We start from the raw sequence: 72,089 nt of genomic DNA on the forward strand, positions 1-72,089 counted from the left end.
TCAGAGTACAAAGAGGCTTGAAGCACATGCATATATTAGAAAAGTGTGAACAACCATCACGTGTATGGATACGAGGTACGTATATGGATACGGGATGTACGACCATGAGGAGGATAGAGGTGTTACCCTGACATTTGTATCAAATAAGTAGTGGCAGTACAAATTATTACGAACAGTGGTGGCATGACCTGCATGCATCTAGCCATGTACCTAGACTGACACCACAATCCTTAGCACCACTACGACCTATGCCACTACCCTATCAGTGTAACCATGTACTATTTTGTCTCTAGGGACCATAATGTATCAGGGGCCATTAGAGCTCCACTATAAATAGATCTTCATTCCTTCAATAAAAGGGTTGAAAAATTCATTGTATACATAGGCTATTAAGCAATATATGTGATTTTCTCTTCATTGTTTCTCTGCACTTTTTCTTTGAATTCTTTATAAGTTCATTTATTCTCTTACCAAGCATTGAGATTTCCGACCTAACTTCGTTGACGAGTTCTCACCGTTAGCAGGTGTTAACTGTCTTTTTAGCCAACGACATGAGAACGTCAATTACGACAAGCCTTCAAGAGAAATAAAAACGACACAGACGGTTTAAACAAGAAAAGTAAATAACACAAGAGATTTTATAGTGGTTCAGCCCCGATTGTCGGTAATAGCCTAATCCACTTAGAGTTGTGATTTATAAACCTGTACTCAAGATCAGATGGAGTGAGCCAACTGAGTTTCTTCAGTACAAATTGCAAAAATACAAGAATTCTCTCTCTAGAATACTCATACCCAACTTTCTCTCTCTAGAATACACAGTCCCAATTTTCTCTCTCTAGAAAGAAGAAGCAGAAGAAGCCCCTCTCTCATCCCATAAGCTCTCTATTTATAGGCCTGGGATCCTCAACTGATATCCCCTTATGATAGGGATATTTTATTATATTTATTACATTTAAACATTCAAAATTCGAAATGTAACAAACCCCCCATTTGTGGGAAGAATGAGAGATTCCCGCGAATGTTGTTGAAGCTGTCTCTGGGAATCTTGACTTAGTCTCCTCTAGCTAGTTGATCCACCTCCTACTGACCACCCATGCAAGTGTTGGTCGGACGTGCATGGTGGTAGGACATGTTTTCGTGGGTTGAACATGCATGGTGGTAGGACATGCACTTCTCTCCTCTAACATGGCACTCTCCTCTAGCATGCCATGTTCCTCCTTGAACCAATCTCCTTGGCTTCTCCTCGGACCAAGGTGGTCCGAGGCAACCTCCTTGGCACCTCACCTTGGACAACATTGAGGCAACCTCCTTGGCACCTCACTTTGGACAACATTGAGGCAACCTCCTCCATGACATCTCACCTTGGACAACATTGAGGCAACCTCCTCCATGACATCTCACCTTGGACAAGTTCAAGGCATTCTCCTTTAGCATCTCCCAAACATGTCCGATCGAACATTGTATAGGCTCTCCTTATCAAAATCTAAGTCTCCATCCTCTTGCATGAGACTCCTCCTCCTCAGCTACTTACCTTGGACACGTTCGAGCCAACACTTAGAAAACCTTGGGAGGCTTGCCTCCTACACACCCTTGGGGTCTCTTAGGACCACATCCTCCTTGGGGTCTCCTAAGACCACTTTCTCCTTGGGGTCTCCTAAGACCACTTTCTCCTTGGGGTCTCCTAAGACCACTCCCTTGGGGTCTCCTAGGACCACATCCTCCTTGGGGTCTCCTAGGACCACTCCCCTTAGCTCTCCTAGAATGCATTCTCCTTAGCCTCCTAGGATGCATTCTCCAATTTTTGGGAATAACAGCAGGTATTTTGAAATTCTTCATATCTAATTGTATGAATTCCAAGAACCATGTTTTAATGTGTTTGCTGCCACTTTTTTGTGAGTGTAAGATTATTGTCTATTTTGAGAGTACTTTTACGAAAGTTAATGAACAATTCAATCGTTGTTATTATGCATGTTTTGTTTATGAAATTTCTGATCACTTTACGAATTATAGTAATTTACAAATAAGTTATAATGGGATTAGGGCTAATACAATTAATGTTGAGATAATTGTGTTCTTAAGTGATTTTAGTTGGGTTATTATAATTGATAATGAGATTTTGTAGCCAAATTAAATTTAATGATATCAATGAGGATTGCATTGTAACCCTAAATGAGATTAATGTTTTTCAAGACGAATGTATGGTAAACCTAAAAAAATTGACATGATTAATGCAATTAATGATAAGACAATTGCAACTTTAATTAAATTTTTAACTAGGTAAATGCAATTTGTGATGAGACCATTGCATCCTTAAATGAAATTGATGATGAGATCACTGCAAAAGTATGTGAAGATACTAATGTCAATGCATTTGATAATGAGATCTGTTGACTGGCTTTTTTGTCAACTACAAAACTAAAAGGAAAGCTTAATGAGGAAGAAATAAAACACCTGATTTTATGTGGTTTGGGTTATTAATTAACCCTATATTCCATGAATCACTTATATGTAGGATGAAGAAGAACTTGCAAAGCTCAAGTTCTCTTGGTTTTCGGGCAGTGTATGTGCTCACTCTAAAAAATGAGAATCAAATCATTTACAAAATGTGCCCTATCCCTATTTATAGGCAGATATGACGATAAAAGTCATTAATTGGAGATGATTACAACTATTCCTCTCTTAATGAAGGTTTTTATTACATAAATAAACACATTCTACATTTACTAAGCTCGTGGGCCCCAGTGCATCTCGTGTGGGCTCAGTATGAGGAGTTTCACCCCATTGCCTAATTGAGGAAAATGCCCTTAAGAGTTTTAGGGTGGTAGCTGCATGTTTTCACATGTCATGTGGCATCGTTAGACATCCTCTTTGCCACTTTTACGAGATCGATAATACGATCTCTGTGGCAGTTGGGTGTCAGAAAACTGTCAGTGGTCCAGAACGTCTCTCTGCCTGATACCTGGAAACTATTCTCCTACTTCAAAGAAGGGTTCTCACACGCTTGGAGAAATTGATCACAACATGAAGGGTTGTTGGAAAATTATTCTTTGACTAAGGTGCTCAAGAGGTAATGCCCTTGGAGGATGAACTCCTCCCATGGTGGTAAATGATGATGATAATTGGATTCAACTCGCGTGGAGCCATAAACAGCTCTCGTGGAGCAATAATCACTTAATTTATGTCACATGTTTGTACTTGATGTTCTGAGCAGTTTACGTGGTTTGGATTTTTTGTTTTGGGACGATAAGCATGTTAAGATCACATGTTTATGTTGGGTTGTATGGCCTTATAAAACCATGTCAGACATGTAAAGCGATTATATATTTTCTATAAAAGTAGTAAAAATCATTTAGTTTGACAACCTTGTTTCTTGCTTGTTTTATTACATGATTATTGGAATAATACAAATATTTATAAAATTTCAAACATATGGATAGTTACAAGTATAGTGAATAAGTCACAGTGGATTATAGTTGTAATTATATGTTCAAAAGAACGAGTCCTAAGATTAGATCAGTGCATTGGATTTTCACTGATTAGGCAATCTACGATATGATCTACATACAGATTTAGGGTGTGATGTCTTGTCCAAGGAATTGACCAAGTAGATAAGATCGGATGTGTTTGGTTACATCGGACTAGGACCGATATTGATTATTGATAGATAAATAACTATCGTTGTTATCGAATCTAATCAATGTCACACAATGTTGACTATAGGTCGAGTCGATCTTAATTATGAGTGATAATATTCTACTAATTATATTATTTAAGTCTTTTGACTTGTTTGTCACCAACTTACCCTACGATCTAGTCCATACTTACATCTTGGAGATTTAGTAGTGTAATTGAGTGGAGTATTATTCACAGATGTGAAATCTATAACTTCTGTATGAGAAGTGAAAAAATGATATCCTAATTTATTTGTTCAAAAGGCTAAATGATTGAGATTTCATTTTTGTGATTATGTTCATGGAAATATCGTTTATGAGGAACTTAGTGGGAGTTAAGGATAAAATACTGGTGAGAGGTAAAATAGTAATTTGCACCTAGCTCGTTAGTAAGTCATCGATAGAGGATTGACTGACTGTAATGGTTATAACAATAGATAACATATTTGTGGTTTGGAAAATGCGTTCTATGAATTCAAGAGTTCAATTCCGAGTCTATAGTGGAGTCACGAGGAATTAATAAGGTAGTGAAATTATTCGTAAATAAATTCATGGTAACTTATTGGAGCTTGATTTCATGAATCCATGGTCCCCACATCACCTTTGAGTAAATCATCTAGAATGTCTCAATTAATTAATTTAGTTATCAGTTAGGATTTTTAAAGTTGACTATGTCAATTTTGGAAAATTTTACAGAGATATGAGATTTAGAGAATAAAAGATAATCTTTGGGCAAATTTATTAATATTAATAAACTTGTGTCAATATAAATAAATAATATTAAATCAAGTTTGAAATTATAATTAGTTAACTTAAATAAGGATTTCATTAATGAATTAAGAGATAATAAAATACAAAGGTTTTGAATTTAGGCCCAATTGGGATTTAAATTCAAAACAAAGAGATTGGGCCCTAGTCCATTTGTGGGAGCCTAAGGCTTTTATTTTTTGTTTATTATTTTTAATTAATTTAAAATTAAATTTAGATAAAGCCCATTAAGTTGCCTATATAAGGAATATGATATCTAGGGTTTTCATAAGTTAGTCTCAGTTGATTCATTGGGTAAATGAAAACCTAGAAAGTCTAATCATGTCCTGGTCACTCACTCTCTTCTTCTTCTCTTCTAGATCTCTATCTCATGTGTTGAGAACCATCCCACACTAGTTCTAGGTTGATCAAAGGCATGGTGAGGAGGACTATGTTGCTGATGTAGTTCAATCTCTTGATAATACTCTGCTACAGAAAGGAATCAAGGGTTAGATATATTGAAGGAAGGAGTTATTCCAATTCCATTGCGTGATGTAAGTTTCTTTACTTTACTCTATTTTGTATCAATTTCAAAGGAGCATGTTCTAGGAATTTACATGTTTGTTTGATAATATGTAATTACATGAAAATAAATGAAGATCCTCTAATAAGCAATTTCCTTATTTGCATTGTTTCTAGCCCATTTTGGTGTCAAAACCAACTGTAAGTTGTTTTTTTATGGCTTTACCAGAAATGTGATTTATGGGAATTTTCTAGGTTCCGACCATGATCTGGCCGTGTTGTTGAGTTTCTAGTGGTGTTTCCTACGACATCTTGATGCGCCAGGAGCACTCATTTTGTATAAAATTTTCCTTTCTTTTTTCTATCCTCGATTGGTTATCTTAGGGTATTCCTTTCTTTTTTCTAGCTATTTTCTTTTGGTCTATATATAAATAGTTTGGTTTTGTTTTAGATGTTCGATGAGCTCAGAGAACTTCATCAACACACCTTATACGACTCTCATTAGAAGATTTAGAATATTTTCCGAGAAGAAGGATGAGATCCCGAGGATGACCGCGTAATGGAGCGTCTACTTGTGGTGGAGGCAGCTCCAGTGACGGTGTAATGCCCCAAAATCCCTAATGAGGTTTAATGGTAGGATTAGAAAGCCAGAAGGGCCATAATTGATTTATTATGCCATTAAATGATTATATGCATGATTATGTGAATTATATTATTATATGATGATAAATGCATGCATGTGGGTCCACTTTTCATTATAAGGGTATTTGGGTAATTTGGCCCGTTGGGGCATATTTTTATATTTTCATACATGTTGGTGAATTATGTGTAAGGCCACATTATTATCTGGATATGTTCGAGCTATTTAGCATGAGACGATCTTTGAATGCAAGTTAGCTATTTGGTCATAACGGGGTTAATTTCGGGGCTCGGGGTTAGTCTCGAGATAATTTGATGATTAGTACATTACTGGGAATTAAAGGGTAATGGGATATGATTTATTAGCATTTGAGAATATTGGGAATAACAAGAATTGGAGGACGTTAAGTATAATTAACGAGATAGGTGGGAAATGATGATTTTGCCCTTGCTAGCTTTAAAAGAGTTTTACTTAAGCTTAGGGGAATTTTGGTCATTTGACCTTAGGTTATATATGAGCTAGAAAGTTATAGAAGGTCATAAGCTGAAGCAAAAACAGAGACTCTTTCTTTTCTCCGACGATCATTTTTTCTTATTTTTCCTTTGGAATTTTGAAGCTCCAATTGAGGATTCAAGCTAGGGAATCAAACCTTGAGGGTCTAGGATTGTGTTCTACCATTGAAAAGGGTTTAATCTTGAGCTTGAGGTAAGAATACAACCATGGAATTTCTGGTTTTACTCTGTTTTTCAATTGATTTTCAGCTGGAATTTTGGATTGGATAGTTGAGAATTCAATGAAGTTTTTGGCAAAGTTTGGTTGGGTTTTGATGCCTAGGACTTGTAGAATAGCATTTTAGGTTCATTTGTGAGTTTGGTTGAGGTTTAGAATCAGTTCTTGAAGTTTAGAAATTAGAGAAAACAAAGGGGAAAAACCAGGGCTAAATCACCTTGGTTCTAGTGCTACAGCGCCCAAGGATGGAAGCTACAGCGCTGTCCAGGGCATGTCAACCCTATTTGTAGCGCTATGGAGCCTGGGGGTAGTGCTGTAGCACTACCCTATTTTTCCAGGATACTATTTTGGGTACATTTCAGGGTTGTTGGCTCGGGGTTTCAATTCGTAAGGCCCGGGAAAGAATCTGCTAACCGTTTTAGTACGATTCGAGGTCCCAGAAGCGAGGTTTAGGTCAAGAACCTTTTATTATTGATTTTATTGATGGACTTACATATTTGGTTATGACTAGGTGATCACTAAGGGATGAAAGGATCGATCGTTCTCAGGGGTCATTTTTCACTTGTTTCACGCTTGAACCAGAGGTAAGAATACTGCACCCAGTATGTGACATGCATGGTTATTGATGAGGCATGTTGAGTGCTCTATATGTGGACATTGATTGCATTGTAAATTCTTAACAATCTTGCTTATCTGTGAATGGTACTGACTTATTATTCAGAATTGGCAATGGTGTCAGTATTGATTATGAAGTTGTGACTTATTAGTCAAGTTTGGCAGTAGTATTGAGCACTGATCGTATGGTATTGGCTTATGAGTCAAGAATGGTATTAGCGTATTTAACGCAAGCTGAAAAGATTAGATCTAATCGACATAAGCATTATCGTCATAAGCATGAAATGCTTGACCGACCTTAAGTTCGATGAAAACAAAAGTGTTTTTCTAGCCTAAAGGCTAGTTACTTAGAGCCGAGGCCAAAAGGCCCAGGTGACTGCAACTTCACATGGCTGAGGGTGCGGAGCCCAAGTTCGTGACTCACTCATTAGTCACTTATCTGATTCAAGTTTGTGACTCCATTTCCACTTATCTGGTTTAAGTTCGTGACTGACTCATCAGTCACTTATTTGATTAGGGCTACATGCCCCAACATGATTATTAGAATCTCGATACCATCTGATTAGGGCTACATGCCCCAGCATGATTATTAGAATCTTGATATTATCTGATTAAGGCTACAAGCCCAGTATGATTGTCATAATCATCAATTGATATTGTATACATGCAGTAATGAGTTTTCTTGCTGAGCCTTGGCTCACGGGTGCTATGTGGTGCAGGTAAAGGAAAAGAGAAGCTCACCCAGCCTTGAGTGGAGAGCTTAGGTGGCGATGTGTACATATGCGGCCGCTTGACCACCACGGCCAAGGTGTTTCTCAGAGGAACTAGGGGTTAACCCTATTTTTGCCGCTTAGATCGGCGGGTTGTAATTTCTACACTATAATGACCATTTTGGATTGTAAATAACGTTATAAATGCTTTTATGGGCCCATGTATATTTTTATGATTTAAATAAAATATATTCTTTCCTTTTGATCGAGATTTTTCACCTTCGCCTATTAATGACACCTAGATGCAGGTTTATAACCACATGACTCACTTAGCGAGTGAAGCACGGTTTAAAGTTCACAGCAACAGTCTTGGAGTAACCAGGGCGTTATAGATGGGGGTGGCGCAAACTCGGGTGCATATTTTGACTAAGGCCGAGGTCAACAATGGCCCAATCCCCAACGAAGCAGCCCAATATAAGGCTTCAGGATTCGAGGCGGAGCACATCCAGACTCAGTTGAAAAACTTGGATGCGTTAGCTAGCATAAAGTCCCACTATGGGATTCACAATGAAGGATACCTCATCTGTCTTTGTCAGGAAATGGAGTGGTCCCAATGTAGCATCCACGGGTTCAAGGCCTAGAGCAAGTCACTCCTCCAGGCGAGCGCAACACCCCCACTCCACCAATACTTGGAGTTAGCTACTCCAAAATCAACTAGGGTTAGTTGCCCCAAGATGGGATTATAAGCGGGGGAGCAATCCACCACAATCAAAGTACAATACTTGAAGGCACGTCTAGGCACTTCTCCAAGTGTCACAAGTAGCTTGATTAGTCACATTGGGATTAAGCCTTCACCCGAGAAGTCATATAGGGTCGAAGTGCATGGCGATAGATTGCTTGTCATTCGCCCGATCTTCTTGAAGATTGGCTTGAACATGATGTTCAATGAACTTCCGTTTCCCATCAAGTTCTGTGCCACCATCTTATTGGAGACTTGTGTAACATCCCAAATTTGTTAATGAGGCTTAGTGCCTTGATCAGTGTGTCAGGAGGGCTTAATTGGATTTATATATGAAATTAATTGAATATATGTGTGATTATGTGGCATACATGACTTATGTGGTGATATGAATATTTATGCATGTTTATGTGTATTGAATACGCATGTGGGCCCGTTTTTGTTAATAAGGGCATATTTGTAATTTTGACTCGTTGAAAGTATAACTATAATTATATGTGTTATGTGATTGAGACCACATTATTATGGGGATATATTTTCGATATTTGTCACGAGGCGGTCCTAGTGAGCGAGTTGGCGGAATAGTCACAACGAGGTCAAATACCCGGCTCGGCACGAGCCTATGGATATTTTAGTGATTTGGAGCGTAGTCAGGATTTATCGGGTGGCAGGTAGTTATTTGATGACTATTTGGGTATGTCGGGGTTGATTGGGAATCTATAGTGTTATTTGAGGATTAGCGGGAAACGAGGCTAATGACCATTTTTCCCTTGTGGGCATTGAAGGGAAAGCACTTGGGTTAGGGGCATTATGGTCTTTTCCTAGCCTTTGGTTGAAATTAGATAAGGCTAGATGCCTTAAGAAACAAGGAAAAAACACTGAATACTCAGTTCCTCTTTCTCTTTCTTGTTTGCTTTCTCTCACTCTCATAGTTGGGGCTTTGGAAAATTGACGGGGAAAAGCAGTGATTCTTGAGTTTAGAAGGAAGCTTGGTGAGAAGTTTTCTCTTGGTGAATCTAGAAGTTGTTAAACTAGGAGAATCAATTGGGGAGTTCAATTATGCAGAGGTAAGTTAAATTCTTGAAGCTTTCTGACTTTTCTTTTGAGGTTATGGAAATAGTCTGAATCTTTGACTTTTGAGGATTCTATGGGGATTTCTCGGTTTATTGTGGTGTTGTATTGTTGTTTTGGATGAATTTATGGGAGTTTATAACTCAATCATGGGTTTAGTTTTTATATAGGATGAATTTTGAAGATTTGGGCTCGAGGGAAAAATGTTAGAAATTCTGACGCGGGGTCACGTCGCGGCGCTGTTCTTGGAGTGTCGCGACCCGCATAAACTCAGGGCTAAGGGTGGTTCTCTAAATCACCTTAGCATTGTGGTGCATGTCCATGGTATTGACTTGGGTGGCTCTCTGACTTGTAGAGGTTCGTGGCGCATTTGAGGGGCGTCGCGGCTCATATAGATAATTTTGGCCAAATAGGGTTTTTAAGCTCGGGAACTTGAACCTAAAGGCTCAAGAAGGATTCTACTACCCAGCTTAGTAGAATTCGAGATCCCAAATGCTAGAAAATTTCCTTGAAGCTCTTAAATAGTCTAAGTGATTGATGGTTGTCTGTTATTGCATTGTGACTAGGTTATACCGCTAGGGCTCGAGAATATGGATTGTGCTCGAGATCAACATACATTATCTGCTCGGGACTCAAGGTAAAAAAACTGCACCTGGATTGTAATTGAGGCTTGGACCCCTGTAAATGGATATGACTGCGGTTATAAATCTGATTATTTGATTAGGCATGCTTGTATATGCTCCATCTGATTGTGTGTTATGCAACCTATATGTTTGATTATATCTAATCTAAAAGTCTGGCCTAAGGGAGTCAGGGATGACATCAAGCGTGCAGAACACGACTCGGCCTAAGAGAGTCAAGGTCAGCAATAAGATCTGAGAGCTCGGCCTAAGTGAGTCGGGCCTGAATATCACCTACATATTCTAAAGTGTTGATTGCACTCATTTAACTCATTGATTGCTAAATTGGATTGTGTGTTAGTTTGAGCAGACTTCTACTGCTAAGATTATTGTTTATATTATATTGTTTATTGAATCTGTTGATTTAAGTTTTCTGGTTGAGCCTTGGCTCACGGGTGCTATGTGGTGCAGGTAAGGGAAAGGGGAATCTGGACCAGCCGTGAGTTAGAGAGCTATAGGTGCGACATGTACATTTGAAGCTACTCGACTGCCACGACTGAGGGATCAACAGGGACTAGAGCCAAAACTTAGTTTTTCCGCTTAGGCCGCCTTATGTTGTGATTGATTTTGAAGTTGTAAATGCCTTGTAAACTCTTATTTTGAGGTCCCATGTACATACTCAAACTTTGTAATGAAAACAACCATTCCTATGATCAAAAATTTTAAACCCTAATCCGTTAATTATCCTTAGTTACTTGTTTATATCCAAATGACCTTATTAGCAAGTCCAGCACTATTTAAAATACACAGTGTAATGGTCTTGGCTATCCAGGGCGTTACAAATTGGGTCTCAATCACCAATTAATAGTGATGGGGAAAGTGCACTCTCCTAGCATCCTCCTCGGAGAAGGTGATTATCTAGTCTGTCATCTGAGGAATTTGTGCAGGTTGCTAGACTAGGGCACAAACCTCATCATCATGATTGACGGTATGCACATATTTGTTCTGCGAGCTCCTCGATGTACCCCATAGATGAGGTCCTCTTGAGGTGGTGCCTACTCATCCATTCACTAGGGGAGGTCCATGGGCCACCTGTTGTGGGGCAGTTGGTGCTTGAGCTTGATTATAGGGAGGTGCCTCCAACTGATTCGGGGGTGGAACCCCTTGTGGAACATGTGCGGGGTGTGCTCCACCCATGGTGTAGGGGCGAAGATGCCCCAGCTTTATGAGATTCTAAATTATAAAATATTAAGAGTAAGTGGGATATTGCCATGTGAATTAATTGTCGTGGCATGTTTACTAAAGTGTAATTGGAATCAGAATACATCAATGTAGAAATGAATGGTAATAAAATATGGACAAATCAGAATGTGTTATATTGTTTACTAAACTTGTTCGGAAAGAGAAACAAAATCATTTTATGTTGTTTACGTTGTCAGAAAACGTAATCAGAATACTTAAATTGACTAAATTATTCTTTTTTATTAAAATATTATATAGTAGTTATTTTGTGAAATATATTTTCAAATAATCAAATTATCTCTTGATTTTTTATTTATAAAAAATAAAATTAAAAAAATAGAAACCATTATCCTCAATGACATTCCTTAGCTAATTGTGGAAGAAGTATAATGTCATTGTTTTCCTTCTTATCCAACCAATTTATTTCATTCTAAGTAAACATATGAACGAAAATCATTACTCCATAAATAATTACAATTCACCGTAAGCAAATATGTCATCAGAGTTAATGTTATATTATTTTACAAATAATATAATATTTTTATTAAATGAATTATGTGACAAATATTATTTTGTCAAATATAATATATATTGTGGAGTTAAAATTTGAGAAATGATTATCATAATTGTAATGTCCCAAAATCCCTAATGTGGTTAATGATTGGATTAGGGGGCCAGGAGGAACACAATTGATTTATTATGTCATTATGTGATTATATGATGATAATTGCATATATGTGGGTTCACTTATCATTAGAAGGGCATTTTTGTAATTTGGTCTGTTAAGGCATATATGTATATTTATGTGCATGTTTATGATTTATGGATGAGACCACATTATAATGTGGATTTGTTTGAACTATTCGGCATGAGACGATCTTAGAATGCAAATTAGCGGTTTGGTCATAACGGGATTAAGTACCGGGCTCAAGGTGAGTCTTGGGAGTAATTTGATGCTTATTACATTACCAGGAATAAACAGGTAATGGGATATGATTTAATTATTATTTGAGAATATTTGGAATAATTGGAATTGGAGGACGTTAATTATAATTAGCAGGATAAGTGGAAAATGACTGTTTTTCCCTTGGTGGCTTAAAAAGGGATTAAATTGTAACGACCCAAATTAATTAAAAAGGCTTAGGGCCTTGATTAGGGGGCCAGGATAGCGAATTAAAGAATTATGTGATATTTATGTGTATCATTATGTGAATATGTGAGTTATATCATAATATAACTAGATATGCATGTGGGCCAATTTCTGATTAATTGAGTGATTTTCATATTTTGGCCATTTTGGGTATATTTGGCATATATGTGATATATGTGTGGTGCTTCATTATTATTTGGTTATGCTAGGGTTACTCAGCACGAGACATTCCTAGGAGGTAAGCTAGTGGGAAAGTCACAACTGAATTTATACTTGACTCGGAGTGAGTCAAGGGGTATTTAGCACATTACCAGGATAATGTGAATAAATATTTGATGATAAATTGGGAGTTAGTAAGATCAGGGGGAAATTCTGGGAGTTTTGACTATTTTACCCCTGGGGGCATTTTCAGGACCCCGAGCATTAGGATTTACTTGATCTTACTTAAGCTTGAAGTAACCTGTTAAGAAATAAAAAGAACATTCAGAACGTTCTCACTCCCTCAAAGTTCCATTTTCGACACCCGATCACATTTTCGAAGGAAACTTGAGTTTTAAGACTCGGATTCAAGCGAGGATCGAGGCATAGCGATTCTAGGGAAGATTATAAGTTTTTTAGCCAAAGGATTTACCTGGGAAATAACTTAATCAGAGGTAATCCAAGTTTTAAGTTCTAAGTTTTTAAAGTTTTTAAGCTTGAATTGGATTTTATGATTTGATGAGATTTTGATTTGATTGAGGCTTAGGTTTTTTTGGTTTTGGATCATGAGGATGTTTGGGAACTTTGATTTTGGGATTTGGATATGTTTGGGTAGGTTTTTGGAAGGTTTTAAAATGGAGAAAACGCAGGTTTTTGGGCTGGTTCGTGGTTGGGTCGCGACCCTGTTCTAAGGTGCCACGGCCCAGGCTTGAAGAAGGAGCAGGCTGGCTATTGAGTAGGTAGGGCCGCGACATAAGATAGGTGCGCCTCGGCACTTAGTACAGTCAGAGAAGAGGCTGGCTTATGTCTAGAGGCGGGTCGCGGCATAGGGTTTGGGGGGCCGCGGTGCTGGAGGGAATTTTTGCCTATATTTGGTTTTAATCGTGGGAGCTTAACTCTTAGGGCCTGGGATCGATCCTACTACCCAGTCGAGTGGGATTCAACGTCCCGGAGGCTTGGGTTGGGTCTGGAAGTATTTATTTACTCATTTTGATGAGATTTTTTATTATGGTTGTGACTAGGTTATCGCTAGGGGCTTGGAAACAAGATCGTGCTTGTGGCTTGTTTATTGTTAACCTGTGCTTGGACCAAAGGTAAGAAAACTGTGCTTAGTATGTAATGCATGTGATGCATAAGATACATGTGATTATGACATGGCATGAATGTTGAATATGAGATTGATCAGATCTTGAGTCTCTGTAAATGTGTATTTATGCTAGTAATTGTTGAGTAGGCATGTTGAATGCCCTGTATTTGGATATTTGACATATGATATATGCCTGAGCGCATTGCTTACTTGTGAGTGGAACTGACTCCATAGTCAGAATCGACAATGGTGTCAGTATTGACTGTGAAGCTGTGACTTATTAGTCAAGTTCGACAGTAGTACTGAGCACTGGTCGTATGATATTGGCTTATGAGTCAAGAATGGTATTAGTGTGTTTAACGCAGACCAAAAAGATTAGATCTAATCAACATAAGCATTATCAACATAAGCATGAAATACTTGACCGACCTTAAGTTCGATGAAATCAAAAGCGCTTGTCTAGTCTAAAGGGTAGTTACTTAGAGTCAGGGCCAAAAGGCTCAGGTGATTGTAACATCACATGGCTAAGGGTGTAGATCCCAAGTTTGTGACTCCATAGTCACTCATATGATTAGGGTGCAAAGCCCAAGTTTGTGACTCCATAGTCACTCATCTGATTATGGTGCAAAACCCAAGTTTGTGACTCCATAGTCACTCATCTGATTAGGGTGCAAAGCCCAAGTTTGTCACTCCATAGTCACTCATCTGATTAGGGTGCAAAGCCCAAATTTGTGACTCCATAGTCACTCATCTGATTAGCACAATCATTTACTTGGACTTGCTTGCATGCACGAATAGGGCTACTATTGCTAGGCATGCCTATAATGATTTAGTGACATGTTATTACTCGTTCATGATCATATTGAGTTTTCTTGCTGAGATTCGGCTCATGGGTGCTATAACGACCCAAAGTCGCTAATAAGGCTTAAGGGCCTTGATTAGTGTGCTGAGAGGGAAAAATTAGTTTATGTGTGATTTAAATGATTAAATGCATGCTTATGTGATATGCATGATTATATAATTATATGGATATGTGAAATGCATGTTTACAAGTATTAATATGCATGTGGGCCCTGATTAGCTTATAGGGGCATATTTGTAATTTTGGCCTATTGAGGGCATAAATGTGATTATTTGTGCTAAATTGTTGAGACCACATTATTATGTGGATATATTTGCAGCATATGGCTCGAGACGATCCTAGCGAGCGGTTTGGCGAAATAGTCAAGGCGGAAATTTATGCCTGGCTAGGGGGAGCCTGGGGGTATTTTTGGGAATTTAGGAAATATATTGGAAATTATTAGACATTGGGCAAATAATTGGTGGTTAAGTGGATGACGGGATTTAAATGGTAAATATTAGGAACACTCGAGGAATTAGTGGGAACTGGGAGCAAAATGACTAAAATGCCCCTTTAGACACCTTAGAAGGATTGAGATGGCTGGAGTGGGTAATTAAGTCATTAGGCTACTTAGAGATAAACTCAAAAAAGAAAGACTCGCCTAAGTCTAAGTAGAAGTAAGTAGAAGTCTTCAACCTATTTTTTTTCTCTCAGCTCATCTCTCTCCCACGTATCTCTCTCTCCTTAGTTTCCATTTCGGATATTGAAGCTTTTCTTCAAGGTGAGAGCATGTGCTAAGCTTGGGCTGGGAATTTTCGGAGGAAAACAGAAGGGAATTGAAGGGGAATTTAGCTGGGTGTTGGAGCTGGAACTTCAAAAGAGAAGACTGCTATATAGAGGTAAGAATTTTAGCTTTCAATTCTTATTTTTCTGCTGGGTTGTCTAGGTAAGTTTGGACTCTTGAACTTGAATTGGATGATGGAATTAGACCAAGTTCTTGGGGTGTTAATAGCTAATGAATTTGATTGGTGACTTCAAGTTTATTGTTGAGGTTTTGAGGATTAAGATAGGTGGTTTATTCTTAAAATTTGTAGCTTGATTGATGACTGAATTGGGAAAAATTGTTGGGTAAAATTCTGGGTAGATTTGAGCATTCTTGGCTGGGAGAAGGAGGAGAAAATCCAGATTTTCTCTGGGTTCGTAGGGCGCGCCGCAACCCAGCTTGGGGGCGCCGCGGTGCGTTTGGTCCTTCTAGCCTAGGAAGCTCTCTGACTTGGGGGCGCACCGCGACTTACTTGGCCAAGTCACGACCCGCCTCCCCTTCAGCTTGGGAGCTTGCTCTCTGACTTGGGGCAAGTCACGACTTACTGAGCCAAGTCGCGACCCACCTGGGAATTTTGGCCTTGGATGTGTTTTAAGAATTGTTAGGGCTCGGGGGTTCGAACCTAGGTGCTCAGGACAATTTCTACTACCCGATTTAGTAGAAATTGAGGTTCTGGAGGTTAGTTTTGTTCCCTAGGTATTTTATTTCTAATTGGAAGTTGATAGATACCAATGACCCTTGTGACTAGGTTATCGTCGGGGCTCGAGGCTAAGGATCATGCTTGGAACCAGTTCACTTTCTCCGCTTGGAATCGAAGGTTAGAAAACTACACCCGTTTGTGTGGCTATGTTGGGACTAATGGTTCCCTATATTTGTATACAATGATGTGTGATTGTGTTATGCCATGTGAGCATGAAATAAATGGCCTAAGAGTGCTGGAATTGATATTTGCGCACAGGACGCAGCTCAGCCACTGGTAGCTGAGGTTAACCATACAATCACTGAGCTCAGCCTAAGTGAGTTGGAGTCAGTGGGATATGCAGAGTGTGTGGCCTAAGGGCGCTGACCCTGGGAATTATATGATTTATTTACTGTTGTTAATATGATGATTATGGTATGTTAAATACCTGGATGATATATTGTTGATTGATATCATTGATTATGTGTATGGTCTGCTGAATATCTGATTAATGTTTTGTGAATTATTTGATTACTGTTATTGGTTATGCTCTGTATTATGGTTTTCTTGCTGGGCCTTGGCTCACAAGTGCTACGTGGTGCAGGCAAAGGCAAGGGTAAGCTGGATCAACCCTGAATTGGAGAGCTTTGGGGGTGGAATGTACATAGTTGGCTGCTTGGCTGCCACGGCCGAGGGATGGTACAAGGACAGGAGAACCTAAAATGCCTATTTTGCCATTAGAGTGGCTTATGGTTTTGCAAAACCTTTGAAATTTTGTAAACTGTTATTTGACCCTGATTTTGGGATCCCATGTATCAAACATTTATTTAAATGAAATTTATCTTTTATAACCAAAATATTTTAACCCTAGTTCGATTATGGTTTTAGTGTAACATTTTTAACTAAATGACTTGATTAGCAACTCTTGCACCTGTTATAGACATACAATGTAACAGTCTTGGTTATCCAGGGCGTTATATGTGTTATGTGGTGCAGGTAAAGGAAAAAGAAAGCTGGACTATCCTTGAGTTGGAGAGCTTAGGTGACGATGTGTACATATGCGGCTACTCGACCGCTACGACTGAGGGTTTAAAGAAGAGCTAGGGTTAAACACTATTTTGCCGCTTAGGTCGACTGGTTGTAAATATTTTCTTGTAATTGAACTTTAAATTATATTTTGGGAACCCAATGTATACAGTAAACATTTTAGTGAAACGTTGTATCTTAACCAAAAATTTTAATCCTAAACCGTTAATCATACTTAGTTACATGATTATGGCCAAATGACTCGATTAACGAGTTTAGAACTGTTTAAAATGCACACAGTAATGATCCCTTGGTAGTAGGGCATTACATAAATGGACATAGGGACATTTTGGTCTATTGACCAAGGGATATATTTAAACTAGGTGGCTGGTTGTAGAAGTAATTAGGCAGCCAAAAACAGAGTTCTCTTCCTCTCCCACGATCATCTCTTCTTCTTCTTCTAGGCTTGGAATTTTGAGGCAAGATTGAGGATTCAAACTAGGGAATCAAAGCTTGAGGTATTAGGCTAATGATCAGCCAATGAAGGGGATCAAACCAGTGATTAAGGTAAGGTTTCAGCCATGTTTTCTGGTTTCTTGCTTTGTTTTTAAGTTAGTTCTTGAGCTTGAGGTTTGATCTTTGAAGTGGTTATTTGGTGTGGTTTTGAGTGGGTTAAAGCTTGGATTTTGCAAATAAACTGGTGTATATATTGTGGTAATGGTTGGTTATGATTCTGGGTTGATTTGATAAAGGATTGGATTGGTTTGAATTGAGAAATGGGCAAGGGAGTTGGGATCGATGGGTCAAGTCGCAACCCATTGAACCAAGTCGTGACCTGGACCTAAGTCAAAGCCTCCCCTGGGCTCTGTGAAGCAGGCGCGCTGCGACTTGCTAGGCGAAGTCACGACCCACCCCTGGTACCCCAGAAAAATTGCTCTCTGTCTTGGGGCCGCGTCGCAACTCACTAGGCCAAGTCGCGACCTGCCCCTTCCTTTAGTGCCAAGGACGAGTTTTTCAAACTCGAGGGTTCATTTCCTAAGGCTCGGGATCGAATCTACTAAATGTTTTAGTACGATTCGAGGCCCCAGGAGCGAGGTTTTAGATTATGAACCTTTTATTATTTATTTTTATTGATGGGATTTCATATTGTTTATGACTAGGTGACCGCTAAGGAACTTAAGGAGAGATCGTTCTCAAAGGTCGTTCTTTGATTATTTCACACTCGAACCAGAGGTAAGAAAACTACAGCCAGTATGTGACATGCATGGTTATTGATGACGCATGATGAATGCTCTATATATTGACATTGATTGCATAATAAATGCATAGCAACTTGGCTTATTTGTGTATGGTACTGACTTATTAGTTAGAGAACGGCAATGGTGTTTAGTATTAATCCTGAAGCTGTGACTTACTAGTCAAGTTCAACAGTGATATGAGCATTGGTCGTATGGTATTGGCTTAAGATTCAAGAATGGCATTAATGTGTTTAACACATGCCAAAATGATTAGATCTAATCACCATGAGCATGAAATGCTTGACCGAACCAACGTTCGATGAAATCTAAAAGCGCTTGTCTAGTCTAAAGGCTAGTTACATAGAACTAGAGCCAAAAGGCTCAGGTGACTGAATGTCACATGGCTTAGGGTGCAGAGCCCTAGAGATAAACTTATTAGTCATCTATTCAAAGATAGACTTATTAGTCATCAATTCAGAGTATGACTTAATAGTCACTTATCTGATTAGGGTGCGGAGCTTGAAATGTGACTCATTTTCTAATTAGGGTTGCAAGCCCCATACTGATTGCCATAATCATTTAATGATATTACGTACATGCAGCAATAAGTTTTCTTACTGAGCCTTGGCTCACGGGTGCTATGTGGTGCAGGTAAAGGGAAAGAAAACTCACCCAACCTTGAGTGGAGAGCTTAGGTGGAGATATGTACATATGTGGTCGCTTGACCACCACGGCCAAGGTGTTTCTCAAAGGAACTAGGGGTTAACCCTACTTTTGCCGCTTAGGTCGGCAGGTTGTAATTTTTACACTGTAATGACCATTTTGGATTGTAAATAACTTTTTAAACACTTTTATGGGCCCATGTACAGTTTTGTGTTTTAAATAAAATATATCCATTCCTTTTGAATCGAGATTTTTTACCTTAGCCTATTAATAACAACTAGATGCATGTTTATAACCAAATGACTCGTTTAGCGAGTTAAGCGTTGTTTAAAGTCAATAGAAATGGTCTTGGAGTAACCAGGGCGTTACAACTTGGTATCAGAGCGTGCCAAGGTTTAGGGTTCCTGTAGACTAGCTGGGCATGTACACTCACCACTGAAGACAAGCTCGACTCATGGTTTGGTAACTATTTATGTGGTTATATGTTTAACTGCGTAAATAGAATATAAATGCTTTACCTGTCTACATGTGATATATTAATAAGGTTGGGCCTTGACTGCTGCATAATAAGCAAGAACGTGCAAATTAGTACTGATATTGCTAGAACATGCTTATTTGCATTGTTAACTGATGATGGTTAATTACTAAATGCTAGATGCTAAATTTTAAATGTTATGATCATGTCTCAACATGTTTATCTATATGATTGTGGAACATGGATGAATATCTGTTTGATCTTGGACTGTGAGGCGGCAAGAGTTTTAGTTATTACTGCCTAACTGGCTGCATTGACTATTGCAGCAAGGTTTAAGTTGATAATATGCTTCCAAGGTAGACAGATTCATCAGCTGGCCAGGTTGAGCAGGGCCAGAATGACAGGCAGGGTCAAGAGAATGACCAGAATCAAATTCCTCACCCAACTCCTGATAACTGGTAGCAACTATTTGCTGATTTACATGCAAGAGTTATGAGGCAAGAAGAAGAAATTTGCTTCCTGAGACAACAACAGGTTCCTGCATGGAATGTTTTACCTGAGGCACCACCTATAGCGGTTCAAACAGTTGAGTAGCTGCCAGAGGCTGGAAGCAAATGGGAACCTCTTTATGAAAGGTTCAGGAAATTGCAACCTCCAGTTTTTTAGGGTAGTGCAGATCCAGCTAAGGCAAAACATTGGATGAGCATAATTACCACCATCCTTGAATTTATGAGGGTGTCTGGTAATGAGAGGGTGGCCTGTGCCACATACATGTTTCGGGAGGATGCCCGAATTTGGTGGGAAGTGATATCCCAGACCAGAAATATCAATGCCCTGAGTTGGGAAGAGTTTCAGACTCTGTTCAATGAAAAGTACTATAATGATGCCAATAGTGCTGCAAAGGCTGAAGAGTTCAGCAAATTACTTCAGGGGAGTTTGTCAATGACTGAATATCCTCTGAAGTTTGATAGATTGGCAAAGTTTTCCATGGATCTGGTGCCCATAGATGGGACCAGAAGGGAGAGGTTTCTCCAGTGGCTACATCCTAGAATAGCCCGATATGTTCGTATCACCACTGTGGTTGGATTTACTACTTATGCACAGGTGGTGGAGAAGGCGCTCACAACTGAGAGCTCAGAGAACAAGATCTGGCGGGACAATGCAGCCAGAAGAGAGTTTAGAAGGACAGGACCTCCATCTATGGGTTCAAGTAGGGGCGGAGGCCCTAGTGATTATAAGAGGAAGGCTCCTGATACCTTCCCAGCTCCAGGTCCTGATAGGCGACCACGTAGTATTTCAATGGGCCGCCAGGGTGGCAGTGAGGATTGGAGGATTTATCTAGGGTGACCTAGGTGCAAGAGACGCCATTTGGGGGAGTGTAGGGCAAAGGCTTGCTTCTTATGTAGGGCAGTGGGACATTTCAAGAAAGATTGCCCAAAAGCAAGAAAGGAAGAACCCAGGAAGGCGGACAGCTTGGCCCCAGCTCGAGTGTTCACATTGACTCAGGCAGAAGCTGAGGCTTCACCCTAAGTAGTTACAAGTCAGCTTTTTAGTGCTGGAACCCCTTATACTGTTTTGATTGATTCTAGTGCTACACATTCTTTTGTTGCTAGTAGAATTATTGATAGACTGTGTAGACCGTGTGATTATTAGTTTGTGGGATTCAGGACCTTATTACCCACTGGGGAGTTGGTAGTATCCAGGAGATGGGTCAGATCACTGCCAGTAGCAGTAAAGGGCAGGGCGGTGCCAGTTGATTTGACATAATTGGTGATGACTGACTTTGATAAGATTTTGCGTATGGATTGGTTAGTGAAGTATGGGACAACCATAGATTGCAGAAGGAAGATGGTAACCTTTGAGCCTAAAGGTGGGGATCCTTTTGTATTTGTCGGCACTGTGCATGGACCTCGTATACCTATGATATCTTTTTTGAGAGCTAGAGATCTATTGCAAGGAGGTTGCATAGGATTCTTAACCAGTGTGGTGGATACCATTTAGGCCATTCCAGTGGGACCAGAGGAGACCAGACTAGTCTGTGAGTTTCTGGATGTGTTTCCAGAAGATCTACCAGGGTTTCCACCACACAAAGAGATTGAACTTGTGATAGAGCTGGTACCAAGGACGGAGCCAATGTCTAGAGCACCTTATAGAATGGCCCCGGCAAAATTAAAAGAATTGAAAGTACAACTGTAGGAGTTTTTAGACTTAGGTTTTAGCAGACCTAGTTTCTCACCTTGGGGTGCACTAGTTCTGTTTGTGAAAAAGAAGGATGATTCTCTAAGAATGTGTATTGATTACAGAGAACTGAATAATTTAACAATTAAGAACAAGTATCCTTTGCCAAGGATAGATGATTTGTTTGATCAGTTGCAAGGTAAAAGGGTATTCTCAAAGATATACCTTCGATCTGGTTATCATCCGCTGAGGGTCAAGGAAGGAGATATACCGAAGACTACTTTTCGCACTAGATATGGACATTATGAGTTCTTAGTCATGTCTTTTGGATTGAGTAATGCGCCAGCTGCTTTTATCGATTTGATGAACAAAGTGTTCAAGGATTATTTGGACCAGTTTGTGATCGTCTTCATCGAAGATATTTTGGTTTATTCTCAGTCAGAGTTAGAACATGAACAACATTTGAGGTTGGTTCTACAGAGACTGAGGGAACATATATTGTCTGCAAAGTTCAAGAAATGTTAGTTCTGATTATCTCAGGTAACTTTCCTTGGGCACATTATCAGTAAGGATGGGATTAAAGTAGATCCAGCCAAGATTGAGGCGGTCAAAGATTGGTCAAGGCCAAAGAATGCTTCAGAAGTTAGGAGTTTCCTTGGATTGGCAAGTTATTACAGACGTTTTGTGGAAGGGTTCTCAAAGATTTCTACTTCATTGACTGATCTGACACACAAGAATTAGAGGTTTGTATGGTCAGACAAGTGTGAGAATAGCTTCCAGGAAATGAAGCAGAGGTTGATTACAGCTCCAGTTTTGAGTCTTCCAACAGATCAGGAGAAGTTTGTGATATACTGTGATGCCTCACATCAGGGTTTGGGTTGTGTTTTGATGCAATCAGGGAAGGTGATTGCTTATGCCTCACGTCAACAGAAGGAGTATGAACAGAGATATCCTACTCATGATTTAGAGTTGGCGGCTGTGGTCTTCGCATTAAAGGTACGGAGGCATTAACTGTATGGGGAGAAATGTGATATTTATACTGACCACAAGATCCTGAAGTACTTCTTCACACAGAAAGGCCTAAATATGAGACAAAGGCGTTGGCTAGAGTTAGTAAAAGATTATGATTGTGAGATTCTGTATAATCCAGGAAAGGCCAATGTGGTAGCAGATGCTTTAAGTTGGAAGGGTCCGGGATAGATTTTTAGTGCGAGGCTGATATCCAAAGAATTAGCAGAGGATATGACCAGAACTGGTATAGAATTTCTAGTAGGCCAGTTGGCCAACATTACGTTATAGTCTACGCTGTTGGAGAGAATCAAGGAAAGTCAATTGGGTGATCCACTGCTGGAGTGTCCAGAGAGTATACAGTGTCTGATATAGGTTTGTTGAGATACAAAGGTCGGATATGTGTTTCGTTAGACATTTCTTTGAGGTGAGAGATTCTGGATGAATCTCATACTACTCCTTACTCTTTCCATCCAGGCACCACAAAGATGTATCGGGATGTGAAATCACTTTATTTGTGGCTTGGGATGAAGAGGGATGTAGTAGAGTATGTGGCTAAGTGCTTGACATGTCAACAGGTCAAGGCTGAGCATCAGAGGCCAGCAGGGCTATTGTAGCCTTTAGATCTCCGAGAGTGGAAATGGGAAGACATCACGATGGATTTCGTGGTGGGGTTACCCAGGACTGTAGGTCAACATGATTCAATATGGGTTATAGTGGATCGATATACCAAGTCATCTCACTTTCTACCAGCGATGACTACTTTTATAGTTGATCAATACGCAGATCTCTATGTGAGAGAGATCGTGCGCCTCCATGGACCACCGAGGTCAATCGTGTCAGATCGGGACCCCACTTTCACTTCCAAGTTCTGGGGAAGTTTACAAAAGGCCATGGGAACACAGTTAAAGTTCAATACTGCTTATCATCCTCAAACAGATGGACAATCTGAGAGGACAATTCAGATATTAGAAGACATGCTGCGAGCATGTGTGTTGGACTTTGGTGGATCCTGGAGTAAGTATCTACCATTGATAGAGTTTTCCTACAACAATAGTTTTCAGTCTACCATTGGGGTGGCACCTTATGAGATGTTGTATGGTAGAAAATGTAGATCTCCCATTCATTAGGATGAGACATGAGAAAGGAAATACTTGGGTCCTGAGGTAGTTTAGAGGACCAGTGAGGCTATTGAGAAGATTAGAGCTCGGATGCTTGCTTCTCAAATTTGACTGAAAAGTTATGTAGATCCCAAATGTAGGAACATGGAATTCCAGGTAGAAAACTATGTTTTACTTAGAGTCTCTCCATGGAAAGGGATGAGAAGATTTGGGAAGAAGGGCAAGATGAGCCCTAGATTTGTAGGTCCATTTGAGATCCTAGACAGGATTGGTCAGGTGGCCTATAGGATGGCCTTACCATCGGCATTGTTGGCCGTACATAACGTGTTTCATGTTTCAGAGCTTCGGATGTATGTATCAGATGTGACTCATGTCTTAAATTACGAAGATCTGGAGCTTGAGGCAGATCTCTCTTATGAGGAACAGTCAATCCAGATACTAGACAGAAAGGACAAGGTCCTAAGGAATAAAACTATATTTTTGGTTAAGGTATTATGGAGGAACAACAAGGTCGAGGAAGCGACCTGGGAGCTGGAGTCAGATATGCAGAGTCAGTATCCTGAGCTGTTCAGGTAAATTTCGAGGACAAAATTTATGTAAGGAAGGGATAATTATAATGTCCCAAAATTCCTAATGTGGTTTAATGGTTGGATTAGGAGGTCTGGAGGGCCGTAATTGATTTATTATGTCATTATGTGATTAAATGCATGATTATATGATTATATGATGATAATTGCATGCATGTGGGTTCACTTATCATTAGAAGGGCATTTTTGTAATTTGGCTCGTTGAGGGCATATATGTATATTTATGTGCATGTTTATGATTTATGGATGAGACCACATTATAATATGAATTTGTTTGAGCTATTCAGCATGAGACGATCATAGAATGCAAATTAGCGGTATGGTCATAACGGGATTAAGTACCGGGATTGGGGTGAGTCTCGAGGGTAATTTGATGCTTAGTACATTACTGAGAATAAACGGGTAATGGGATATGATTTAATTATTATTTGAGAATATTGGGAATAACGAAAATTGGATGATGTTAATTATAATTAGAGGGATAAGTAGGAAATGACTGTTTTGCCCTTGGTGGCTTAAAAATGGATTAAATGGACATAGGGGCATTTTGGTCTTTTGACCAAGGGATATATTTAAACTAGGTGACTGGTTGTAGAAGGAATTAGACAACTAAAAATAGAGTTCTCTTCCTCTCCCACGATCATCTCTTTTTCTTCTTCTAGGCTTGGAATTTTGAGGCAAGATTGAGGATTCAAACTAGGGAATCAAAGCTTGAGGTATTAGGCTAGTGATTAGCCATTGAAGGGGATTAAAACCTGTGATTAAGGTAAGGTTTTAGCCATGTTTTCTAGTTTCTTGCTCTATTTTTAAGTTAGTTCTTGAGCTTGAGGTTTGATCTTTGAAGTGGTTATTTGGTGTGGTTTTGAGTGGGTTAAAGCTTGGTGTATATATTGTGGTAATGGTTGGTTATGATTCTGGGTTGATTTGATAAAGGATTGGGCTAGTTTAAATTGAGAAATGGGCTGGGGAGCTGGGATCACTGGGTTAAGTCGCGACCCACTGAGCCAAGTCACGACCTGGACCCAAGTCAGAGCCTCCCCTGGGCTCTGTGAAGCAGGCACGTCGCGACTTGCTAGGCCAAGTCGCGACCTGCCTCTGGTACCCCAGACAGATTACTCTCTGTCTTGGGGGCACGCCGCGACTCACTAGGCCAAGTCACGACCCACCCCTTCCTTTTGTGCCAGGGAGGAGTTTTTCTAGGGTTAGGCTCAGGGTTTCATTTCCTAAGTCTCGGGATCGAATCTACTAACATTTTTAGTATGATTCGAGGCCCCGTGAGCGAGGTTTTAGATGAACCTTTTATTATTTATTTTTATTGATGGGATTTCATATTGGTTATGACTAGGTGACCGCTAAGGAACTTAAGGAGTGATCGTTCTCAAAGGTCGTTCTTTTATTGTTTCACACTCGAACCAGAGGTAAGAAAACTGCACCTAGTATGTGACATGCATGGTTATTGATGAAGCATGTTGAGTGCTCTATATATTGACATTGATTGCATAGTAAATGCATAGCAGATTGGCTTATTTGTGTATGGTACTTACTTATTAGTCAGAGAACGACAATGGTGTTTAGTATTGATCCAAGTTGTGACTTACCAATCAAGTTCAGCGGTGATATGAGCATTGGTCGTATGGTATAGGCTTACGAGTCAAGAACGACATTAATGTGTTTAACACAAGCCAAAATGATTAGATCTAATCACCATGAGCATGAAATTCTTGACCGACCCTAAGTTCAATGAAATCTAAAAGCGCTTGTCTAGTCTAAAGGCAAGTTACATAGAACCAGAGCCAAAAGGCTCAGGTGACTGAATGTCACATGGCTTAGGGTGCAGAGCCCTAGAGATAGACTTATTAGTCATCTATTCAGAGATAGACTTATTAGTCATCTATCCAGAGATAGACTTATTAGTCATCTATTCAGAGTATGACTTAATAATCACTTATCTGATTAGGGTGCGGAGCCCGAAATGTGACTCACTATCTGATTAGGGCTGCAAGCCCCAGAATGATTAACATAATCATTTATTGATATTACATACTTGCAGTAATAAGTTTTCTTGCTGAGCCTTGGCTCACGGGTGCTATGTGGTGTAGGTAAAGGGAAAGAAAAGCCCACCCAGCCTTGAGTGGAGAGCTTAGGTGGAGATGTGTACATATGCGGTCGCTTGACCACCATGACCAAAGTGTTTCTCAGAGGAACTAGGGGTTAACCCTATTTTTGTCGCTTAGGTCAGTGGGTTGTAATTTTTACACTGTAATGACCACTTTGGATTGTAAATAACTTTGTAAACACTTTTATGGGCCCATATTTTATGTTTTAAATAAAATATATCCATTCCTTTTGAATCGAGATTTTTCACCTTAGCCTATTAATAACACCTAGATGCACGTTTATAACAAATTGTCTCGTTTAGTGAGTTAAGCATTGTTTAAAGTCCACAGTAACGATCTTGGAGTAACTAGGGCATTACAAATTTTTGTCACTAGAGAAGTGTCATTTAATCAAGTGGTGAATGTTATATTATTTTACATATAATATAAAATTTTGATTATATGAATTATGTGATAAATAAGTGTGAAAAATATTATTTTGTCAAATGTAACATATATTGTGGAGTTAAAATTTGAGAAATGATGATCACAATAAGTTTTTTACTATATAGAGTAAGTTACAATTCTTAAGAAATGATGATCATAAGTTTCGTAACTCTCACAAAAATTCACCAATTGATGTGTAAAAGGAGTTACACATCTTGAATTTGATTTTCATTAGCTATAATATTTTATAGTTGTTGTGTGAATGTTTTCTAACTCCCAAATGGGTTTGATGGCATTATAAAAATCAGATGGTGGATGAGAACTCTATAAATAGAAAAACTATCTTGCTCACTTGGATGTAATGTGTGAATGTGAAAAACACACTACATAGTTCAGAACACTTGTGATGACATGCTCATCTTTAGAACACTATGATGAGTATGAGAGAAGGCTTGATAATTCCATATAAGCATTTCTAGAAAGTAATTCCAATGTGTTCTTATGAGGGAGGAAATAACTTTTAGGACAAAGGTTTTGAACCTTGTTTAAGCATTGTGTTACTCTTGAGATCTTCATCTTTAACCTTCTACTCTTATGATAATTATCGTAAATTATGTAATATCTTCTCATCTTTTTCTTTTACATATGTAATATTATTAATTAATATTATATATATTTTGTGTTCATTTTGATTGTAATCATCTTCATTGTTAATATTCTCTAAGAATCTAAAAGCTATTTTTCTTGGAAGGTGATACAATCAAAGTTTCTATTGTAGAAGGATCAAGGTGATACTCTTGACACATCACAAGAAATGAGATGGAGAACATTCATTTTATGGTATAAAGTTGGATCTCAAAGTTCAAACCACTTATGGGTAAGCATGGTGGTTTAAACTCTACAATACACTATTTCAAATAATAGTCTGGCGATATATATTCACATAATTGAGTATATATATGTGTGTGTGTAATTTTGTGATTTGAAATATATGTAATCTATGGTATATTAGTAATCTATGACATGACATGCTAATTATTCTTTTATAAGAAAAGTATTTGATATGTCATCATAATGTTGAAATTGTGAATTTCCTGAAATTTGTCATATATTGTGCTAATAGGAATTTATTAGCATGTAAATTGGTGATTTAAGTTGACATTTTTTATTGATTTAAGTTGAATCATTATAAATTAAAACATTTATATATGTAAATCATTATATGTATATGTGTGATTTATATCTATATGAATGGAAAAGCATAATATTATGATAAATCACATGTGTTGGCAATTGAGGTATAGTCATGCTAATATTTGTTAAATTAAAAGTATATTTATATGGGGATATACATGTGAATTATTATGGTGTGCTATATAATATGGTAATTAAGGTGATATAAATAGGTTTTATCCTACTATTGTTGGAATGTGATGAGTTACTATTTAATTGGTGAATAAAGAGAATTATTTGAGAATTTATATTTTCTCATTTAAGCGTTGAGCATTTCAATTATGAGATTAGAAAAAATGAACCTAAGGGGGTTCCATTTTATGAGAAGTGTGTCTTGCTATTGCAAGAATGAATCAAAGTGGATCCAAAATGATGGGATGGCATATTGACCTATAGGCTTGGAGTCTAAAGTGTGGTAAAAAAAATTGAGAATTATTTAGTGACAATAATTCTTAATATTAAATGTCTCAATGAGGAGACATTACAAAATTGGAGAAGCAATTTTGAATCTTAAAACAAAAAATAGTGAATGAATTTGTGAGAATTTTGTTCATTTTGGTTAAAGATAGTGATATGTTTAAATTAATCTCAATGAGGAGATAATTTTAAACTAAAGCAAGAGAAAGTATTAATTAAATCAACGAGGGTGAATTTTCTTTGATTAAGTGTTTTAAATTGACATCTTCAAATTTGATTTTGATGACAAAATCAATGGATGTGAAAGTGGTGTTTTCAAAAGAATCTCAAAAAGACTCTTAGAAAATGCATACAAGTTGTTTAAGTAATTTTGAGATTATTTAGACAACTAAAAGTAAACATTGGTGATTATTTGTTTGAAAAAATTTCACATTGTATTTGTGTTTACTTATTTCATCTTGTGAAATGTGAAAAGAAAGCAAACCAAGTGAATGTTACTTTCAAATGGATGTGTCTTGCTTTTTTGCAAGTAAATGAGTCAAAATAAGCTAACATTGAGGTGTTGTTTACTTTGACTTATTGTGAAAGTAATCTCAATGAGGAGATAATTTTAAACTAAAGCAAGAGAAAGTATTAATTAAATCAACGAGGGTGAATTTTCTTTGATTAAGTGTTTTAAATTGACATCTTCAAATTTGATTTTGATGACAAAATCAATGGATGTGAAAGTGTTGTTTTCAAAAGAATCTCAAAAAGACTCTTAGAAAATGCATACAAGTTGTTTAAGTAATTTTGAGATTATTTAGACAACTAAAAGTAAACATTGGTGATTATTTGTTTGAAAAAATTTCACATTGTATTTCTGTTTACTTATTTCATCTTGTGAAATGTGAAAAGAAAGTAAACCAAGTGAATGTTACTTTCAAATGGATGTGTCTTGCTTTTTTGCAAGTAAATGAGTCAAAATAAACTAACATTGAGGTGTTGTTTACTTTGACTTATTGTGAAATTATCATATGGTATTTAAGGACTCGTGATGAATTTTGGGAATTATAAGTCTAGTATTATCTTGGAGGATAATGTAGAGGACTTAATAGAAATGAAGAGATTTCTATTTTAAAATGACATTTGATCATTTATGAGAAATGTGGGGGTGATGCTCCAAAATTAGTCAATTTATTTTGAGAAATGATTGATTAATTTGATCATCTGATTCAAATGTATATATACAAGTTATATGATTTGGAATTCCACATTCTATCATTTTAAGCTTGATGTATATAATATGAGTGATCTAGACATGCTTGATGTCTAATGTTAGTTTGTGAGATTGGTTCAATAAAGAATCAATATATAACATAAATGGAGTAATAGAAAAGAAAAAAAAAAGTTTCTAGATTAAATATTCAAGAAAGTGTGTTTATCTTGAGTATTGAAGAATAAAATATAGTGGGGGGTGCTGACTTGGGTCAAACTCAATATTTTGATAAATTAAAAGTGTAAATATTTTATTCAAAATATACCTAGCACAAAGTTTGAATAAAATAATGAGAGAGTGATGACTCATTAAGTATGCATATATGAGAAAAGAAAATGATTCAAAATGGAATCAAAATTTTGAGAAGTTAAGTGAAAACTTGATAAATGACTAAATCTTTTACAAAAGATTTGGTACATTTCGAGGGATGGGACTAAAACTCCCTAAAGAGATTCATGGTTTATGGTAACCTATCTTAATACTAGTTTGTAACGCCCTGGTTACCCCAAAACTGTTACGGTGAACTGGAAATTTGACCCGCTACCCGAGTCATTTGGTTAAAAACGTGTTCTAAGTGTTATTAACAGGCTAAGGTGAAAATCAATAAAAAGGAAAGGATATGTTTTATTTGATACATAAAATTGTTCATGGGCCCATAAAATATTTACAAGTTATTTACAACTCAAAATGGTCATTACAGTTTCAAAATTACAAACTCGCCGACCTAAGCAGCAAAAATAGGGTAAACCCCCTAGTTCCTCTGAGAACTCCTTGGCCGTGGTGGTCCAGCGGCCGCATATGTACACATTACCACCTAAGCTCTCTACTCAAGGCTGGGTGAGCTTTTCTTTCCCTTTACCTGCACCACATAGCACCATGAGCCAAAGCCCAGCAAGAAAACACAGCATTATATATAAACAATATCAAAGGATTATCATTATAATCACACAGAGCTTATAGCTCTTAAACAGATGAGTGAATATCACTTGAGGTTCTAGAAAACCATACTGAGTGACTGACAAGCAAGTCATTGATTTAAACAGAAGAGTGGCTGCTAGGTAAGCCACTAGCCTTAAACAGATGAGAGACTGATAGGTAAGTCTCTAACTTAACAGATGAGTGACTGATGGGTAAGTCACACAAGCGCTTATAATATTCATCGAACTTGAGGTCGGTCCGGCATTAATGCTCTTTGAGTCATCCAATGCAGATATCGATTAGATCTAATCTTTGTTATCTTGCGTTGAACATGCTAAAGCCATCCTGACTAATGAGTCATCACTATGTGACCAGTGTCCAGTACCACTGCCAAACCTGACTAATAAGTCACAGCTTCACAGTTGATACCGACACATTTGCCAAATCTGACTAATGAGTCAGTACCATGCACAAGTGAGCAAGATCTGCTAAGCATTCATTAATCAATCCATGTCCACATTTATACAGTCAACATGCCTCAAGAATAATCATGCATGTCACATATGGGGTGCAGTTTTCTTACCTCTGGTTAGAGTGAAAATTAATATAAGAACAACCCTTGAGAACGATCAATCTTTTAATTCCTTGATGGTCACCTGGTCATAACCAAAATATAGGATTCATCAATGAAAATGAGAAACAAAGGTTCCCAACACCAAAACCTAGCCTCCTAGACATCGAATCCTACTAAACCGGGTAATAGGAGGCCTAAGGCTTGAATCCCCAAGCTAAAAACTCACTTCTGGCCAAAATACCTCTATGGGCCGCGGCCCTCCCTAGTCGCGCCGCGGATCGCCCCTCAGACAGAGGCTGCCCTTCCCTGCCAACCAACGTGGGCCGCAGCTCACCATAGCCATGTCGCGGCTCATTATGCAAAACAGCAAGGAACCAGACTTTTCTCCCCTGCGTTCTCCTTGAACCAACGCTTCAAACCAATCCCAAACATCAACCTAACACCCAATTCAACCCCTAAACTTCATCTACAACTCACCCTCATCAAAACCCAAGTTAAACACCACCCAAACTTCCATTAATTCCGACTATCCACCAAGAAATCACAAACTGAAAACTTAAACCAAAACAGAGTCAAACCAGAAAACTAATGGCTTAAACTTACCTCAAACTTGAGATTAAACCCCCTTCAATGGTTGAACCAACTTTATAAACTCAACTCCTTGATTTCCTAGCTTGATTCCTCAATTTGGGCTCAAAAACTCCAAAGGAGAAATGAGAGAAAATGATGTACGGGAAGGAGAAATGAGTGCTCTGTTTTTGTTCTGTTCTTCTACAGCCAACCAAAGTCTCATATAAACCAAGCCAAATGACCTTAATGCCCCTAGGTCACTTAAGATTTCTAAAGCCACCCCAAGGGTAAAATTGGTATTTTCCACCTATCTCATTAATCATAATTAACGTTCTCCAATTCCCGCTAATTTCCATATTCTCAAATGCCAAATATTCTTATCCCGTTACCTTCCAAATCCCGGTAACGCTCTAATCACCAAAACACCCCGAGACTCACCCCGAGCCCCGAGCTTAAGCCTGTTATGACCAAACCGATAAATTATATTTAAAGATCGTCTCATGCCGAATAACTCAAACCAATCCACATTATAATGTGGCCTCACAATATATCATTGACATGCACACAAATATACAATTATGCCCTCAACGGGCCAAATTACCAAAATACCCCTGTAAACAAATGTGGACCCACTTGCATGCATTTAACATCATATTATAATATAATTCTCATAAACATGCATATATTCATTTAATGGCATAATTAAACAAGTATGACCCTCCCGACCTACTATTCCCGCCATTAAACACATCGGAGAATTCGGGGCATTACACAGTTACTCAAACTAGTGTTGGATTCAATAGGTAATAACAAGTCAACTAAGTGAATGCGTATAGTACTTAAAATTGTCTCGTCTAAGATATAAGTACTAAGTGTTACTAAATGGAGGGTTAAAACTAAAAGGTTTTTTTAATGGAACTTATTCTTGAGATGACAAGTATTTTACGAGTAAAAAGATACTATAAATGTTATATGGACTTAGGGGTGGTGCCGCCTCTCATGAGAATTGGGAGTTCATTCTCAAGAAAAGTCCATGAATGGATTTGTGTACATGACCATTAACGGTGCAAAGATATGGAAGAAATTAGAGGAACAATTTCAATAGAAATCATTGACTAACAAGATCTATCTCAAAGAAAGAATTTTTGGTTTCAAGATGAGTGAATCTAAAACACTAGATCAAAATCTAGACGAATTTCTGAGAATGCATATTGAGCTTGCAAACTCAGGGGAGAATGAGGCACTTAGTGATGAGAACCAGACTATCATTATACTGAATTCACTTCCAGAAACTTACAGGGAAGTGAAAACAGCTATAAAATATGGAAGAACCTCTATTACTCTTGATGAGGTTATATTTGCTCTAAAATCAAAGGATCTGGAAATGAAAACTGAAAAAGGTGGTAGCTCTAATGGGGAACTAAACCTAAGTAGAGGCAGACCAACACAAAGGAAGCCATGGCATGGTAAAGGAAGGAGCCAAAGTCATAGTCACAGCAGAGGTCCAAGCAAAGGGTACAGCAATAACAGAGGGAGATCTAATTCTAAGGGGCCGCAAGACACAGAAGGATGCTATAACTGTGGGAAACCTGGACATTTCAAGAGAGATTGCTGTTTCTTAAACAAGAACAGGAAGAATAAGTTCAATGGACAGAGAGATAATCACAACTCAGAATCTCAAAACTCTAAACACAAACCAGATCACCAAAATGCAAATCTGAGTGACTGTTATGAAAATGGAGAAGTTTATATAGCTGGATCATCTTTCAAAGATGATTGGATATTATATTCTGGATGTACTTTTCATATGACTAATAATAGATCATTTTTGACTGATTCCAGGGACTCTACAAAGGGCAAAGTGATTCTGGGAAATGATCAGAGTTGTGCTATTGAAGGATCAGGAACAGTGGCATTGAAGATGCATGATGGAGTTACTAGATCCCTAACTAGAGTAAGGTATGTCCCTGACCTATCCAGAAACTTAATTACACTAAGTGTGCTTGATGATTTGAAAATAGAAAGCAAGATTAAGGAAGGACAAATGAAGATCTGCAAAGGCTCAATGACTATCATGAAAGGAATCAAGAAGGAAGGGTTATACTACCTAATGGGAGAACCTATAGCCAGAAGCAACAACACAGTAGGACAGAACAATTTATTACAAAATCCAGAGGATGCTAAGGCAGTACTATGGCACAACAGACTGGGACACATAGCTGAGAAAGGATTACAGATTGTTAGTGAGCAACAATTGCTAGGAAAGGAAAAAGTGAGCAAGGTGGAATCTTGTGAACACTGCATACTTGGAAAACACCACAGACTGAAATTTAAGACAGGTACACATAAATCTAAAGGTATTCTAGACTATATTCACTCAGATCTATGGGGCCCTGAAAAGACACGTACTCATGGAGGTAATGTTTATTTTTTATCAATTGTTGATGATTATTCTAGGAAGATATGGGTGTTTTTACTTAAAAATAAAAATGATGCTTTTCAAAGATCTAAACACTGGAAAACACGTATTGAAAATCTCACTAACAAAAGAATCAAAACCCTAAGGGCAGATAATGGTTTGGAGTTCTGCAATAATGAATTTGACATGTTTTGTAAAGAAACAGGAATACAAAGGCACAGAACAGTCAGATTAACACCACAGCAGAATGGTGTGGCAGAAAGGATGAACAGAACCATTTTGAACAAAGCCAGATGCATGCTGATACAATCTGGACTGTCCCATGGTTTTTGGGGAGAAGCTGTGATGACATCTGCCTATCTTATAAACAGATGTCCATCCATCGTGATTGAGTTTAAAACACCAGAGGAAAGGTGGTCTAGTAAACCACCTGATCTATCAAATATAAAGGTATTTGGGTGTAGTGCTTATGTACACCAAAATATAGGAAAACTAGAGCCTAGAGTTGTGAAAGGGGTTTTTCTAGGATATCCTGAAGGGGTAAAACGGTATAGAGTATGGTTGAGGGAAAAGGGTGGTTTTAAAACTATTATTAGCAGGGATGTTATCTTTAAAGAAATTGAATTTCCTTGTTTATTTAAAACTAACCTTACAGGTACTACAGACACTAACTATTATACCCAAAAATTGGAGATCAATAACGTGGCAATAAATGTGACAAGTAGCAGTGCATGGTCAGTAAAAGACACGTTAATAGTCAATAAATACATTGACTCCTCAGAGTTGTGATAAAGTGACCCGGTAGACTGACGAAGAATTTGGACAGCTTCAAAGATGTCATAACCAAGCCAAGTGCACCGTGATCCTAGTAGAGCTAAGGAGGTTGCATCGAGGAGAACTCAAGAAAGTAGTCCTAGGAGACCCGAAGGAGGATATGATCCTAGGAGACCCCAAGGGTGAGATGCCAAAGAGGTTGCCTTGGACCTATCCGGGGTGAGATGCCAAGGAGGTTGCCTCGGACCTATCCGGGGTGAGATGCCAAGGAGATTGCCTCGGACCACCTTGGTCCGAGGAGAAGCCAAGGAGATTGGTTCGAGGAGAAACATGGCATACTAGAGGAGAGTGCCATGTTAGAGGAGAGAAGTGCATGTCCTACCACCTTGGTCCGAGGAGACCCCAAGGATTTGGTCTGAGGAGAAACATGGCATGCTAGAGGAGAGTGCCATGTTAGAGGAGAGAAGTGCATGTCCACCATGCACAAGTCCTACCACCATGCACGTTCGACCAACACTTGCATGGGTGGTCAGTAGGAGGTGGATCAACTAGCTAGAGGAGACTAAGTCAAGATTCCTAGAGACAGCTTCAACAACATACGCGGGAATCTCTCATTCTTCCCACAAATGGGGGGTTTGTTATATTTCGAATTTTGAATGTTTCTTTGTAATATAAATATAAGATGAATAATAAAATATCCCTATCGTAAGGGGATATCAGTTGAGGATCCCAGACCTATAAATAGAGAGCTTATGGGATGAGAGAGGGGCTTATTTCTGTTTCTTCTTTCTAAAGAGAGAAAGTTGGGTCTGAGCATTCTAGAGAGAGAAAGTGCTGATATTTGAGAGAACTCTTGTATTTTCACAATCTGTACTGAAGAAACTCAGTTGGCTCAGTCCATCTGATCTTGAGTATAGATCTATAAATCACAACTCTAAGTGGATTAGGCTATTACCGACAATCGGGGCTGAACCACTATAAAAATCTCATGTGTTATTTACTTTTCTTATTAAAACTGGCTGTTGTCGTTTATATTCTCTTGAAGGCTTGTCGTTATTGACGTTCTCACGTCGTTGGCTAAAAACGCAGTCAACACTAACCATGCAGGAACAATATTGTTTGACCCTATCCTTTGGAGACTAGAAGACCAAGAGGAACATGATATAAATCAGGTGGAACCAGTTGTAGAACAACCTGAACCAGATTCAGTTCAGGTGGAACATACAGGAAATTCAGATAAGGAAGGAACTCATACAGAGGAACAAAATGAGGATAAAACAGAAATAGTACAGCAAGCAGAGAATCTAGAAGAGTACCAACTTACTAGAGACAGAGAAAAGAGAGCCCCTAAACCTAATCCCAAGTACAGCTTTAACATTTGGAATGAAGACATAGCATATGCCTTCATGACAGCTATGGAATCCTTGAGTTCAGAACCCGAAACTTATGAAGAGGCTATGAGAGGACCTGATGCTAAGAAGTGGTTCAAAGCTATGGATGAGGAAATGGTGTCCTTAAAGAAAAACAAGACCTGGGTTATGGTTCTAAGACCTAAAGGAAAAAGGGTAATAGCATGCAAATGGGTTTACAAACAAAAGGAAGGCAGATTAAAGGAAGAACCTACAAGATTTAAAGCTAGACTAGTAGCTAAGGGGTTTACACAGAAAGAGGGAGTGGATTACACAGAGATATTCTCACCAGTAGCTAAATACAAGACTATCAGAATCATGCTATCTTTGGCTAACCAGTTTGACATGGAAATTGATCAAATGGATGTTACTACAGCTTTCCTACATGGAGACCTAGAGGAGGATATCTATATGGAGCAACCTAAGGGGTTTGAAGTCAAAAGCAAAGAGGACAAGGTTTGCAAGCTGGTTAAGTCCCTCTATGGACTTAAACAGGCTCCAAGACAGTGGAATAAGAAGTTTGATACCTTTATGATAAAGCATGGGTTTAACAGAAGCTATCACGACACTTGCCTATATTTTAAAGGAAGCACAATTCAGGATGTCATCTACTTACTCCTATATGTAGATGACATGTTAATTATAAGCCAGGAAAGATCAAAAGTTGATATGGTCAAAAATCTACTCAAGACAGAGTTTGAAATGAAGGACCTTGGTATTGCCACCAAGATCCCAGGAATAACAATCCTAAGGGAAAGGGATAAAGGAAAATTGATTCTAAGGCACAAAGACTACATTGAGAAGATCATAAACAAGTTTTCTATGAAAGATGCAAAGATTGTTAAGCAACCTATAACCACTCAGTATACACTCTCTAAAGAACAGTGCCCTAAAACAGAAAAGGAGGCTGAGGATATGAAGGATACACCCTATTCTAATTCAGTGGGATCTATTATGTATCTTATGGTGAGCACAAGACCTGACCTAGGCTATGCTATGAGTATACTCAGTAAATATATGGCAAATCCAGGAAAGGTTCATTGGATGGCTATGAAGTGGGTGTTCAGATACTTACTGGGAACAACTAAAGTGGGTCTAGTATACAAAGACAGAATGCAAGTACAATAATAGAGGGATATAGTGACTCAGACTATGCAGGAGATAGGGATAACAGGAGGTCTACATCAGCCTATTTCTTTCTAATAGGAGGGAATTGTGTTAGTTAGAAAGTTCAGTTACAACCAGTTGTGGCACTTTCTACGACAGAGGCTGAATATATTGCTACAACAGAAGCTATCAAGGAATCTATCTGGCTAAAAGGGTTGATGACAGAACTAAATCTACACAAAGGTATGCCTATAATATATTCAGACAGTCAGAGTTGTATATACTTATGCAAAAATCCAATATTTCATGATAGAACAAAACATGTAGAAATCAAATATCATTTTATACGGGATAAGGTTACACAGGGAGAAGTGGAGATTGCTAAGGTACCTACTGAGGATAACCCAGCAAACATGGGTACTAAAGTTGTGACCCTTAATAAGTTCAAACATTGTATGAACTTATTAAGGATCGACACAGGAGATTAAGTAGGACCTATCAAGCCAAGACCCTCAGAGATTAAAACACAAATATCAGAACTGGTTATAAGAGGAATTCAGGTGGAAATTGTTGAATAAATTCCACTTATAACCAGATCCTTTACATATTTTCCGCATCAGCATACAAAGATCTACTTTACAGAAATAACAAGTAAAACCTAATGGCTTTGCCTCTACAGATCAGAACCAGGAATTAGTTACAACAGATTATAACTAACACCCAGCTCGTACATGCTAACAGATCTCTAACTATAAATAACAGGAGAAAAGGGTTTTTTACAGAGATAACCATAAAAAGTCTTCAGCTCCAAGATCCAAGAGAGAAAGTTCCAGAGAAAGAGAGTAAAGCTCTCGTGGTGAGGAGAACAAGAAGAAGAGAGTTCATGCAAAGAAAAAACAGAGTGTTAGATCAATAGAAAGTAAAGAAAAGAGAGAGATATGTACAAAAGGAAGAAACGAGTCTTACCTGATCGATTCTTGTGACAGGAAGCTCCAATATTCTGTAATCACCATTGTTGATTAGTGGAAACTCAAGCTCAATCTGTAATGCCCCGGATTCCCTAATGTGGTTTAACGGCTGGACTTGTAGGCCGGGAGGGCCATAATTGCTTAATTATGCCATTAAACGTGTTTATGTACGTTTATGAGAATTATATTATAATATAATGTTAATTGTATGCATGTCGATGATATATGTTGAGACCACATTATGATGTGGGTTTGTTCGAGCTATTTGACATGAGACGATCGTAGATTATTGATTAGCGGTTTAGTCACAACAGGTTTAAGTGTCGGGACTTGGGTTGAGTCTCGGGGTGATTTTGATGATTAGAGCGTTACCGGGAGATAAAAGGTAACGGGATGTGAATTATTGGTGTTTATGATTATTGAGAATAGAAGGAATTGGAGAGCGTTAATTATGATTAACGAGTTAGGAGGAAAGTACCAAATATGCCCTTGGGAGTCTTTAGAAACCATTAATTGACCTAGGGGTAAAATGGTCATTTCACCCCTAGGATAGATATAACACTCTTGGCTGAAGAAAATAGTGAAGGAAAACAGAGTATATTTTAGAGTTCTCCCGTACCTTCTTTTTCTCACTGTTCTTTGTGGTTTTTGAGCCAACTTTGAGGATTCTAGCTTGGGAAGCAAGCCTTGGAAGTTTGGGAGTGTGTTCCACTATTGAAGGCCATCATAAGCCAAGCTTTGGGTAAGTTTCTAACCATAGTTTCTCTGGTTTGCTCTGTTTTGGTTTTGTTTTGCAGCTGAGTTTACTATGATGAATTCATGGTTTTTGTTGGGAGTTTTGGCTAGGGTTCCCATGCTTGTGATGTTTGGGGTGTGTTAGGATGGTTTTTGGGTTTATTTGGCATCAAGAATAGGCTTTGGAAGATTGGAAATCGAGTTGGAAACGAAGGAGATGAAGAAGGTCGGTTCAGGGGTGTTTTGGGCTGGAGGTAGCGCTACAGCGCCCACCCTAGGGTGCTATAGCGCTCCTCAGGAGGGCTTTTGGCTTTTGGGAGGTTCTGAGTAGAGCGCTGTGGCGCTAGGGGTTGAGCGCTGTAGCGCTACCCTGTTCCTTCCAAACCCCGTTTTGAGTGTTTTTAAGGGTTTTTGACTTGGGGTTTCAATCCTTAAGGCCCGGGATCGATTCTACTCACCGTGTGGGCATGTTTCGAGGTCCCGAGGATGGTGCTTAGGTTAAGACCCTATTATTGTGGATTCTCATTAATGGAGGTTATAATTGGTTGTGATTAGGTAACCGCTAAGGAACTAAAAGATCGATCGTTCTCAGGAGTCGTCTTTATCATACTTCTCGCTCGAACTTGAGGTAAGAAAACAGTGTATGAATACAGTTGCACCCTGTACAGGTTTATGACATGCATGGTTTGATATTGAAGCATGTAGGTTGATATATGTGGGCGTGGATTGCATATTAAGTGCTAATGAACGCTGAATACCTATTTATGACACTGACTAGTCAGGGACCGACTCTAAAGTCGATGATCACGCATTGAATGGCTCTATGGCATTAATACGGGACCGACCCTAAGGTCGAAGAACTTATAAGCGCTTGCCTGGTCTACGACCAGATGACCATAGCCAAGGTATATGACCCCGGTGACCGTTTGTCACGTGGCTAAGGGACGTTGTCCATAGTTTCGACTCTAGAGTCGTGAGGAGGGTTATGTTGGTGACTAATCACCATGCACCTGTCCTGATCGAACATATGAAAGAATCACTTAACCGTTAAGCCCTGGTGACCCTATCGTCACATGGCTAGAGGGAGCGATGCTCATTACCGTGACTTTTGGCTATTGTCACCTATTCGTTGGACTGATAGTCCTGAATGGTTACTATGATCGCTGTTGATATTATATCATGTTTTATTATGTTTTCTTGCTGGGCCTTGGCTCATGGGTGCTATGTGGTGCAGGTAAAGGAAAGGAAAAGCTTAACCAGCCCTGAGTGGAGAGCTTGGGTGATGTTGTGTACATACAGGGCCGCTTGACCGCCATGGTCAAGGAGTTCTCAGAGGGACTAGGGGTTTACCCTATTTTTGCCGCTTAGGCCGACGGAGTTTGTAAATTTGGAACTGTAGCGACTCTTTTGTATTACGAACTACCTGTAAACATTTTAAAAGGCTCATGAGCAGTTTATTTACTTAATGAAAAGTACCCTTTCCTTTTTACTGGTTTTCTACCTTAACCTGATAATAACACTTAGATCACGTTTTTAACCAAAGGACTCGGGTAGCGGGTCAAATTTCCGGTTCACCGTTCTCCGTAACTGTTCTGGGGTAGCCAGGGCGTTACACAATCTCTGAGGCAGCTTGACGGAGACGTAGCCCCAATTTTTGGGGTGAACTCCGAAATAATTTCTGGTGTTTTCTTCTCCTTTTTTTCTCTTTGTTTATTCAATTTGTGACTGAATATTTGTGTGTGTATTTCTGTATGTTTTAAACTGAGACCTAGTGTTTAACGACATTGATTGTGTGGTCGTTTTTGGGGTATATAAAGCTCAGATGTGTAAATGGTCAGAAATGACCTTAAGGGACTAATGATGTGTTTTGTTGGTGTAGGGTTAGAACTGTAATAATCCTACACACACTATATAGTTTAGAACACTTGTGATGACATGCTCATCTTTAGAACACTACGATAAGTATGAGGGAATGTTTGATAAATCCTTAGAAGCATTTCTAGAGAGTATTCTCAAAGTGTTCTTATGAGGGAGGAAATAGATTTTAGGACAAAAGTTTTGAACTTTGTTTAAGTCTTGTATTGCTCTTAAGATCTTATTTTTAACCTTCTACTCTTATGATAATTATTATACTCTACGTAATATTTTCTCATCTCTTTCTTTTACTTATGTATTATTATTAATTAATATTATATATATATTTTGTATTCATTTTGATTGTAATCCGATGATTGTTAATCTCTAGCAGTTAACACTTAAAGAGACACTACCGTAGGAAAACGTAAATCGAAGTGACTTTTACCGCCAAAATATTTGATTGAGAGACTTGAGTGCTATAATCCTAAAAGTAACTTTTGCCTTGAATTCCCATATATTATAAACTTTACAATCTCAATAGTCACAAGTCCTAGCTAGTTGGCCGTTCCGTTCAGGATTGCATCCTTATCTGAACTCTGTAATCGTTATTTACATTAAAGCCCATAAAATAAAAAAAATAAAAAATCGAAGCTACCATATTCCGTGTACATGCATGCATGTGGTGTCATATTATCATTTGCTTGTCATGTTAATGCATGGCCTCTCTCTGCAAATTGTCGTATATGCATGGAAATAAAATAATTATAAATATATTTTAAATACCAACTAGTTTATGGATATCACCGCTAGGCAGTAGGCAACCATCTTATTATGTAAAAAAAAAAAATTAGTTTAAAGTGCAGCTGTCGCAGTACATTATAGTAAATTTATAAAAGCCGGTCATTTATTTATTTGCATTATTATTATTACTATGGTTTTGCACTTTTCAGATGCCTCGTGTCGTGACTTTTTATTAATTTTTAATTATTTATAACAAGTTAACATTATTCCACATATATTTCCACTAGGTTTTTTTCTTGAGGGACTAGAATCAATTAAGCTCTTGCAATTTAAATGGTGCGCAATAAATAAAGTTTTCTCAGAATAACGAGAGTAAGAGTGGTATCAACAAATTAAGATTATGAGAAATTTTCAAAAATATGCAATCTATTTGAGATTATTTTATGTTTTTTGTTTACAGAATTGTATTTTCAGAAATGAGAACAAAAAACAATTTTTTGTAGTTTAAAAAAAACAACGGGTATTTAGTTAATGTTTTCTAAAAATAATTTTTTAGTTTTATTTTTAAAAAAAAAACTTAAATAAAAAAGTAATAATATTTATAAAGAGAAAAATCTTTTAAAATTTTATAATAAATAATGAGATAAAGTGATGTGAAAGAAAAAGTAATGAAACATAATGAGAGAAATTTTGAGGAAGAAAAATTAAGAAGAGAAAAATTGATGCAAGAAAAAAAATGATAGAGAAAGTGATGAGAGATAAAATAAAGATATAATTAGTGATGAGAGAGAAAATAATGAGATAATAATTGATGAGAGAGAAAATAATGAAATAAAAAGTGATGAGAGAAAGTGATGTTAGAAAAAGTGAGGAGAGAAAAAGTGAGGAGATATATTAATGAGAGAGAAAATGATGTGAGATAATAATAATTAAAAATATTATGTGAGAAAAAAATTGACAAAAAAAAAATTTGAAAACAACTAAATCAACTTTTTTTTTTCTCAAAATTTTATGTGTTTTGAAACTTTGTTGTTAAAAATTGTTTTCTAAAAATAATGTCAAACACCACTACTTGTTTTCAGAAAACAGGTTTTAGGTTTTAAAAACAAAAAAATAAACATTTTTTTAGTTAAGGAGTCAAACACTCCCATGACTTTTATACTATCATTGTGCAAAAATATGTGAATTATACTTTTGTTAATTTGTAAGGGAAATTTTATTAAAGAAAAATATAAAGTATGAGAACACAATTACTAGCTAACTAAATATGGCAGCTAAATTTAAAACCAAAACACATCAGCTAAACAATGGTACTATTGTAAAATTAGCATTTCACTCTTCTTTCTCTCTCAAACCCCAGCCACACAAACCCTTTCTATCTTTGTGTGTATATTTCTGGGGGTAACTGGTTACCTTCACGTTCTAATGTGTGTATATTTATGGGTTTTTAATGATAATTGATTACCTATGTTACTAAAATCATAGTTACTTCTTCATTTTTAAATGAAGAACAATCATATTTTTCCATCAAATTTGATGTTTTTTTTTCATATTTAATATGAGTTACCTGTCACCTCTCTTATAGTAACTGATTACCCCTCTTGGTACATGTTATTTAACATAGCTCTAAAAATTTTTGTTTACATAATTGTCAAAGATGAATCAAGTAACTGATTATCTTATCCAAGATTTAAAAAAAGAAACATACAATCTTAAAAAAAAGAATTAAAATGTTTACAATAAATAAAAAATAATAATAAACACAATTCATATTTTAAAAAAAAAACAAAATTTGCAAAAAAACCAAAGAAAAATTTAATATAAAATCAGTTATATAAAAATAATATAAAAAATAAATAAGCTAAAAATAATAATTAAATTATAAACATACTCTTCCAAATTAATAAAACTTGATTAAGAGAAAAACTATGACATAAACTAACTTTTATATAAAAAAAAATGGGAAAATAAACCTATAAAAGTGAAAATTCTTAAAAAGAAAGACATAGATTAACTATTTTTGAAAGAAAAAAAACTATATTTTTGCACACTATTAAAAATCTTATATAAAATGTAATTTCTTCTAAAATTATTGTATATGACCTTTATTTAGTGTATGTTTAATATGCGCTTAGGCTCTAATCTCATTACTTTAGATACATTAGATTGTATATAATACCCCGATAGTGGGTTAATGAAATCAAGTGAAACCAATTATCTTAATTTAATCATGGAACTAGAGAGCCCTAGCAGCCTAGCAAGCTCCTACCCCATCATTTTTTTTCTCCTCTGTTTTCCCTCCTGACAAACACCAGTCGATCGTACTGCACCCAACCTCCTAATCGTATTTTTTATTTTGTCGATTCTCTCTAATCATTTCTGTTTTCTATCATATATATATTTTTCCCTTCTACTGTTTCATCCCCAAACCATCTCATATATAGATTGACCATCACCATCACGCATATATATAGGGAAATTTCATATTATATGCATAATAACTTAGTAAATTTTTTTAATATGCCACCATAATTTACTATCCCAAATATATGACAATTTCAATTTTTTAGACAAAAATACCCCTAACATCGAAATTGCATCGAAAAAGCATCGTTTGGGATAATAATCAAGTTTTCATGATTGCATCGAAATAGCATCGATGTACCATCGATTTTTCATCGAAATACTATCGATTTTGAATCGAAACACCATCGATGTACCATCGATTTTGCATCGAAACACCATCGATGTACCATCGATTTTGCATCGAAATACTATCGATGTATCATCGATTTTGCATCGAAACACCATTGATTTTGCATCAAAACATCATCGATGTACCATCGATTTTGCATCGAAACACCATCGATTTTGCATCGAAAAAACATCGTTTTGGATAAAAATCAAGTTTTCATGATTGCATCGAAACATCATCAATGTACCATCGATTTTTTGATGCAAAATCGATGGTGTTTTGATGTTCTTTCGATGCAATCATAAAAATTTGTTTTTTTTTTTTTGCCAAAACGAGGTTTTTTCGATGCAAAATCGATGGTACATCATTGATGTTTCGATGCAAAATCGATGGTATTTCGATGCAAAATCGATGGAACATCGATGCCGATGGTGTTTCGATGCCAAATCGATGGTACATCGATGCTGTTTTGATGCAATCATGAAAATTTTATTATTATCCAAAACGATGCTTTTTCGATGCAATTTCGATGTTAGGGGTATTTTTGTCTAAAAAATTGAAATTGTCATATATTTGGGATAGTAAGTTATGATGGCATATTAAAAAATTTCACTAAGTTATTATCATATAACATGAAATTTCCCTATATATTACACCCTTCTCAAATCATCACACACACACACATATATATATATACTAGATACAAACAACGTATAATAGGTATGTTTGCTTAGTTTATTTATAGAATTTATGAATTATTTTTATTAAATTTATATTAATGTCATATAAATTTCAAATAAATATCTTATTTGAATTAAATGATTTATTTATTTATTTTTGTTTAAGTTTATGTTTGTTCTAGTTTTTGAATTTGAGGGTGACAACAAGATATTATATATTATATTGTTTACCGAGATTTTTGGCAACTCTATTAATAAAGGTTGTTTAAGGATAATTGTAATGAAAGCAGAAGATTAACACGGGTTTTTTACGTGGTTGGGGCATTAACTAGCCTTAGTCCACGAGTCTATAGTATTACAGCTTAAAAAACCTTTTACAATGGCGTTTTACTCTGTATTTTGACAGAGTTACTGTATCTGTCTCTAAGGGAGAGCCCCCATACAGTGTTCTATAGCCTGTATTTATAGGCTTATGGGAACACCGGGTTTGGGTCGGGTATGACCCGGGCCCATCAGAGATACGGATACTCTTGGCCTTTTTAGTGGAAGCCCAATACAAAAGATACAACATACATGAATTCTAGACCAGCTAAGGCCCAATAAGTTGACTCAAGAGCTATATCTTGCCCGACAAAATGGTGCTTTCGGTCTGGACACTTCGAGTTACGATGCAGATTCAGGAGATAAGACCAGTCAGAGTACTTGGCAGCGCAGACCTGAAACGACGGCGTGCAATCCCGAGGTGGCCTTTTCTGCAGGTGAAAAATGGGGACAACGCCCACGCGGAGTGGGGCGGCTTCAGGATCCTGGACGCCTGACCCCTCTAACCGGGGATGAGGTGATCCGGGTTCGTTTACCTTTGTCCCTCTTCATTTACCACAGGCCCGGACCATACTAGGGTCCGGGACCAGGACGCGTATGACGTGGGGGGTCCGAATGATCTGCACATCACCCGGACGACTGTCCCGGAGGACGAGACTCGGAGGGCCACGCCGGACCCCTCCAATGGTCCCAGACATGCACCCCCGGCCCATACCGCTCCTCTCGGACATCTCCGTACCAAGGGGACTTTGGCTGGGCCCGCATGCTTACACAGCCCCTGACAATGGGCCTGGACGAAGGTCCCGAGTCCATGCAGGAAATGGGGATAACATTTACCCCCCAAGCCTTCGCCTAGTCTTGCCAGGAGGAGGGTTACATCGCTCCCAGGGCGCTCGCATGGTTGCCTTCCCAGTTCCTACCCGGGATCGCGGGTCCGTGACAGGGGGCTGTGGTACTGGTCGTATGCTTGGTACGGACCGTTTACCAATATCCGGGGACGTTTACCTTTGTTTTGCTTCATGGCAAGGATACATTTGTCACCCGGCAATTGCTGCACAGGTCTTGAAAGGTCGCCTAGCCGTCCCAAGGGTCGCTAGGTTTAGGCTGGTGTGTCAGTGCGCGTCACGAAGCGTCCCATCCGCACGGGGGTCCATCATTAATGTCCCTGGGATGAGGTGGACCGTAGGATGGGGCGACCTTTGGCATCCGCCCCTTCTGAGCCGTTAGATTTGAGATGGCGAGGATCCAACCTGAAAGGACTCATAAATGTCCCTGCGCGACTCCTGACCATCCGATGAAGAGACGCCTGTCCGTTGGATCGGAGGCCAGGACTTAGGGCCATTATACAAACCCCACGAAGGCCAACTTGGCACTTTTACACCTTCGAACCAGTTTAAGAACCGATAAGCTTTGCTCGAGCCTCGCATGTCCGACATCGCCGACGGCATATATCACCATCTGTTGACTCTGCGCCGCCACCTGTTCCCCAGAACCCCAACTTCTACGCTTCCACCTGATTACGCGTCTCGGGCCTGTCCTGTCGACGAACTGCTAGACCGGCTACACCACTTCAAGAACGAGGTTTTGCCGTTCTTACAGTCGGACCACCACCATCTTCTACGGCCGACCACTCACAGTAAGTCCTCCTGACTCTCTTGACGACTTTGTGAACTTATGATGTTCTTTTAATGCGTTCGTTTAGGCCTTATATTTAGTTGTTAGGAAGGCCGCCTGGTTCGGGTTGCTCCGTATTCAGATGCTTCCCGGACAGAGGGCGAGTCTTAGTAGTTTCCTTCTTTCCCGATCAGGGTCCTACGGCTCTTCGGAGTCCTGGACCAGATCCGAAGGGGCTCCAAGCAGTCCTTAGGAGACCCCCCGTACCTTGACCGACTTTCTTGGGTTTAGGTACTGACTGCTTGGCTTTCTTTCTTTGTTCCCAGTGTTGGAAATAGCTTATACAGGATCTTTATTTATTTTCATGTATATCTAATATTAAAAAAATTAATACGAGATAGCCTAAAACATGTTTCTAAAATTGAATTCAAAGAGAAACAAAAATAGAATACTTACAGTATACGCAGCGGAATTAAAGAGTCCTTCCTTCAGTTTCTCTAACTCTTGTATCCTTTCTGTCGCAGAGTATTATCAAGAAACTGAACTGATCTTCTATTTTCTTCACGATCTTCCAATGTATCCTTAGAACCACCTAGACTAGTGTGGGCAATTCTCAACACATGAGATAGATATAGAGAGAAGAAGAGAAAATAAGAAAGTGGCTTAGAAAAGGACTTGTGTTTAGAGAGAATATAAAACTATCAGAAAATCTGACTTGTGACTTATATGTCGTCTCTAAAATCTTCTCTTTAAGCACTCCTTTTATAGACTCAATTAAGCCATTTAATTTAATTAAAAAATCAATAAAATAACAGCCATTTTGAAGCCCTAGGTCGAAATTATCATGGGCTATAGGCCCGTGAAATTTCCCATTTGATTATAAGCCCATTGGACTTAAAATCAAGGCATGTATTATTTTCTATTGATTTAATTAATTAAATAATTATTTAAATCATTTATCAAATTAATTATTTATAATTTGAACCTTGATTTAAACTTATTTATTAATTTAGATACCAATTTATCTTAATTAATAAATCTGCCATAATTTCTCTTTTCTTCTCAAAATTACACAACTCTGTGAAACTATCCAAAATTGACCTGGTCAACTTTGATAATTCTAATTGATAATTAAATCAATTAATTGAGACTATCTAGATGATTTTATCCAAGGTACAATGGGGACCATGGGCCTATGAAATCAAGCTCCAATAAGTTATCATAAATCTAACAAATAAATTTACTAACTTATTAATTCCTCGTGACTCCACTATAGACTTGGAATTGCACTCTTGAATTCATAGAACGCTCTATAACAAATATAGATACGTTATTAATTATCCATTGTTACAACCATAATTGTCACTCAATCCTCTATAGACGGTCTACAATGAGATAGGACTAAAATACCGTTTTACCCCTCATTGTATTTTATCCTTAAAACACTTAGTTCCTTGTAAATGATATTTCAGTAAACTAATTTAATTACTGAAATGAGGTCTCTATCATTTATCACCTTGAACCAAACTAAAAGGAAACCATCGTTTCACTTCTTCATCAGAAGCTATAGATGTTCATATCTATGATTAACACTCCCACTCAATTATACTACCGAGTTCCCAAGATGTAAGTATGGGCTAGTCCGTAGGGTAAGCTGGTAACGAACAAGTCAAAGAACTCAAATAATACAATCAGTTAGAATACTAACCACTCAGAATTGAGATTGAATTGACCTGTGGTCAACTATATGATATGACTAGAATAGATAATAACGGTATGTTTACTTATCTTATCAACTGTCAATATCGGTCCTGTCCGATGTAACAAATACATCCGATCTTATCTACTTTGCTAATGTTCTGGAAAGAACATAACACTGTAATGTATAAGTAGATCATATCGTAGATTGGCAAGTCAGTGTAAATCCGGTGCACTGACTAATCTTAGGACTAACTTATTTTTGAACATATAATCATATTTATATTCCACTGTGATTATGTCACTATAAATAAGATTAGCTATATGCTCGGGATTTAATAGAAGTTTATATTAAACAAATAATCATGAAAATAAAACATGTGAGCAAAGTGATTGACCAAGTCAAAAAATGATTTCTATTCTTTTATTGATAATAAAATGAGATTACAAAGAATGTGGGTTTTAATTAGGGCATAAAACCCCAACACCCAGATCGTCAGCTATGGCAATAGGCGTTACGCTCCATTCTGAAGAAGAGGTCAATAGGGCTCGTGTCGCCGTTTCTGGATCCCGGACGCCCAAGGGCAACAGGTGGGAAATGGACGTGACGCCCAACCTGTTTTGAAACTACCGGATGATGTTGCTCCTAGAGCAGCGTCTGGGCATCGAGTCAACTCCTGGACTCTTTCACAACCGCGTGGCTAGGATCGAGGAGCGGGCGCATACGTCCGTGGAAGGATTCGGGGCTTGAAGCGCCGGTCACATCAGCGCGGGAGCTACGCTCCCGCTTCACGACTATTTCGTGCGGTTCTTGACGTACGTGGGAATTGCGCCGTTCCAGCTTCTGCCTCAAGCGTACCGGCTACTTGCTGGATGGCGGGTGTTTTGCATCGCGAAGGAAGTCGCGGAGTCCACCCCTGCGGAGGTCCTGTACTTCTACAAGTTGGAGCCGCAGGTCAACGTCAAGGACAAGACCTTGGACGGATTTTATAGACTGAAGCCGCGAAGTGGCTACCCCACTCCTACCAGCTCTTGGAGGCATCCCCCAGACGTCAGGCATTACTGGTTCCTGACGTCCGGGTTCCTCGTGGACAAGAAGCCCACACTGCTGCTGGACTTCCAGCGAGTGGGTAAGTATTTTTCTGGCTCTCTCCTTTATTCCTTATCCTTTTTAGTCGTCTCTTATCATGTCTTCCAGGTGACAGGGCCTTTCGCTCAAACCCCCCTTACCGAGTTCATCATGGAAATGAGGAGGTTTTACTCCGAGTTGAGCGCGGAGGATCTGGACGTAGGTGGCTACGTCACAAACGACAATCTCCGACTGGTCGGGATGCTCGCGGCCACCCAGACCATTGTTATCCCGAATCTTTGGGGCATCCCCTGCGAGAAGAACGTCGATGTCCGGGAGCAGTTGTCCCTGGATCACATTGCCAGTGTGGAAAGAGCGGCGCGAGCCGACGCGGCCCGGCGCAAGAAGGACCAGGCCCCGACAGTGCGGCCACCTCAGAAGAGCCGGAGGAGCTCTTCGAAGATGCCCTACCAAACATTGGGACTCCCGGGGCTAGCGTATCGGGGCGAGGTAACTCCCCTTTAATCTTAACTTATGCTCCCCGAGTCGGAGACTTAGCTAAGGATAGGCTAGTACCCTCGGGCCCCACGTCTGGGGCCGATGGGGAGATGAGACCTTCGCTTCCTGTCCCCGTAGGCTCGGAGGTCCTCATGTTCTTATCCGGGTTCCTCCAGTACGGGGGCTTCCTGAACCCGGATGACATAGGGGATCGGGTCCATTCATTTGCTTTAGAGGAATTGAGTCACGCCCGGGGCATAGATGAGGGTTCATCCCGGGTCATTTCTAACTTTGATTTGCGTGTTTGTCTGATTGGTTCATCGCCCTAACTCCCTTTTTTGTACTTTTGCAGGGGATTCCGATATGTCAACCCCCGCCAGCGAAATGAGGAGGCTCATCAAGGACAGGGCAGCCAAGAAGAACAATGAGGTGACGGGCCCGGAGCCCCACCTTACCAAGGAAATGTCCAGGACGGAGCTCTGTCCCGGTGAAGGAGTCCTGGCCGCGGTCCCCCTCTAGGCCGTGGAGCCTGCTGCAATCTCCGCCTCTGCCCAGCCTCCCGTGATTGACTTGGAGGCGGGCGCGGCGGTCAGCCGGAGTTCGGGAAAGAGGGGCCCGGATGCTGGCGCCGTAGTGGGCAACACCGGGAAGAAGCCCCGGACAAGGCGAGTTGGCTCGACTGAAGAGTCACATGGTGAGAGTCGGCTGGCCGCGAAGGAAATCCCTGCACTGCCTGTTCTCCCCATACGCCCGACTCTTTTCGAGGAGGGGGAGTCAGCCTTGCGGGATGAGCAGTCCCGACTGATCAACCGGACCTGGGAAAACGGTCGGTGCTGGAAGGACGAAACTTACAAGGCCTTGACGATCCGTCGTTAGGTTGAGTTCGTAGAGCGTCCTGCCGAGTTTAGCGCTCCTCAGCCGATCGTGGATCGGCCAGCCGCCGAAGCGGGCTTCCGCCCTAAACTCGGCCAGGATACGACCCCCTTGGCGGCTGACTTGCTAGATCAGGTTGGGAACACCATGTCCAACCTCCAGCTCAAGAGGTACGCCACGATAGCCAACCCGGACGTACTGTTCATCTCCCAGGCTCTCCGCCACCAGGCCACCGCGGTAACTTTCACTTCTCTTACATTCCTTCCCTTACTTGTTGACAAGGGTTTTATTTTCTAACTTTTCTTTGCTCCAGGTTGACCTGTTGTCCCAAAGGAGTGCTGATCTGGTGGCCGAGTTGGCCATAAAGATGGAGACGGCCAAGCTGAGTTGGAGGCGGCCGTGAATCAGAGGGAGGCCGCGAAGGAGGCTCTAGGCCGGGAGGTGGCCCGTGCCCAGACAGAGCTCGACCGCACCAAGGCCGGGTTGGAACAGGAGTTGTCCCGGAAATCAATGGAGGCCGATGAACAGGCGACACTTTTGGAGACGGCCGTGGCTCAGTCCGTTTTGGATAAGGAGGATATCCAGGCCTTGAAGGTCCGAGTTTGCAAACTGGGCGACTCTCTACTTCAGGAGAAGGCGGCGCACGAAACAACCCGTCGCGAAAAGGAGGAGGCCGAAGGCCTGCTGGATGTCACTTTTGACGAGGCCATCTACATGGCCTAGTGCAAGGACAAGAGCATGAACCTCCTCGTCTTCCCTGATCCGGAGTCGAAGCGGGCCGAGTTCGAGGCCAAGGAGAAGGAGGACGCGGACCTCCGGACGGATGAGTTGTAGGCCTGAACCCCGACTTGTAATTTTATTAGTGTTTTTGGCTTGTAATTAAATTTAAAACACTGCTACCTTCTCTGGTTTTTATGTAGGCTTCCTTTCGTTGTTCCGAGTAGAAATTTCATTCTGTTGCCGCGATTAATTGATTGTGAGGGTTTAGTTCGGGTTCCAAGGGCCTGGACTAGACCCAACAACTTAACTCTCCAAGTTTTTAATCCTGGCACCAAGTCCATGGCCATCGAGGCTTAGTCTAACTTGGAGCTTTGTTATCCTTTTATCAGTTTTAGGCCATGGCTTTGCCCTAGGAAAAAACGGATGCTTCTATCTCCCGGACATCAATTGTCCGAACTGGACGAGCCTTGGGCCAGGTCCTCTTTGTATTTTATACCCCCGGACATCGTTCGTCCAGGGTGGGGCCGGCCTTGGGCTCGGTCCTCTTTATTTTATACCCTCGGACGTCGTTCGTCCGGGGTGGGACCGGCCTTGGGCTCGATCCTCTTTGTTTTATAACCCCCGGACATCGTTCGTCCGGGGTGGGATCGGCCTCGGGCTCGGTCCTCTTTGTTTTACACCCCCGGACGTCGTTCGTCCGGGACAGGACCGGCCTCCGGCTCGGTCCTCTTTATTTTATACCCCCGGACATCGTTCATCCGGGGTGGAACCGGCCTTGGGCTCAGTCCTCTTTATTTTATACCCTCGGACATCGTTCGTCCGGGGTGGGACCAGCCTTGGGCTCGGTCCTCTTTCTTTTATACCTCCGGACATCGTTCGTCCGAGGTGGGACCGGCCTTGTGCTCGGTCCTCTTTATTTTATACCCCTGGACATCGTTCGTCCAAGGTGGGACCGGCCTTGGGCTCGGTCCTCTTTATTTTATACCCCCGGACATCGTTCGTCTGGGGTGGGACCGGCCTTTGGCTCGGTCTTTCATCTTATACCCCCGGACGTCGTTCGTCCGGGGTGGGACCGGCCTTGGCTCTATCCACTTTGTTTTATACCCCCAGACATCGCTCGTCCGGGGTGGGACTGGTCTTGGGCTCGGTCCTCTTTGTTTTATACCCCTGGACATCGTTCGTCCGAGGTGGGACCAGCCTTGGGCTCGGTCCTTCGTCTTATACCCCCGGACGTCGTTCGTCTGGGGTGAGACCGACCTTGGGCTCTATCCTCTTTTTTTTATACCCCCGGACATCGTTCGTCCACGGTGGGACCGGCCTTGGGCTCAGTCCTCTTTGTTTTATACCGCCGAACATCGTTCTTCCGGGGTGGGACCGGCCTTGGGCTCGGTCCTCTTTGCTTTATACCCCCGGACATCGTTCGTCCAGGGTGGGACCGGCCTTGGGCTCGGTCCTCTTTATTTTATACCCCCGGACATCGTTCGTCCGGGGTGGGACCAGCCTTTGGCTCGGTCCTTCGTCTTATACCCTCGGACGTCGTTCGTCCAGGGTGGGACCAGCCTTGGGCCAGGTCCTCTTTGTATTTTATACCCCCGGACATCGTTCGTCCGGTGTGGGACCGGCCTTGGGCTCGGTCCTCTTTATTTTATACCCCTGGACATCGTTCGTTCGCGGTGGGACCGGCCTTGGGCTCGGTCCTCTTTATTTTATACCCCCACACATCGTTCGTCCGGGATGGGACTGGCCTTTGGCTCGGTCCTTCGTCTTATACCCCTGGACGTCGTTCGTCCGGGGTGGGACCGACCTTGGGCTCGATCCTCTTTATTTTATACCCCAAGACATCGTTCGTCTGGGGTGGGACCGGCCTTGGGCTCGGTCCTCTTTATTTTATACCCCCGGACATTGTTCATCCGGGGTGGGACCGGCCTTAGGCTCAGTCCTCTTTATTTTATACCCCCGGACATTGTTCGTCCGGGGTGAGACCAGCCTTGGGCTCAGTCTTCTTTATTTTATACCCCCGGACATCGTTCGTCCGGGGTGGGACTGGCCTTGGGCTCGGTCCTCTTTATTTTATACCCCCGGACATCGTTCGTCCGCGGTGGGACCGGCCTTGGGCTTGGTCCTCTTTGTTTTATAACCCCGGACATCGTTGGTCCGACGTGGGACCGTGGGGTTTGAGTCTCCCGGACCTTGGTGGTCCGAGCCGGGACTAGCCTAAGCTTGCGCCCCGCCAGGTGTTTGCCTACACCCGGGATAACCCCCGCAAGTGAGCGGAGACGGGTCTGGGGTCACTTGAGAAAGATTGGCATGGTTTCACAATATTTCTTTATGACATTTTGCACACGCCATTTTCATTGTTTGAAAAAGGTTCGCCCTGCGGCGTACATTGTTAACAATGAAAATATTAAACTGGGAAAGGCTCTCTGACTACTGATAGTATTTACGGAGATGCTCTGCATTCCAGGCTCGCGGGACTTTCGAGCCATCGATCTGCTTTAAGCGGTATGTTCCGGGGCACACCTCGTGCTGGACCTCGTACGACCCCTCCCAATTTGGGCCTAGAACCCCCACTCCCGGATCTTGAGTAGCAGGGAAGACTCTTCGCAAGACCAAGCCGCCGGTTTCAAACTTACGACTCTTGACTTTGAAGTTAAAGTGTCGCGCGATCTTGCCTTGGTACATCTTCAGCTGCACCTACGACTCTTCCCGGATCTCCTCGATGAGATCTAGTGATTCTTGGAGTAAGGTGTGGTTCTGGGCGGGATCGTACGTGTCACGTCGGTGGGACGGGACCGTCATTTCGATTGGGATGACGGCTTCGCATCCATAGACCATAGAGTAGGGGGTGTGTCCGGTTAATGTCCTCCCGGTCGTCCGGTAAGCCCATAGTACGCGGGGCTGTTCCTCGGGCCATTTGCTCTTATAGGCCTGGAGTTTTTTCTTCAGCGTCCCCCTTAATATTTTGTTCACGACTTCTTCCTGCCCATTTGCCTGGGGCCTGGCAACCGCGGAGAAGCTCTTCACTATACCGTGCCTTTCACAAAAATCTGTGAAGTGGGCGCTGTCGAACTGCTTCCCGTTGTCAGACATGATTTTGTAGGGGAGGCCATACCGACACACTATGTTATTGATGACGAAGTCTAAGGCCTTTTTGGAAGTGACTGTGCTCATGGGCTCCGTCTCAACCCACTTTGTGTAATAGTCCACGGTCACGATGGCATACTTTACCCCTCCTCTCCCAGTCGGGAGAGATCCGACGAGATCGATCCCCCACACTGCGAAGGGCCAGGGGCTGTTCATCAAGGTTATCTCTGTCGGGGGGGACCCGTGGGACCTTCGCGTACCTCTGGCACTGTTCGCACCTGCGGACGTAGTCAATACAATCTTTCTTCATAGTTGGCTAGAAATACCCTTGGCGCAGGATCTTCTTGGATAGGCTGGGCTCGGCAGTGTGATCTCCGCAAATACCTTCGTGCACTTCATGCGTGATGGCGCTCAGCTCAGTCCCGGACACACACCTGAGGTAAGGCATGGACAAACCCCAACGATAGAGTTTTCCGTCCATCATGACATATCGGTGGACTTGGTACTGGAGTTTCCTTGATGCGGCCCGGTCGTTTGGAACTTCCCCGGTAGACAGGTAGCGGATGAGCGGTCCCATCCAAGAAGTGGAGTGATCGACGGTGTGGACCGCGGGGGCCCTGATGCTCGGGACGGGGAGATGGTTGACGGGGACCAGTCCGGCAAGCTCTGCCTCGGCGTCGGTGGCCAGTTTTGCTAGTGTATCTGCGAAGACATTTTGTTCCCAGGGGATCTGGCGGATGGAATGTGCTGCGAATGCCTGTAGCATTTCCCTCGCTTGAGTCACGTAGGCCACCATTCTCTCTCCTTTAGTCTGATATTCCCCCGAGATTTGTCTGACAACTAGCTGGGAATCGCTGTAAATTTCCAGGTTTGCTGCCCCTACCTCCCGGGCCAAGCGCAGGCCGGCTAGGACAGCTTCATGCTCCGCTTCATTATTTGACGCCTTGAACTGGAAACGGAGGGCATTTTGTAACTGGTACCTTGCGGGGATACCAAGATGATCCCGGCCCCGTTCTCATTCGAGGCTCCGTCCCGAAGACTTTCCACACGGGCGCTGCGGGGGCTTCGGGAATATTGTCTTCCGGAGAAATCCCAGAACATTCAACGATGAAATCGGCCAGGGCCTGTCCCTTGATGGACACCCTGGGGACGCAGGATATATCGAACTGGCTCAGCTCCATGGCCCACTTCAGAAGTCTTCCCGATGACTCGGGCTTCTATAACTGTAATGACCCAAATTCACTGTTAAGGCTTAGGGCCTTGAATAGTGGGCCTGGAGGGCATAATGGGATTCTGTGTGTGATTTTAATGAGTTTAATGCATGATTATGACTTAATGCACGTTATATGACTATTTGATTATCTGTGATGCATGACTATGTGAATTAGTATGCATGTAGACCTGATTGAGCTTAATTGTAATCTGGCCATTTTGGGCATGTTTTGTGTTGATATTGGTGATCCATGACTCGAGACGATCTTAGAGTGAGCGAGTTAGCGGAAAAGTCAAAGCGGGAATCTATACCCGGCTTGGGTTAAGCCTGGGGAGTTTTAATGAGAATTTGGAAATATATTGAGGTTAATCTTGATGATGAGGAATGTATATTTGATGATTAATCAGGTATTGGGTAGCGAGCGGTAAATATTTAGGAACACTTGAGGAATTAGTGGGAACTTGGGTAATATGACTAAAATGCCCCTTTATGGGCATAAAGGTTTAGAATTATTAAGGGATGGCATTTTGGTCTTTAGGCTTGGAAGAGATGAGTTAAGGAAGGCTTTATACTTAGTGGATTTAGTAGAGAAAAAGTTATAGGCTGAAAAGAAAGAAAGAAATAAAAGAAAAGAGGTAAAGCTGAAGGGTTTTGTCCAAGAACGGTTTGTGGCTCTCCCAACCAAATTCCTTCATTTTTTTCTTGGAGTCAAGCTCAGTGGAGAGCTAGGGTAGGCTGAGCATCAATGATCCTAAGCTAGGCTTGAGGATTGGCAAGGGGTTAGCAAGATCACATCAGAAATTGAGGTAAGTTCTTGAGGATTTTCTGTTTTAGGGCTTGACTGGTTTGGATTGTGTTTTTGAGCTAAATGGATGGGTTTTTGGGGAAAATAGGTCAAGGTTGTGAAGGTGCAAGCTAAGGAGGTCTAGGGTTCCATTCAAGGTCGAAATTCCACCCACGGTATGAGTTCTAAGACCCCATCTTTGTTGTTTGAGTGAATTTCTGGTTTTTGGGTTCATTGTGTTATATTTTGAGTCTTGGGTTGCTTGAGCTTGGGATTGAGTTCTTGGGATGCTTGGGATGAGTGTGTGGTGTGGATATGTGTGTTTTTGGGTTTGGAAGAGGTTTGGGCAAGTTTGGAGTTGAAATGGGAGAAGAAAATCGCAAGAAGCGATTTTTGGTTTTGGTCTGGCTGCAACTAGCGCTACAGCGCTAGTCAGGGGGCGCTGTAGTGCTAGCCCCTGTTATGGTGGGGTGGTTCTGCTTTTAGCGCTACAGCGCCCTCTTTTGAGCGCTGTAGCGCTGCACTGTTCACAGAGGGGATTTTTGGGCTTTTGTGAAGGGATTTTGACCTAGGGTTCGGGGCTCAATTCCGCCACTTTGTTTTGGGGATCTAGGACTTCCCGGGGGCTCGGGATTAGTCCCGAGACTAGGTTTGTGTATTGAGGATGGTGATCACTTTGACTTGTGAATTTTGCTTAGGTAAGCACTAGGGCTCGGGTAGGATTGTGCTCAAGGAGTCAGGTGATCAAGGCTACCGAATCTAAAGGTAAGAAAACCGGAACACCTGAGAATAGGGCATGGGCCCACTGTGTGATTGCAGGACATGGCCCTAGATTGTATTATGTGCAAACGTGTAATCTTAGATGAACTATTATATGTTTGAATGGTTATTTCTGAATGTATTATATGTGTGATTATAATGAAATGAACGGCTAAGGCCGAGAGCGGCGAAGGCCGGGTACGGCCTTGGGGCCGAAAGTAACGCTCAGCACATGGGATGCTATAGCCAGGGTGGGACCCAAGGGATATATGAGTTATCCTACGGTGAGGACCGAGACCCCAAGCTTTGGTAAGGCCTCTGGGGCGGCATGGCCGTGCTTGTTTAATCTAATGGTTTTCCTATTTATCAGTGAATTATGCCAGCTATATTATTTGCATATGTTATGTTCTATTTGGGTTTTCTTGCTGGGCTTCGGCTCACGGGTGCTCCGTGTGGCAGGTAAAAGCAAGGAATCAGTCAACCGGCCATGAGTATGGAGAGCGTGGGGGCGGCGCGTACATGTTCGGGCTGCCCGACTGCTTTGGTTGGGGGCATTTTTGTATATGGTTGTGTTAAACCATTCTTTTGATAGTTGATCAAGTGTAAATCTATTTTTGAGTTGTAAATATTTTGTGAACCTTATTTTGGGATCCCAGATGTTCTATACTTAACGCTTTCAATGAAACTAAACATTTTCAAAGAGTACAGCCTTAAATTCTGATTTATTCACACTTTTGGTTTTAGAAACCACTTAGAGTCAGTCAAAAGCGCGATTTCTATTTTAAACTCACTAAGTAACGGCTCTAAGGTAGTAGGGCGTTACAATAACACCTGCCGCAGGGGATGGTTGGTTAATACCTTTATGGCGTGGGCCTGAAAGTAAGGTCGAAGCTTTCGGGACGCCATCAGCAGGCAGAAAGTCAGCTTTTCGATCAATGGGTACCGAGACTCAGCATCTAGCAGTCGCTTGCTTACATAGTATACTGGGAGTTGTGTCCTTTCTTCCTCTCGTACCAACGCGGCGTTGATTGTGTGCTCTGTCACGGCCAGATACAGATACAGGGGCTCCCCTTCTACCGGTTTCGCTAGGATTGGGGCTTGGGCCAGGTGTTCTTTTAGCTTTAGAATGGCCTCTTCACATTCGGGTGACCATTCGAAACGCTGGCTTTCCCGAAGGATGTTGAAGAACGGGACGCACTTGTCCGTGGCTTTGGAAACGAAGTGGCTCAAAGCGGCTACTCGCCCCGTCAGGCTTTCCACGTCCTTGTGTTTCCGCGGAGAGGCCATGTCGATCAGTGCCTTGATCTTATCTGGATTAGCTTCTATTCCCCGAAAACTCACTATGAAGCCCAGGAACTTCCCGGAGGCCACGCCGAAAGTGCACTTTTTGGGATTCAGCTTCATCCCATAATTCCGGATGACTGCGAAAGCCATCGCCATGTCATCTGAATGGCTCTGGGGCGTCTTGGACTTGACCAGCATATCATCGATGTATACCTCCATGTTTCACCCTAACTGGGCACGAAACATTCGATTGAAAAGCCTTTGGTAAGTTGCTTCGGCATTCTTCAGCCCGAAAGGCATGACTATGTTGCAGTAGATTCCCTTGTCGGTTTGGAAACTAGTGTGCTCCTGATCTGCCACGTGCATAGAGATCTGATTGTAGCCGGAGTAAGCATCCATGAAGCTAAAGATCTCGTACCCAGACGTAGCATCCACCATTTGGTCGATCCGGGGGAGTGGGAAACAGTCCTTCGGACAAGCTTTGTTGAGGTCCGTGAAGTCGATGCATGTTCTCCACGTCCCATTCGGTTTCGACACCAAGACGGGATTGGCCAGCCATACGGGGTACACAGCCTCGCGTATGAAGTTGATGGAAGACAGCTTCTCAACCTCCAGCTTGAGGGCCTCAGCCCTCTCCGTCCCCAAAGGCCTGCGTTTCTGGCGGACCGGAGTCGCGTTTGGGTCAATACTTAACGCATGGCAAATGATATTGCGGTCGATCCCAGTCATGTTTGAGTGGGACCAGGCCAGGATATCCTGGTTTCCCTTAACTTGGGCGATGATGGCGGCCCAGATGTCTGCCGACAGACTTTTCCCGACTTGGATGATCCGGGTCAGATCGGTTTCGCTGATGCACACCTCTTCTATCTCATCCATTGGTTCCAGGACGCGGTCGTCCCCTATCCGTGGGTCTAAGTCATCCTCGTCCGGGACCAGCCTCTCAGCAGGCGGGAGGGGAATTGGTTTGACAAAGTCCTCAACAAGCTCTTCCCGGACCATGTATATGGGCCGGGCCGACACGTGGTAGCACTTCCGGGTGCTCTTCTGGTCTCCCCAAACAGTCCCTACCCCTCCGTTGTCGCATGGGAACTTCATGCAAAGATGGCAGATGGAGGTGATGGCTCCAAACTCGACCAATGCAGGCCGACCAAAGATGACGTTGTAAACGGTGGGGCAGTCCACCACCACAAAGGTGCAGAACTTGAACGAGTGCTGCAATTCACTCCCCAGCGTAACTGGCAGCTGGATCTTTTCCATGGGGAGAAGTGCATCTCCGTTGAAGCCGTAAATCTGAGTCGGGCACGATGCCAAATCCGCTTCGGTCAAGCCAATGGTGGTGAAGGCAGGCTTGAACAACAGGTTGACAGAGCTCCCGTCGTCCACCAACACGCGGGACACCAACTTATTGGCGATTTGAGCATCTATGACCAGCGGGTCGTGGTGCGGAAAGTGGACATTGCGGGCGTCGTCCTCCGTGAAGGTGATGGGGAGGTCCATCAGCTTAGAGCGTTGAGCCGGAGACTGGACAAGGGCGCACACCTCCTGATCGTGGTCCAGCTCGCTCAGGTAGCGCTTTTGGTCATTCCGGGATGGCCCCCCCAGGTGAGGTCCGCCCGAGATGGTCGCCACATGTCCGTCAACGCGAGGGGGTGCTGCCCCAGAGGGGTAAGGCATTCCGGGGCTGGGAATTTGCGAGACGGGGGCCCCCTGAGGGGCCAGCGTTGGGGGTCCCTGTGCATACCCTCCCTTGGGGGGGGGGGGTATGCCCGAGTCGTTCCCGGGGCCGCGGGCTGTCCGGGGCTTGCTGACAGGCTCGGGACTCCCACGGGCATCCTTACCCACTGGTGGAGGTGCCCCAGCTTGATGAGATTTTCAATCTCATCCTTGAGCTGCCGGCATTCATCAGTGGTGTGGCCCACATCCTTGTGATAGGCGCACCTTTTGCTGGTGTCTCTCGAATTCCTTCCCCCTTTGAACATGGGGCTAAGCTTCCGGTAGTGAACTGCCCTCTCCGTTGCCAGATAGATGTTCTCCCTGGTGTCCACCAGGTTGGTGTATTCTGAATATTGGGGCTCGTAGCCCCTCTTCCCCTTCTTGACTGGCTCGGGTCGGTTCTGGCCTTTGCCCGATCGCTTCCCCTGGGAGGGGTTCACGCTCGCCTCGGTCACTCCTGTTTGTGACTGTTGGGCCCCGACAGGGGCCATGTTTCGCCCTGCCGAGGCGACGCCATAACTGGAGAAGTGGGTGGACTGGGCCGGGGCGTACCCTTAAGTGGCAGGACCATACACCGTAGGGGTGTAGCTGACTCCGGGCGCGACGGCCGGTCCCGGGGCAATGGGGGGTGCGGTGTAGGACTGCGCCGGGAACTATCCCCCATATCCCGGGAACGTTTGGGGGACGGGATGCGGAGCCGGGGGCCATCCGAAGCCCTGGATCTGGGCTTCTTCCCAGTTGATGAATCCTTGGGCCCTCCTGATGAACTCTTCCAGGGTAGCGGCCTTGCTACGCTGCACGTCATCCCATAGGGGGGACCCTACCTGGATTCCGGAATGCAGTGCGGACCAGGCGATCCATGACCTTTTTCAACGCGGCCATCTGCTCCATGAGCTGCCTGGCCGTCCCATCTTCCAGGGGGATTCTCTCGTTCCTCCTGTCGTTGAGGTTGTTCCTGAGGTCGCCATCTCGGGGAGGTTCTTTTCCTTGCGGGCCCGCTCCTTCCGAGCATTCAGTCCATCGCATAAGTCTATCTAGGAAATGTCGTCCCCTGAACTGAGAGCATGACGTTCCTCGCAGCGAGGCCATTCCCGAAGGTTCTTGTTAACCGAGGCACTTGGGTGCAAAGATCTTTCCCGCTCGTCTCGCCCTGGGGCGTGTCAGGGTTGTACGTTCCGCGGCCGCGTCCCCTGCGGATCGATCGGGTGGCCTCGTCCTGGGACGGGGTGCACCTTCTCTTTCCTAGGGAGCGGCCGGGGACGGGTCCCAGCATTTGTGACGGGGGTGGTCTTTTCTCGGGTCTTTCCATCGGCCTTCTTTCTCTCCTTGCTCGGGTTTCCCGGAGCTGGCTCAGGAAAAGGCTCCGGGGGAGGGGCTGGGCTTGCTCCTTCGGAGACCCCGGCTCGCTCTTGCGGAGCAGGCTGCTGCGCTTCTGGAAGAGGGCCAGTTGCGGGATCGGCAGCTGGACCCTGCGCGGCTATGAGTGCCTGCAGGGCTTGGAGAGACTCTTGCATCCGTCGATGCGCCTCCGCTTGCTCAGCGATCCTGGCTTCTTGATCCAGGACTTGCTGCCTTAGTCTGGTCACCTCCAAGTCTTGCTGGTCGGGCTCCCCTTTGGGGGTCTCGAGATCTGCAACTTCGTCGTGTACTCCCCCTCATTTTCCTCTTCATAATATTCCTCCTCGTTCTCCTCTTCGTATTCTGTCCCACCCTCGTAGTCTTGTGACTCGTCATGGTGAGATGTTTGAGGAGGCGTGTTCTCAGGCAGATCCTCAGGAAGATGCTGTGAAGGCAGCGGGTCTCTACTGCCCTGCTCTGGATTGCTAGGGTCGAAGGTTGTGTGTCGTGTGTTCACCATTGTAGTAAAGGCCTGACGTTAGCACTAGCTTCCTTCAACTCTCAATGAAAGCACCAAACTGTTTACCGAGATTTTCGGCAACTCTATTAATAAAGGTTGTTTAAGGATAATTGTAATGAAAGCAGAAGATTAACACGGGTTTTTTACGTGGTTGGGGCATTAACTAGCCTTAGTCCACGAGTCTATAGTATTACAGCTTAAAAAACCTTTTACAATGGCGTTTTACTCTGTATTTTGACAGAGTTACTGTATCTGTCTCTAAGGGAGAGCCCCCATACAGTGTTCTATAGCCTGTATTTATAGGCTTATGGGAACACCGGGTTTGGGTCGGGTATGACCCGGGCCCATCAGAGATACGGATACTCTTGGCCTTTTTAGTGGAAGCCCAATACAAAAGATACAACATACATGAATTCCAGACCAGCTAAGGCCCAATAAGTTGACTCAAGAGCTATATCTTGCCCGACAAAATGGTGCTTTCGGTCTGGACACTTCGAGTTACGATGCAGATTCAGGAGATAAGACCAGTCAGAGTACTTGGCAGCGCAGACCTGAAACGACGGCGTGCAATCCCGAGGTGGCCTTTTCTGCAGGTGAAAAGTGGGGACAACGCCCACGCGGAGTGGGGCGGCTTCAGGATCCTGGACGCCTGACCCCTCTAACCGGGGATGAGGTGATCCGGGTTCGTTTACCTTTGTCCCTCTTCATTTACCACAGGCCCAGACCGTACCAGGGTCCGGGACCAGGACGCGTATGATGTGGGGGATCCGAATGATCTGCACATCACCCAGACAACCGTCCCGGAGGACAGGACTCGGAGGGCCATGCCGGAACCCTCCAATGGGCCCAGACATGCACCCCCGGCCCCTCCTCTCGGACATCTCCGTACCAAGGGGACTTGGGCCTGGCCCGCATGCTTACACAGCCCCTAATAATGGGCCTGGACGAAGGTCCCGAGTCCATGTAGGAAATGGGGATAACATATATGTTTAATGTAATATTAAATATTATACGTGAATTTTAAATTTAAGTTTCTTGTTAATTTTAAAAAAAAAAACAATTTGTTGCTAATTGACTGTAGATTATATTATATGTTTAATATGATATTATTATAATAAGTGAGTTTAAGTTTAATTAAATTTTATTTAAGTTATAAAACATATGATTTTATTATTTTTAAATAATTATTATTGTAAAATATCTCAAAAATATCATATTTTAATTTGTTTAATTATTTATTATTCTTAATAATTATCATTGTAAAATATCTAAAAAATATCATATTTTAATTTGTCTAATTATTTATTATTTTTAAATAATTATCATTGTAAAATATCTCAAAAATATCATATTTTAATTTTTTTTAATTATTTATTTTATTTTACTTAAGTTTAAGTGTTTACAAACTACCGTTAAATATAAGAATATTTTGTTAAAGTTAACATTAAAAAAATAAAAAACCGTTAAAACCAAGAATTTCTGTTATCTACACACTTATTATATAGAAGAGATATATCAAACCTCACCCACGTGATTCTCCCTATTCTCAATATATATATATATACATTGCTACCTAATTGCATCTCATCATCATTGTTGATGATGTAAAAATTTATCCCCACTCTCCCTTTTATCTTGGGTCCGGGGATCAACCTGACAATATGATCACTTTGTCTTTGAAAGCTCAACGCAAGTTTGTGTTCATTGATGGGATGATCACAAAACCAACGAAGAAGAAAAAGAAACTTGATTGGGAAACTGTTAATTCTATGCTTGTCTCATGGATCATGCTGACTCTTAATCCAAAATTGGCAGCCTCCCTTCCTTTTCATAATGAAGCCAAACGTCTTTGGGATTGTCTTGAAAAGCGGTTTTATGTGGCCAATGGTCCCCGACTCCAACCATTGCGGGTTGGTATTACTAATTGTAAGTGTTGTTCATATTTTCCACCTTGAACATGTGATATTGTCAAGTGGGCCTCATAGGTCCTTAAGAGAGGTCAAGGCCCAGTGAATACTGAGTAGCCATGAGCACGGAGGCCTAGACTCGTCTTAGGTTCAACGACTGGCGAATAATTGTATAGTAAAGATTCCGAACCTGAGACGTAGGCCCAAACCAACTTCATGGACTCACCCAAACTCCACCCTCTAGGGTTTAGATCATTGTGGTAGGCGGTCCATTCCAAGGGACAGATCCCACTGTGTGTGATTCAGATGAAGTTTCCGGGTTTATCCTCTTGATCCAACTCACTAACAGGATCTTTCCTTCGATCCATCATTGCAAGCAGATGTCCGTCTTGGTAGAAGAACCCGGGCCTGGGTAAATGGCATCGAGCCTGGGTATACAAACCCGGACCATACGTCTGGGTAGAACAAGACCAGTTCTTTGTACAACAGATGTGTACCCGGGAAATCCGGCAGTTGGTCTCCCTAACTAACCTTCAGAAAGGAATACGCACGAAACGTACGATGTTCCTAGGGAACAATGATGCCACTACTCTGACAGATCATGTCCCCAGGATCCCCCTGGTAGCCCATGTAGATCAGTCTGTACTAACAGACAAAAGGCAGTTGTAAGGTTCTACTACGCTTAAACCGGCCCAGTAGGCCATGATTAACAACCTGTATACACGTTGCACTCTTTTATTATAGATCCGTTAGAGAGAACTTATGATTATATCCTCATTGGGCCCAGATTAGTCGAAACCAAGTCACATTACTGCCTACAAATAGGATCATTCGTGCACTGTAACAAGGATCTGATTGTCTCTTGTATGCAAAATCGCCCCTGAACTTGCAGAAAACCTCCATTGTTAAAATCTCTAAAGCTCAATACTAGTGAATCGACTTAGGCTCATTGACGCCCCAACCATGTAAAAAATGCCATCTTTTTCAATTCTTTGTCTTTCTTTCTAGCTCTTATTTCTCAATATATTTATAGTTTCTGAAAAATTTGGTAAACATTTTGGTGCTTTCCTTGAGAGCCTGAAGAAAGCTTGAACCAGTCTTTATCATCTACAAAGATGATCAATACCAGACACACTGTGTTTGATCCTGCTCAGCAGCAGCAACAGGAAAATGGAGAACCATTGCAGGACCAACAACTTCCTCAGGACCAACCAGATGATGTGCCTTATCACGGGCCCCTGCCTGATGACTCCCATAACTTCGAATAAGGGGGTGAATATGAAGGCTACTATTATGAGGAAGACAGAGATGGGTATGAAGATCATGAGGCCAAGAATCTCGTCGATCCCAGCGAGGATGGCGTGGAATTTGAACAAGAAGACCTGGAAGTGGTCTGTCTGAGACAATAGGTCCTTGATCAAGACGCAAGGATGGCAGAACAACAGGAGACCACCCGGCAGATGCAAGAGTCCCTCCTAGATCTTCAAGCTTTTATTTCTGCTCGGGGATTTATAGTTATTCCCTTAGTTTTTCCTCCCCCAAGAACTCAGCCACCTGTCCCACCTACAGGGACTGGCGCTCCCAACAACACAACAACCCCTACTCCTCCTCTAGGAGGATCCCCTCATCCCGGAGCCGGTCCTTCTAACCCAGCTCAAGAAAAAAGGAAAGTCAAAGCGGGCGATTCCATGGAAAAATCAAACCCCTAAAAGAAGACTCCTCCCACTCCAAAAACTAGGGTAGACCCAGGGCATTTCCCTAGGAAAGAATGGGTGAATCCTATCCGAGGACAGAATCACCCGAACAACCCGCAGGGGAAATGCCCGCAGGGTACTAAGCCCCGAAATGTCCTGAGACAAGATGACCAGGGAAGATGTTTTTTTCCCAGCACATCCATGAACAAGGGTCACAGAGGGCATAGGGGCAAGGAGGAGTCGGAAGTTGTTAGTTCAAGAGATGACACATCTCGTGTAGACTTGCGAGACGACCTCAATGCACGAAAGGAGCAGGCCCGAAAAGAAAAGATTCACCCTCGAGGAGGCTACTTGAGGAATAACCTCAACAACAAGAGGAATGAGAGATCTCCCCTTGATAATGGAATGGCCAGGTAGTTCATGGAGCAGCTGGTCGATCTCAAAAAGGTCATGGACCGCTTGCTCCGAAAGCAAGAAGGCGGAGGTTCCGATTTAGAAGATAAAGAAAAGGAACTGTATGCAAAACACATCATGGACGTCGTGTTACCCAAGGGGTTCAAGATGTCGGATATACCTTCCTGCACCAGAAACACCGACCCTGGAGAACATTTATCCTGCTACAATCGCCTGATGACTGTAGCCCAAGTCTGGGACAATGGCAAGTGCATGTGCTTTTCGATCACCTTGGTCGGACCCGCTGAAGAGTGGTGGAAAAGGCTCAAGACAGGATCGATCCAATCTTGGTCCAAATTGCAGGTAGCTTTCTGTAAGCAATTCGTGGCCGCCCAAAAACTGGACATGGGGGTCAGTGCGTTGGCCAACATTAAGCAACATTCTACTGAAAGCCTTAGAGCTTACATCCAACACTTCACAGAGGAAGCTTCAAAGATTGAGGTGGATGATGGGAAACTCTTGGTAGCCCTCTAGTCTGGAATCAGAGTTGGGTCCCCTCTCTAGGATGACGTGCAACGAAGTAAGGCGACCACCCTTGAAGAGTTTATAAGAAGGGCTCAAGGCTTCATCAACTAGGAAGAAGTTCGAATCCAATCTTTTGGATGATAGCCAACACTACAACCAACAACACAAACCCTTCCCGGGTACGGAACACAGTACCCGACAAATCTCTATCAGGCCCCTCCAGCGATGTCTGTACCCGCTGGAACTCTCGGGATGTAGTTCATAACCCTAACTGTAATGCCCCAAAATCCCTAATGAGGTTTAATGGTTGGATTGGTAGGTCGGGAGGGCCATAATTGATTTATTATGCCATTAAATGATTATGTGCATGTTTATGTGAATTATAGTACAATATGATGTTAAATGCATGCATGTGGTCCACATTTCATCGTAGGGGTATTTTGGTAATTTGGCCCGTTGATGGCGTAATTTTGTATTTTCATGAATGTTGATGAACTATTGATGAGGCCACATTATAATGTGGATTTGTTCGAGCTTTTCAGCATGAGACGATCTTTGAGTGCAAGTTAGCGGTTTGGCCATAACGGGGTTGAATTCGAGGCCCAGGGTGAGTCTCGAGGTAATTTGGTGATTAGAACATTGCTGAGAATTAAAGGGTAATGGGATATTATTTATTGGTATTTGAGAATAATAGAAATAACAAGAATTGGAGAGTGTTAGTTAAGATTAACGAAATAGGCGGGAAATGACGGTTTTACCCTTGTGAACTTTTAAAAGACTTTAAATGACCTAGGGTCAATATAGTCTTTTCACCCTAAGGATTATATCAACCATTGAAGGCTGTAGATCCTGGCCAAAGCAGAGCATAGATCTTTCTCTCCCGTACACCATTTCTTCTCTTTTTCTCATTGGATTTTTTAGTTTAATATGAGGATCCAAGCTAAGGAAGTGGACCTTGAGGGCTTAGAGTTGTGTTCCACCTTTGAAGAGGGTTCTAAACTGAGCTTGAGGTAAGGTTCTGGCCATTAAAACTTTGGTTTTGCTCTGTTTTTCTATTGGATTTCAGCTTGGATTTCTAGATTGGATATTGAGGATTGATGGGAGTTTTTGGCAAGGGTTTCTTGGGTTATGATGTCTAGGACTTGTGTATATGGTTTTGGGGTTCATTTGGGAGTTTAAATGAGGTTTGGAAGCTTGTTGTTCAGGTTCGAAATGGTGGTGTAGAAGGAGGGAAAAACTAGGGTTGAAAACCCTGGTTGTAACGCTACATCGCCCATCCATCGACGCTACAACGCTAGCCAAGGGGTGTTTCATTCTCCCAATAGCGCTGGGGCGCTAGGGGGGGTAGCGCTACAGAGCTACCTTGCTTTTCCATATTTCTGTTTTGGGCATTTTTGAGGGTTGGCTCGGGATCAAATCTACCCACCGTTTGGGTACAATTCGGGGTCCCGGGAGTGAGGTTTAGGTCAAGACCCTTTTATGGTTGATTTTCATTAATGGAGGTTATATTTGGTTATGACTAGGTGACCGCTAAGGAATCTAACGGTCTTCTCAAGGGTCGTTCTTTTACTATTTCTCGCTCGAACCAAAGGTAAGAAAAATGCACCCCATATGTGACATGCATGGTTATTATTGAGGCATGTTAAGTGTTTAAATGTGGACTTTTATTGGATATCAAATGCTTAGCAATCTTACTTATTTGTGAATGGCACTGACCTATGAGTCAGGAATCGGCAATGGTGTCAGTACTAACTGTGAAGCTGTGACTTACTAGTCAAGTTCGACAGTAGTACTGAGCATTGGTCGTATGGTATTGGCTTAAGAGTCAACAACGGTTTTAGCGTGTTTAACGCAAGCTGAAAAGATTAGATCTAATCGACATCAATATTGAATGACTCATCATGAGCATTAATGTCGGACCGACCTCAATTTCGATTAAAACTAAAAGCGCTTGTCTAGTCTCATGACTAGTCACTTAGAGCCAGGGCCAGAAGGCCCAGGTGACTACATCATCACATGGCTAGGGTGCGAAGCCCAAGTTAGTGACTCACTCATTGGTCAGTCATCTAATTCAAGTTATGACTCCATGGTCACTCATCTGATTTCAAGCTAGTGACTTACTCATTAGTCACTCATCTATTTAAGCTAATGACTTACTCATCAGTCACTCATCTGATTAGGGCTACAAGCCCTAACAAGGTTACCAAAACCTTGAAATGATATTCACTCATATATTTAGGGCTATAAGTCCTGTATGATTATCATTTGATATTATATACATGCAGTAATGAGTTTTCTTGCTGAGCCTTGACTCACAGGTGCTATGTGGTGCGGGTAAAGGGAAAGAAAAGTTGACCCAGCCTTGAGTGGAGAGCTTAGGTTGCGATGTGTACATATGCGACCGCTTGACCACCACGGCCAAGGAGTTTCTCGGAGGAACTAGGTGTAATGCCCCAAATTTCCTAATAGGGTTGAGGACCTTGATTAGGAGGCCGGGAGGGCCATAATTGAATTATTATGTTATTAAATGATCATATTCATGTTTATGTGAATTATATTATAATATGATGATAAATGCATGCATATGGGAGTATTTTTAATTATAAGGGCATTTTGGTAATTTGGCCCATTGAGGGCGTGATTGTGTATTTTCGTGCATGTGGGTGAGTTATGAATGGTACCACATTATATGTGGATTTGTTCGAGCTTTTCAGCATGAGACCATCATGAAATGCAAGTGTTCGGTCTGGTCATAACGACATTAAGTTTGGGGCTCAAGGTGAGTCTCAGGGTGATTTTAATGATTAGAGCGTTGTCGGGAGTTAAAGGGTAATGGGATATGATTTATTGGTAATTGAGAATATTGAGAATAGCGGGAATCAGAGGGTGTTAATTATAATTAACGAAATAGGTGCAAAAGGACGATTTTGCCCTTGGTGGCTATTAAGGTTTATTTTAGACTTGAGGGCATTTAGGTCTTTTCACCCTTAAAGATTTATATCAGCCATTAAGGCTGTAGAAGCTTGTTAAAAACAGAGTGTTGCTTCCCTTCTCTCCCGATGGTCATTTCTCCTCCATTTCTCTTTGAATTTCAAGCTCTTTTTTAGGAACCAAGCCAGGGAACCAAGCTGTGATAAGCTAGGGTTATGCTCCACCATTGAAGAGGGTGTGTTGCTGTGATTGAGGTGAGTTTTTAGCCATTAGAACTCTTGCTTTTGCTCTGTTTTCTTAGTTGAGTTCCATCTGGTTTTTGAGTTGGAAAGTTGGGAATTGATTGGAGTTTTGGCTAGGGTTCTTGGGGTTGTGGTGCCTAGGACATGTGAAGATGGTATTTGGGTTCATTTGGGACTTAATTTGATGTTTGGAAGCTTTTGGTTTGGGCTAGAAATGGTGGAATCAAAGGAAGAATTTTCTGGGCAAATTCTGGCTGGAGGTAGCGCTACAGCGCCCAGTAGGGGCGCTACAGTGCTACCTGAAAGGGGTGCCCAGTAGAACCCCGTTTTGAGTGTTTTTAAGGGTTTTTAGCTTGGGGTTTCAATCCTTAAGGCTCGGGATTGAATCTACTCACCGTGTGGGTACTTTTCGATTTTGGCCAAATAACTCGATTAGTGAGTTTAGCACTGTTTATAAGGCACACTGTAACGGTCCCTGGAGTTTAGGGCGTTACACTAGGGGTTAACCCTATTTTTGCCGCTTAGGTCAGTGGGTTGTAATTTTATATTGTAATGGCCATTTTGAATTGTAAATAACTTGTAAACACTTTTATGGGCCCATGAACAGTTTTATGTTTTAAATAAAATATATCCTTTCCTTTTTTATCGAGTTTTTCTTTCCACCTTAGCCTGTTAATAACACCTAGATGCACGTTTATAACCAAATGACTCGATTAGTGAGTTAAGCACGGTTCAAAGCTCACAGTAACTATCTTGGAGTAAGCAGGGCGTTACACCAACCATCTATGCACCCGCTTTATCGAGATATGCTTCAACTTCTTTAGCCCATTTCTCTGGGTACGGAGTGGCACCAATATGATACAATGTTGCTCCCGGTGTTGTTCAAATTTCCCAGAATGAAGTGGCTGAGGCAAGCATAAACTCTTCCTGGGGAAAATGATCCAGCAAAAATCAAAGCCAGACCAAGCCCACAAAGAGGGGAAAGAGGGGGTACGAGCCCCAGTACACAGAATACACGAACTTGGTGGATACCCAGAAGAATATCTACCTTGCAACGGGAAACATAGTCCACTACCGAAAACCAAGCCCAATGTTGAAAGGGGGAAATAACTTAAGGGACACGAGCAAAAGATGTTCCTATCACAAGGACATATGCCATACAACTGAGGAATGTCGCCAGTAGAAGGATGAGATCACAAATTTGATCAAGCTGGGGCACCTCCACCAATGGGTCAGGATGCCAACTGGAGTTCCAGGGCTGCCCACGACTCCTAGAAAACCTTTGGCCCAGGGAGCACAACTACCGCTCAGAACTCCTTAGGGAGGGTATGCTCCAGGACTGGGAGCACAGGCCAACAAAAGAGTATCACAAGTTTTGGTGGACAATGGGAGTTCTATCAATGTCATGTTTAAAGTCGGCCTTCATAGCGATTGGCCTACCAGAGGCGGACCTAGCATCATGTCCAATGCAGATCAATGGCTTCAATGGGAATTCATTACTCCTGATGGGGTAGATACAACTCCCTGTCACGTTGGGGAACGATGTTCAAAACTTGTTCAAATACGTCACATTCGTAATGGTGGATTGTCCCACTGCATATAATGTGATTTTGGGTACCCAGCTCTGGTTG

The sequence above is a fragment of the Humulus lupulus genome, chromosome 8 (assembly GCF_963169125.1).
Source record: "Humulus lupulus chromosome 8, drHumLupu1.1, whole genome shotgun sequence".
Lineage (NCBI taxonomy): Eukaryota > Viridiplantae > Streptophyta > Magnoliopsida > Rosales > Cannabaceae > Humulus > Humulus lupulus.